Raw genomic sequence first — 72089 nt, forward strand, 5'->3', positions numbered from 1 at the left:
TGTACTGCCACCTCACCACCGGTGGCACCCGTCACATGTACTGCCACCACACCACAGGTGGCACCCGTCACATGTACTGCCACCACACCACCGGTGACACCCGTCACATGTACTGCTACCACACTACCGGTGACACCCGTCACATGTACTGCTACCACACTACCGGTGACACCCGTCACATGTACTGCCCCACCGGTGGCACTCGTCACATGTACTGCCCCACCGGTGACACCCGTCACATGTACTGCCACCACACCACCGGTGGCACCCGTCACATGTACTGCCCCACCGGTGGCACTCGTCACATGTACTGCCCCACCGGTGGCACCCGTCACATGTACTGCCACCTCACCACCGGTGGCACCCGTCACATGTACTGCCACCACACCACCGGTGGCACCCGTCACATGTACTGCCACCACACCACCGGTGGCACCCGTCACATGTACTGCCACCACACCACCGGTGACACCCGTCACATGTACTGCTACCACACTACCGGTGACACCCGTCACATGTACTGCCCCACCGGTGGCACTCGTCACATGTACTGCCCCACCGGTGACACCCGTCACATGTACTGCCACCACACCACCGGTGGCACCCGTCACATGTACTGCCCCACCGGTGGCACTCGTCACATGTACTGCCACCACACCACCGGTGACACCCGTCACATGTACTGCCACCACACCACCGGTGGCACCCGTCACATGTACTGCCACCACACCACCGGTGACACCCGTCACATGTACTGCTACCACACTACCGGTGACACCCGTCACATGTACTGCCTACACACCACCGGTGGCACTCGTCACATGTACTGCCACCACAGGTGAAAAGTCCGTCATTTTATTTACACGAATAAATGTGCAAGATATCACCAAAGTGATGAAAAGGTATGCACAAGTTCAAAATATGGAATAGCCTTTATTTTATTTCTGTGGTGATTGAAAGGATACATACAAGAGCCGTTTTCTACGATCGAATTTCTTGTGGACCTTTTCCGCGTCCCATGCCTGCGTCTCTCTTAAAACCGCGCAGACGGAACAACAGTTTTTGCGGCATGAATTAACGTTATCGTTGTCATTTGTGGAATTGTTTTGGTATTATATACCTTATACAAAATTACGTTGGTTATGTCTAACTGATCCCTGGTTATATAACACTCAGAGACAAATAACTCAATAACACTTTCGTATTTGTATGGAACTGTAGATATCAGCACTGATTAGTAGCAAATTACTACATTCCAGTATCGCATTCGGTATGTTTAATTAACGGATATTTTCTGTATGCTCGACAGAGTCTTAAGGACAATGACATCTTTAGGAAGCAATTGGTTTCAGCGTTAGAGAGGCGATATCATCGAGAACAACGTCTTCTATATGAGTACTTGGATATTTTATTCTCGACAAAAACGTGTTATCGTTAGGGCCTCAAGGGTTTATCATTTGTGGATGAATTGTAAACTGTATCCTAAATTACATTTCTATGAGTCTGCACATCCATGCAAAAACAATTATCGAATAAGTTGTGTTATAAGAATTTAAAAAATAAGTTTATTTCGCAGTAGATTGATTCATGTCTAATTCAATTCTAATAAAACCGTAAATCTATATCCCACGACTCGTGGAAACATATTCAAAAACAATATTCGAAAGTTCAAAGTATCTTTTTTTTTCTAAATTCAGAAAATAATAACTACGACTTTTTGTTTGTTTTTACAATAATTGCTTACAGATATGATCAATAAGACAAGAAAAACGTAGACATAATTACTGCGTGGGCAATAGGCAATTCAACGCAAAATAACTAACAAAATCCAAACTGTTTAGTTTTTAAATTTAAAAAGAATATACTGAATTTGTAACCATTTTAAAAAAGGTTTTTGGAAAATAAAATAATTATTACATTATTAAAATTACAATTTACTTATATTTTCTTGCTTGGAATATGAATATTTCTATAACAATGCATTTCTTGACATAGTAATATTTTGTAGTATCTCAGTATCAACGTTTGTCTAACATAATTTCGTACGTATGCATTTATTAGTTCTTCCAAACGGCCAAACAAAATTTGAAATAATTTGACCAAAGGTCATTACAAAATTTAATGTATTTATCCGTATAATGGTTTATATTTAAAACATGCTAAGGTAATATAGTTTGTTGTTTTTTTAAACGAGAGGAATAAACATGCTAGGACCGTTTATATTAATATATTATACCTAAACTGTTTACGAAACAATTCTAATACACATACATTTTAATTCTGATCGGGATAATAGGTCGGGTACAACGTATTTTAAGAATCCGTGTGCATAAGCAAAAATAACAAAATAATGAATGACGTCATAATTAATTTTAAAAAGTGACAGAGGTCCTTTTCTTGCCGTCAGACGTGCAACATGCAATATCTCTTGTGGTATCTAGTGACGTTTGCTTGTCTCTCAACGATCACCTCATCAGAGCTAATGATGAAACATGACGGCTGTCCCTAACACGTCTAACTAGTTCCTTTCACCAGGGACTTAGGCAAAGGTCTACGTACGTTATAGCGCTAAGAACATTATTGAAATAATTATATATTATTATAAAAATGAGAGGAAGATATGACATTACAAACCCACAAGGCAGACATGATAGACTAAACAACCGAAAACATTAATTGTAAAACTATTATAATGCAATGCGATAACGAAGAGTTAACTTGGGAAAACAAGTTTACGAGGCCCACGTTTAGCATGTCTTAAGTCTCCAGTGTGGTTTATCTTGATCTGGCTTCACCGCTATCCTAAAGTTTGGTTAGTCCGGTTTTTTTGCCATTACGCATCACTGAAAAATCAGCACAGTATAATTTAGTATCATCTACTGTTTGCAATTACACATGGTGCAGCAATTCCTTGTGGGTTTAGCACGGTTCGGTGAGGAGGAATGATGTCTAAGATCTAAGCGTCATCGTCGTACATTACAGACAGTTCGACAGCAGCTAGATCAGGGGACATAGCTCGCATGGCACCACGTGGATGTGGTTGCATCCTGGGTATAGCATGGTGGCACGTGCAATGTGAGGCTAGGTCTCTTGCTGCTGCAGGTCATGTAGTTGTGAGACACATGTCGGTAAACAGGAACATCATGCTGCAATATGTTCTTATTTGTAGTTGATGACGTTTCCTTGTCCCCTGCACATGTATATTTGGGTACGATGATTGATGATAAGTGAATCCCTGCCCATGCTATCACACTTCTTCCAGTCCAACCATTTGTGCTCTACAACACAGAATTTGGAGTACCGTTCACAACGTTATGGCCGTACATCCCTCGGCATAGCAAGGGTTAAGTCTGCTTTCATAATTAAAATAAACTTGTTTTTATTGCAATCTGCCCAGTACTGCTGATGCTGCGCCCAATGCATTAAGTGTTGTCAGTGTTGATGTGTCAGGACCGGTGTAAACGGAATGGAAGTCCGTAGGAGTGTTGTCTGCCCAGACTTAGTCACCTAGGAATGCAGGTCCTAGGTCTAATATACCTAGGAATGCAAGTCCTAGGACTTACGTTCCTTAGGAATACTGGTCTGACTGCCAGAATATCAAGTCCGGGCCGGACTTGCATTCCTGGACAATCAAAATTTAAGTCCGGTGGTACACGTAACAATTAAATTATAAATGTAAACAAAACGAAAAGCAGTTTCCTTTCTGATTTATTTAATTAACTCGGGTGCCACCTCTCTTTATTTAAATATTTTCTATTTAATCCAATATTTTCCATTTATATTATTTGCAAGAGTATGTACACATTTTGTTGACTTTATTACACGACCAGAACAAAGGTATTTATTCATTGCGCGTTGTTCCAACTAATAAATGTTTAAACATTTAAAAGTAACTCGAAACGTTTTTCATAATTCGAAGCATGTATTAGTACTCGCAAATAAGTATAACTTGTTCATATGGTATACCAACACAATTATCTGTTAGACATTATATACTGGTATTTGATAACAATAATAATAATAATAATTCAACTATAAGAATGTGATATTTGCGTCATATAAATTATCTTGTTATTGTATATTGTTTTAAGTTTGTGCCTTTTTGTCAATAGTGTAGCAGGCGCATGTACATAGGGTGTGGGGTGGGTGGCGTGGTATAAACACCCCTCTTCAAAACAAATTTCTACTTGCCACAGTCTAGACCTCCCCCCTGCATAACTTACTGAACATGTGCCTGCTTTGCTTTTTCAATTTTGCTCATTTTCAAAAATTAATTTGGCCTAACATATGACATATCAGACTCTGGACTCCCAACCAACAATACCATCGATAACAAATTATGTTTAATGGTTTTCATTAAGGTTTATCAATTAATAGAAATATCAATGACTAAGAGTGGGTTTTAGCAGCCCAATGGGCCACTACACCGACTTTAAAAAAAAAGTAACCCCTGAACAATTATCATACTGTCAGTAATATGCACACTCAATTTACAAAGATACTTTTAAACAGACTAATTACTCACGACACTTTTACACCTGACAGTTTTGGTCACAATAGACATTCGGGCACCCTTTTTGGGTGTAGGGGTGGACTGGGGACAGGCTGATTTGTATTGCCCGAATGAAACGAAAATGTCCGAATCTGGAACACAACGTATATCTATATTCGCATTAGTACCAAGACGCTATATAGTCTGCATTTTTACATGGATACTAATATTGTGAGTAGAATGATGGAAATACATGGTGAAGATTTCAGGTAAGCTCATTTTGCTCGAACGTGTCCATTGTCTGGACTTTATTAAAGTCTAGACTTTAATTTTTATAAACACGGGCCCAGGTATAACAATACAGAGACCATTTCCCCAACTCTCTTATGCTTATGATGGTCAAAACTACCACAAGACAGTCAGTGATAATTAAGTTTAAGTGTTTTGATGCTATTTTTAATTGTTTATCGATAAAAGTCATTATAGTACTAGTTATTAGTACTAACTACTAGAACTAAGTACAGTTTTCAAAGTTTTATTTCAGGGATTTTCAGGAATCATATATATATATATATATATATATATATATATATATATATATGTATGTATGTATATGTATGTATGTATGTATGTATGTATGTATGTATGTGTGTATGTGTGTGTGTGTGTGTAATAAGCAAAATATCAGAAATAAATTCCAGAGGACTAGGAATACTAGGATTGAAAGTCCTCTGGACTAGGAGTACCAGGAATAAAAGTCCCACGGACTTATATTCCTAGGAATACACGTCCCACAGACTTACATTCCTAGGAATACAAGTCCCACAGATTAGGATTCCGAGGAATGGAAGTCCAATCGGACAAAGATTAAGAAAATCACAAATAATCAAACTGACACTTACCGTTAAAACATAAACTTATAAAACATATTATTAAAAATTATGTTGGTGTATACAGAAATTGTCTTTTGCTGTTCACCAAATGTTTTTTGGAGTTACCAGTTTTCATATATATATTTTTTAAACAATTTTGGGCTACATATTGGGGTTTTTTAAATATATATTTCTTCGTGTGGAACACATGAACACATAGCCTACTTTATATCTGTAGTTGCATGATATTCTTTTGAAAAAAAGCAAGATTTTCGTTCTACTTCATTATGCTAACACAAATGTAAGACGATTACAAAAATTCACTCACGTATTTGATCCACAAGTCTATGACGTAAACAAAATAGCTAAGTTGATATTCAAACTTAAAAAGAATATTTTAACATAGAGATTTGAACCCACAATAATCTTAAGAGGCTCGTATACTTATCCATCACACTACGAGGGAAGGCTGCCAAAATCGCACTTTTTTTTCTCGTGTCTTTCTGGCAGCTTGTGCAAATTGCAGAATACAACAAACGGACATCTAATCTGCCGGACTAGTATTTGTGTCACTGCTGTAGAAGGAATTTAAGTCCGGTAGGAATACAAGTCCTAGGATAAAAACAACTTAAAAATAAACCAGGTATGAAAGTCCGGGTAGGACTATGCTTCCTAAGCTATGGAGGTCCGACTGGACTACTGTTCCTTTTACACCGGACAATAGTATAATAGTTTCTCTCTGACATTACGCCGGTTTCCCTTAATCGGGTTTGAAAGGTTGTTTGTGATGCCGGGTGTCGTCTGCCAATGGTTTGTGCAGCTGTGATTATAGTAGGTTGAACTCCTTTACACAAATGGAAAATGCAGGTTTAGTCATATTGGGTATTCCTCTGTTTTATACAATATATTAATGCAAGGGTATTAATTAACAACTGTACATTAAGTGATATGATAGGTAGAAACATAAATTATATTAATAATACTTTTTCACAAAAAATACCTGAATGTTTTATTGAACACTTTAACCGTAACCAATACCAATATGTTAAATACGATCAAGGTTTCTTATGACGTTCATTAACAGTGAAACCCCTAACTTCCAGTAACAATACAGAATGACTGATATAGGCCTATTGGAGAGCCAAAGCAATATAAGAGTTTCTCTGTGTCTTTGTGACATGACACGGCGTTAATAAATTGTATATCAAATACGTTTCATAGCTGACCGCAGCTGAGATTGTTTTCTAGTAAATTAACTTTTTATAACATTAGATAATAGAACCAACCGACAGATAACACTGGCTGGAATAATACCACATCATATCAACTTATATGTGAAATAATTTATGCAACTAAATAATGTGATGAAATGTAATAATAATGTTTTGTTATGGTCATAACAATACATAATGTTATGCTCCACATTGTGCTAATTATAAATCATAAACAACAAACGACAAAGTTCAACATTATAAATACAAATATTTAATTTCAACATGTGAGATCAAACACATATGAAGCAGAATAATCAAGCAACAACGCCTACCTGTATCACCACAGATATAGAAGTGTTATGGGCAATGATATTAGTTGGTGAGCTTTAACTATCCAGGCAATGAGCATATTTTACATGTAGTAAGAAATAATCAACAAATAAATTAATCAGATTTTTTAAAAATTCAACCATGTTAGTATTGGAGATTCTGTTATAGTTTACACTAGTCCATGTACCTCTTCCCGCAGTACTGCAACACATTTTATGGACATTGTCTACAATATTGGAAATAACAATATTTTACCGTTTTGAGTTAACGACAAACCGGTTGACTGAAATGTGATTTATCATAGACATAAATCCAGGCACTATCTTATTTTCTAAAATGTATTTATTGCTGATGAAAACAATCCTCGTAAAGGTACGAATAGAAAAAAACATCTGTAATAGACATGTACATGATTTGTGAGATAGGAGTTAAATATGTTTCTGTATTTGCTTTATAAAATACTTATGATCTAGAAAAGAAGATTTGTTCTTTTTGAGAAAACATTGGGTGTTTTAAAGTCCCTTCTATACCTTTGATCGATTTAAAACACATGTAGACCTACTTTGAATGACGGCGGGTTGCTTTTGTTTTTGTTACTCTTAACTTAAATCATATCCACAGGCACAAAAATACAAGTAAAGTTAACACTCCTCTAGAAACATAAAAGAGGTAAAGCTAACTTCATTTGTTGTTTTTGTTTTGCAATACACGTGCAAGAATACTGTACCTTTGGACACAATATATAAATTATGAAACTGTTCCATCCATGAGTAGAGAACGTAATACTGCACATTCTAATGCTGTTATTGCCTGATGGTTTTATCGTTGTTTTGAAGTAAGTATAAGCACGACTATAAACATCTACAATATAATACTGATGCAGTTGTAAATACTTCATTATTAATACACGATACAAGATAAAAACAGGATACGTAGTATGAAATACTGCGATTGTCTTATAAAACATTATGCATGTTCGTTACTAACATTTAATCGCAGAAACAATCGCCAAGCAGTACGTCATATGTAATTATATTTGAATGTACACTCACTATAATTATTAAACAATTTCTTCACAGCGAGACATTTAACAATACAGCAGAGTAAAGAACGTTCAGATAAATCATATGTAAGTCTCATAAAAATACAAGACACAAGGTGTCAGTTTTACAGATGTATGATACCATGTATGATTCAGTTAACTGAAGAAACAACACCTCTGACAATTTAAAGTTCTGCTCGTGCAAATAAAGTAAGATCAATGTTAGCTGATGATACATTTAAACGACTGATTTACAAGACAGTTCTTCACGTTAGACAGTACTAATGTAGGTATATACACATGCATACTGTCATCCTGTATGTAAACTGTTTTGCCCAGTAAACAAGTTCTGCATGCTTGAAATAAAAGTTCATCACGCGCATACATTTTCTTCGAAATATAAACTAAAAGATCCACATAGTGTCACGTCATGTTGGTTACACATACTTTTGTCATTAAAACAAACAAATAAATAGACAATAAATTTCATGTTAGGCCTAATAAAAAGATATCCTTGAGGGAACCGGCCATATGTGTAATATAATGAGATACTCTGTTTCCAATATGTATATTGTCGACATCCTCTTTCAGGTGTTGAGTGCGTCGTTAAATAAAACATTTCCTTCCTCTTTCCGATATAACGCTGTGTATCCGCTTTACCTGTAACATAGTCCTATCTTAATAACAGTAAACGTCAAAAGGTGTATGTTTCTATATTACTTGCTTGTTTTATGAATAATCGATGTTACTACATTGCAAACAAATGAAAATAAATGTGCAAGTTCAAAGAAGATTCAGCCTTTTTTTGTCTACGTAGGGTCTAGTTTGCGAATTAAATTTTGTTACTTAACCCAACTATAATAATAATAATAATAATAATATAAAAAAAAAAAAATTGTATAATAATAATACATTTTATCATCGTCATTATTATTATTATTATTATTGACAATAATAATAATAATAATAATAATAATAACAATAATAATAATAATAATAATAATAATATGAAACCATTGTCACACTCAATCCGGCAAATCGGTTGGATTTCCTGACACTGACAACACTGAATGTTTCTATTATTTACACTGAATATTTATATTAACATAACAATGGGGAAAGCCAACAGCAGAAGATAGATAGTGTGAAAATCATGTGTAAAATTTCAACTACATATAGTTCATGTGCGTTCATGCACGTGTTGTTCTGCTACATGTTCCAATCATGCCAACATCTGCATCATGGATGATGATCAATTACTAGTTGTACTATTAAACAACAAAACACACACACACATTACAACCAAAACATAAAACATTCTTTAACATTTTGTCGTGGTGCACACTGACTTGAGGAATACCACTGTTACCCTGTAGCAGAAGATATTAATATTTGGTTAGTCATAATTTGTTTGTACATAGATCGACATGAAAAGTTTCAGAAAACACTACTAGTATTTTCAAGTAAGATGTTTCATTGATTAAGCATGACAAGCACTGCACTGCTATTGTATTTACTCACGATTTTAAAGTTTATTCTTACAATTATACAAACTTTATCTTGAATGCAAATATAATACTCTCATTGGAATTGCATGACATTTTAAACCTCCAAAATGGTATATGGGTTTAAGGACACTGCACTTTTTCCCTGCAGCTGTGCGTCATAATTTCTTATTATATTCTCAATATGAGTAGATACATTTGTTATTTGGTCGTTCAAAGATAAAAAAAACCCTAGCATCCATGTCTTGCTTTAAAGGATGGAAATAAGCGCATGCCTTATAATACCATTTAGATAATGGAAAAAAGCGCATGCTTTATATTTTAAATAATGGAAATAAGTGCATGCCTTATAATATCTTTTAAATATTGGCAAAAAGTGCATGCCGTATAATATCTTTTAAATAATGGAAATAAGTGCATGCCTTATAATATCTTTTAAATAATGGAAATAAGTGCATGCCTTATAATATCTGTTAAATAATGGAAAAAAGTGCATGCCTTATAATATCTTTTAAATATTGGAAAAAAGTGCATGCCTTATAATATCTTTTAAATATTGGAAATAAGTGCATGCCTTATAATATCTTTTAAATATTGGAAATAAGTGCATGCCTTATAATATCTTTTAAATAATGGAAAAAAGTGCATGCCTTATAATATTTTTTAAATAATGAAAATAATATCATTTAGAACTCGTCACGCTTCCAGGATCCTAGTGAGTTTTGGGGTATGGGCACACACTTCCTGACCTTCTAGGTGCCCGATAACTCAGTGTATATCGAATGAATATAATGAATAGTTTTCATATGAGTGTGGGGGAATCCCCCTGGCTCATGTGATACTTTTTGGAAACAAGGCGGACCGACAATTTTGCCTGCCCCATAGGCCTACGATCCGATAGCGGGTTTCGTCTTTTAATCTGCTAGACCAGCTATCGCACATGCCACATGTTTATGTTTGACACCTGAAAGCCACTGATGAAACACTGTGCCTGGATGCGTATACACTTTCTCTTTCTGTCCGTGTTCGTGTGTCCTGGACACCATCCTGAATCCCAAGTGTTTCCGTTATTCAGATTTGGCTTCCAAATGAATCAGTGTAATGGGAATAAATCAGAGGTGCGCTCAGGACAAAGACTCTGTCGCGTGCGCCCGATAACGATATGACTGGTTCTCGCCCTGACGCCTTCATTTAAAAATAAGCGCCAAAACCAGTGTAATGAACGGTACATCACGCCATGGAGCACATGTGTCAAATGAACGCAGTGCAGAACAAAGTAATATATGGCATCGACTGTTTGTCCCCTGCAAGTGTTCGCGCACTTGACTTTATTGCGAGTTTTAGTAATACCAGGGGATTGGTTTGTATTTATGAGATTCATGTTAAGTGGCCACATTGTACACGTCTTTCCACATTATGATCATTCACGTTTGCATAATGAATTCTTATACATAATACTCTTTTGGTTTTCTCACTCTGGCGATCTGATTCAGAATTAGTCTGTTGATTTCCGTGTCACAATGTCTTCAGAATCAGCTGGCGGAGGAAGACGAATCCACATGATGTTAGAATGAGCATGCGAGATGCCAATAGTCTATAACCACTGCTGTTCCGTGAACCCAGAGCTGTCCCTGATGCACCTGTAAAGTCAAATTTTAGTACTGATATGCAATGGTTTAATATGGGTAATTGATGGTATTGTTGAGTAAAGGGAAACAACAGAAATTTAATATGAAATTGTATATTAGTTACAACGGCAGTGACGTGAGCCAATTACATGACATGGATTAGATTTAGTTTTTTTGATTTAGTTTGTTTCTTGATGTTTGGTTGTTGTTGTTTGTAGGTTTTTTTTGTTGGGTTTTGGGTTGTTGTTTTTATTGTTTGTTTTGTTTTGTTTTTGATGTTTTATATCTAGATGGAGCTTAATATGCTTATCATACAGCTGCTAGGGTGAGGGATCTAGCACGCTCGGTAAAACGCGAGCCTGAAATGCTTGGGTCGTAGGATCGAATCCCGTGGTATATTTTCATATTATGCATACACGCACACACAGACACGCACGCAAGTACGCAAACACATACGCACATACATGTACACACACGCACGCATACACAGGTACACAGACAGACAGACAGACAGACAGACAGACAGACATATACATACATACATACATACATACATACAGTGCCAGTGCCAGTGCCAGGTCTGCTCACTGTTTCGTGCGCGTAAGCGGGATCGACCGCGTAGATTGTAGGCCCTATGCATGTGGTTGAGTTAAAGAGCATCCTTTTTATGGATGCCTCAATAGCTCAGAGCGCATCGTGGTTAGTCTACCAATCTGTGGGCGATTCGGTGCCATAGGTTCGAGTCCCAGCAACGGCATGGGACAATTTGTGAGGCCAGAAAGGATTTAATTATCCCCTGTGCCAGTGCGTTAATATCTATGTATGTAAAAGTCAACCGACATACATACAATATATAGATATTCATACATCAATACATACTAGCCAGTGCCAGGTCTGCTCACTGTTTCGTGCACGTCAGCGGGATCGACCGCGTAGATTGTAGGCCCCATGCATGTGGTTGAGTTAAAGAGCATCCTTTTTATGGATGCCTCGATAGCTCAGAGCGCATCGTGGTTAGTCTTGCAATTTGCGGGCGATTCGATGCCACAGGTTCGAGTCCCAGCAACGGCATGGGACAATTTGTGAGGCCAGAAAGGATTTAATTATCCCCTGTGCCAGTGCGTTAATGTCTATGTATGTAAAACTCAACCGACATACATACAATATATAGATATTCATACATCAATACATACACATACATACATACATACATACATACATACACAAACATCCATCTACCCACCCAGTTTTGTTAAGTATAAAGCTATTACTGTTATGGAATCTGTCACCGTATATTAAATTCTTTTTATTAGTCCCCATTGTTGACCAGTCCAGCATGTGTTCGTGGACGTTTTCCTCTCTTCCGTTGACAAAAATATCGGGGTACATCCACTTGTTAATGATTGGTTGTCGCTCTATGACATCAGTCGTTCTAATCGTTGTGGGCGTGGTTAGTTTATGCATGGAGTAATCTGAAATAAGTCAGGCCAAACTTTGACATAGAAATAAAGTTTATGAGACAGAGAGAAAGAATCAAATAAGAGACAGAAAAACAGACTCACAGACAGATATACAAGTTATGTTGACCTAAAATGAAAGTCTTTTTATGGTGCATACATACACGAAAACAAAAACATTTCCAAAAGCTTTGATGTAGTGTGTGATATCATTACTTTTTTTACCCATAAATATCTTATGATGTTGGGTGAGTGAGGGGTTTCTGGGGATCTAAGACTTAAGTGACTAGCGCTACATATATTCTACATATTTTTATGGTGCATAGATACACGAAAACAAAAACATTTCCAAAAGCTATCATGTAGTGTGTTATATCATTTTCTTTTTTTCCACCATGCAGTAAATGTCTTATGATGTTGGGTGGGTGAGGGATTTCTGGGGATCTAAGACTTAAGTGATGAGTGATACAAATATTCTACATATTCTGAAATTATATATCACTATTCATTGTTAAACTATATGCGATAATATATCGCAGGCAGACTGCTTTTTTAGCATAGTAAATTTGGAATTATCTACGTCATTGGTCATCACTAAAACTTCCAAAAATTATAATGGTATAATATGAGCTAACTAGAATACCATAATTACCATATTTAATATGATATTATATCATGCTTTCTTGGTCAGAGCTGAGTTACTGATCAAAAATAAAGCCTTTGATGCTGCTGAAAATGATATAGTTTGAGTAACCTAAAATACCCGAGTAACTGCTCAAAACTAATGTATCTGATGCTAGTAATGATATAGTTTGAGACAGCTAGAATACCTGAGTAACTGTTGAAAACTAGTATCTGATGCTGATAATGACACCATTTGAGCTAGCTACAATACCTGAGTTACTACTTAAAACTAAAGCCTCTGATGCTCAAAATGCTATAGTTTGAGCTATCTAAAATATCTTAGTAACTGCTCAAAACTAAAGTCAGCTAGCATACCTGAGTTACTGCTCAAACCTAAAACCTCTGATGCTGATAATAATATAGTTTGAGCTGGTTAGAATACCTGAGTTACTGCTCAGAACTAAGCATCTGATGCTGATAATGATATAATTTGAACCAGCTAGAATACCCGAGTTACTGCTCAAAACTAAAGCCCCTGATGCTGATTCTAATAATGATATAGTTTGAGCCAGCTAGAATACCCGTGTTACTGTTCACAACTAAAGCCCGATGCTGATTCTGATGATATAATTTGAGCTAGCTAGAATACCCGTGTTACTGTTCACAACTAAAGCCTGATGCTGATTCTCATAATGATATAGTTTGAGCTATCTAAAATATCTTAGTAACTGCTCAAAACTAAAGTCAGCTAGCATACCTGAGTTACTGCTCAAACCTAAAACCTCTGATGCTGATAATAATATAGTTTGAGCTGGCTAGAATACCTGAGTTACTGCTCAGAACTAAGCATCTGATGCTGATAATGATATAATTTGAACCAGCTAGAATACCCGAGTTACTGCTCAAAACTAAAGCCCCTGATGCTGATTCTAATAATGATATAGTTTGAGCCAGCTAGAATACCCGTGTTACTGTTCACAACTAAAGCCCGATGCTGATTCTGATGATATAATTTGAGCTAGCTAGAATACCCGTGTTACTGTTCACAACTAAAGCCTGATGCTGATTCTCATAATGATATAGTTTGAGCTAGCTAGAATACCCGTGTTACTGTTCACAACTAAAGCCTGATGCTGATTCTGATAATGATATAATTTGAGCTACCTAGAATACCCGTGTTACTGTTCACAACTAAAGCCTGATGCTGATAATGATACAATTTGAGCCAGCTAGAATACCCGTGTTACTGTTCACAACTAAAGCCTGGTGCTGATAAAGGTATAATTTGAGCCAGCTAGAATACCTGTGTTACTGTTCACAACTAAAGCCTGATGCTGATGCTGATAATGGTATAATTTGAGCCAGCTAGAATACCCGTGTTACTGTTCACAACTAAAGCCTGATGCTGATGCTGATAATGATAATGATACAGTTTGAGCCAGCTAGAATACCCGTGTTACTGTTCACAACTAAAGCCTGATGCTGATGCTGATAATGATACAGTTTGAGCCAGCTAGAATACCCGTGTTACTGTTCACAACTAAAGCCTGATGCTGATGCTGATAATGATAGTTTGAGCCAGCTAGAATACCCGTGTTACTGTTCACAACTAAAGCCTGATGCTGATGCTGATAATGATACAGTTTGAGCCAGTTAGAATACCCGTGTTACTGTTCACAACTAAAGCCTGATGCTGATGCTGATAATGGTATAATTTGAGCCAGCTAGAATACCCTGTTACTGTTCACAACTAAAGCCTGATGCTGATGCTGATAATGATACAGTTTGAGCTACCTAGAATACCCGTGTTACTGTTCACAACTAAAGCCTGATGCTGATGCTGATAATGATACAGTTTGACCCAGCTAGAATACCCGTGTTACTGTTCACAACTAAAGCCTGATGCTGATGCTGATAATGATACAGTTTGACCCAGCTAGAATACCCGTGTTACTGACACAACTAAAGCCTGATGCTGATGCTGATAATGATACAGTTTGAGCCAGTTAGAATACCCGTGTTACTGTTCACAAGTAAAGCCTGATGCTGATGCTAATAATGGTATAATTTGTGCCAGCTAGAATACCCGTGTTACCGTTCACAACTAAAGCCTGATGCTGATGCTGATAATGATACAGTTTGAGCCAGCTAGAATACCCGTGTTACTGTTCACAACTAAAGCCTGATGCTGATGCTGATAATGGTACAGTTTGAGCCAGCTAGAATACCCGTGTTACTGTTCTCAACTAAAGCCTGATGCTGATGCTGATAATGATACAGTTTGAGCCAGCTAGAATACCCGTGTTACTGTTCACAACTAAAGCCTGATGCTGATGCTGATAATGGTACAGTTTGAGCCAGCTAGAATACCCGTGTTACTGTTCACAACTAAAGCCTGATGCTGATGCTGATAATGGTACAATCTGAGCCAGCTAGAATACCCGTGTTACTGTTCACAACTAAAGCCTGATGCTGATGCTGATAATGGTACAATCTGAGCCAGCTAGAATACCCGTGTTACTGTTCACAACTAAAGCCTGATGCTGATGCTGATAATGGTACAATCTGAGCCAGCTAGAATACCCGTGTTACTGTTCACAACTAAAGCCTGATGCTGATGCTGATAATGGTACAATTTGAGCCAGCTAGAATACCCGTGTTACTGTTCACAACTAAAGCCTGATGCTGATGCTGATAATGGTACAGTTTGAGCCAGCTAGAATACCCGTGTTACTGTTCTCAATTAAAGCCTGATGCTGATGCTGATAATGGTACAGTGTGAGCCAGCTAGAATACCCGTGTTACTGTTCACAACTAAAGCCTGATGCTGATGCTGATAATGGTACAATCTGAGCCAGCTAGAATACCCGTGTTACTGTTCACAACTAAAGCCTGATGCTGATGCTGATAATGGTACAATTTGAGCCAGCTAGAATACCCGTGTTACTGTTCACAACTAAAGCCTGATGCTGATGCTGATAATGGTACAATTTGAGCCAGCTAGAATACCCGTGTTACTGTTCACAACTAAAGCCTGATGCTGATGCTGATAATGATACAATTTGAGCCAGCTAGAATACCCGTGTTACTGTTCACAACTAAAGCCTGATGCTGATGCTGATAATGATACAATTTGAGCCAGCTAGAATACCCGTGTTACTGTTCACAACTAAAGCCTAATGCTGATGCTGATAATGGTATACTTTGAGCTAGCTAGAATACCAGAGTTAATGCTCAAAAGTAAAGCCACTGATGCCGATAATGACACAATATGAGCTAGCTAGATACCTGAGTTACTTCTCAAAAGTAAAGTCTCCGATGCTAATAATGACACAATTTAAGCTAGCTAGAATAATTGAGTTACTGCTAACAACTAAAACCTCTGTTGCAGATAGTGGTTTAGTTTGAACTAACTAGAACACCATAATAGTTGCACCTACCATATACAATCATGCTTTCTTCGTCAGAGCCGAGGATGTTGGACGCCGTACAGGTGTATTTGCCGAAGTCGGTCTCGTCCAGGTTTCTCACCCGCAGACTAAGCGTTATGGTGTTATCTCCCTCTTCGTAAATCTCCACGCGGTATTTTATACTCTTGTGGATTTCCATGTCGTTCCGCTTCCACACTGTAATTTCTTGAGGGTTTGCGGAAACAATGCATTCTAATATGGTATCCTTCCCCATTTCCTGCCCAATCTTCTTATTTGGAAGACGAATTTCGGGTGGAACTGAAATACATAATTCAGGAATGTAAATAATTATGGATATATGGTGAGAGTTCATCAGATGATGATAATGATTATGTTGAACAACGAAAGAAACGCGAATATGTTTAATACACATACTTTTTCATGATATAATGTATTTGGCAAATAGACTGTCAAAAAGGCCACAATATTTTACTAAATATAAACATTAATGAGATTTAAACTGAATAATAAAACAACTAAATCAATAATTAGGAATAAAAAAACGTATAAGGATCAAATGTGAAGTGACAAAATGTCTAATTAAATAGTTTTTGTCGGATTTACGAGTGCTGATGGTTAAGTCGTAATACTATAGTTTGTTTGCGTGAAAAGGTAACCGATGAACTGGCATTTAACTTTAAAATGAATAAAGTTACAATTCACATAAAAATATATTATTAAGTTTTAAAACCATACCAACTTAAATGACATTGTTTGAAAAAACAAATCAGTGTAAACAAAAACATTTCTTTACAAATTATCATCAAATTGCATAGGCTAAATCGTGTTTTACAATGCAAGTAAGAAGATAACTTAGAAGTCAACGTAGAGAACGCACGATTCTACCTCTAGTCTCAGTGTAATGCATTATCGATTACTTCGATAGCAATGCAGCTAAGGCTGTTCTAGCATTTTGTCTTCACCCCTGTATTAAACATGAGATTAATCTATATAATTTGATGGCAATTTGTTAAGAAACCTTTTTATTTACACAGACAATTTTAGTAAACGTGTTTTTTGAGTTGGTATGGGTTTAAAATTCAGCAATATGTTTTAATATAAGATTTAACATTATTTATTATAGAGTTATATACAAATTCATCGGTTCCCTTTACACGCAAACGGACTATAGTTTCATTTTATTTCAACTTATTTTCGTGCTTATATCCAGTTACGGTTCAAGCACGCTGTCCTTGGCACACACCTCGGCTATCAGTGGGACCGAGACCGGTCGGATTATAGTATTTGTCTTGCCACTCGAGTGTACACTCGTACGATGCTAAATTTAGAACAGTTATAAATTAGCTTGGCTAGTGAGGTCTTGATAGAGCGAGAGAGAGAGAGAGAGAGAGAGAGAGAGAGAGAGAGAGAGAGAGAGAGAGAGAGAGAGAGAGAGAGAGAGAGAGAGAGAGAGAGAGAGAGAGAGAGACAGAGACAGACAGACAGACAGAGAGAGACAGAGACAGAGACAGACAGAGGCAAACGGGCAGACCGAGAGACAGACACAGACAGACAGGGTGAAAGATGATTGAACTTGAGGGCTATTAAGGCATAGTAAGATCAATAAGTTGTTTTGTGAATCTCAGTACGTATCAGTACGTATTAGTGTGTCCTTATAGACAGGGATTATGTTCTTACGGTCTACCTATACCCGTTGTAGAGGCTCGCTGAGTGGGAGCTGCATGGTCTTCGAACGTATTTGTAAGTCACAGCAGGCTACATGTACGTATTAGTATGTCTCTAAGGATTATGTTCTTACATTCTACAGATACCCGGATCAGTCGTGTGGCTTTTGGCGGAACACCGTTGAAGGCTTCACATTCGTAGATGCCGTCGCAGTAGCGACTGACATTGTGTATGACGAGCACTTCGCCGCTGGTGCCGATCTCTGTAAGACATGTATACAGCATAAAACACAGATCAAAATTACCTTGTCTGATATTACAGCATATCAACATACAAAACGTTAATCTTGCACACACACGCGCAAACATACGTCATTTTGGTGATTGCAGAACAAAATAATTTGCACATTGCAAGATAGTGGATAGGTGATTTTTAAGGGTGTTTAAATAAACTAAACATACATCTGTGTCAAATCAATCATCCTAATATAATTTAGGTAGTAAGTCTAATGTTAATTCGAAGAGAGGGAACAGCCAACAGTCACCACCCAGTGTTTGGAGACGATTGGCTTTATATCAGTATATCATGTGACGGGTGGGAACACGGATAGTGCTGCAGTATGAAGGTTTAACACCCTGGATAATTCAGATACTATTTGTCTATTTTAAACTGATTGAAAGGGAAAGGCGCAAATTCCATTGAGCTCACATTTGGATCCGCCATGAACTGTACTATTTTGCAAACATCTATCTTTTGGTCTTCAACTTCCATTTATATTGTTTGGATATCATAATTATGACGTTTTAAAATAACGAACGTCTAATACACATAAACCTAAATATTTATTTACGATATTCAAGAAGGGACATGATGTCTGAAACGATACCAAAAAATTGTTATTAAAGAATGTAAACACTTGTTGCAACATGTTTAGGTTTTGTTAGCATGTTATATCTCCTAACAGTGATCTACATTTGCATCCTTTATTATAATGTCTCTTGATACACGTATACAATGTTGAATACCGGACCCCCCCCCCCCCCCCCCCCCCCATAACCTGCAAAGTAAACATAATTAGAGTACCCTTACCCGGCACAAACACATGGTCCATCCCTGCTGGATACAGACAGAACAAGATAACATTTTAAAGTGTGCTGGATACTCTGTCTTTGTAGGTTTTGCTGTTATAACACCTGCTGCAGATTGACAGCCTAACGTATTAAATTGACTCCACCCACCCACTCATACTTTCTGAAAATCCTAATTCAGCTCCCGGTGTACCGTGATAGCTGTACTTTGCCTGTTTCCGTCTTCAGTACGGTTTGAAACTTCACTCACCCCTGGTTTATTGTTTTTCTTAGCAGGCATATTTGCATATTATACAGATTTCTGTGTACAACTCGCATGCATGCAGAATAGATAGCGCGTAAGAAGAAGTGTAGAACAGACATGCAAGTCCCGACAAGCGTGCCGTACAGAAGACAAACAACATGAAGGGTCTTACTGGTAGTGCCAGGGCAGAACTCACTCTCTTTGGCGCTGTCGTCGGCTTTGTCAGACGTGTGGCGGTACCACGTGACCGTCGGCATGGGGATACCCGACACGTTACAGGTCAGGGTCACCGTATCTCCCTCCAATACCGTCATGTCGTTTGAAGACAGTTGAGGAATAATTTTGGCAGTAACTGTAATAAGACAAAAATGGTATCTAGAAATATCCCGGTAAAAGTGAAGATATCGTAATCTAATGGCAGGCTTGCAGTCTAAGACTGTGATTGCCATACAATATATGAGGCAGACATTAATTTGGGGACTTTCCACTATCTGCAACACTGTAAAGAAAATCCAGATGAAATACAAGACGTACTGAAGAGTTCAAATATTTATGTTAAACAACACTACCTATCTTGGCATGATTATGTCCATCATTGCTCTGGTTAATTCAATTCATTTGCCAAAATCTAAGACGAAAATAGATTTGAGTTTAACCATGGATGGTGACTAGTCAAACTTATACAGAGGTTGTTCGCGTTAATTAGAAAACACCCGTTAGACTCTACATTGTGCAGGGATACGGATCACGTATTACGGTTTTGCCGTTCATACCTAATACTGGCCTTTTTATGTTATAATAAAGGTGTATATGATTGTTTTGAAAGATTTTGGCCATGGCTAGACGAATCCTTTTGTTTTAAACAGATCTCAAACTGAATTTACAATCGGATTGTTTATGGGGTTTCTCTTGATACTCCACCCTTCGTCTGACATCCTCGCAACCCCTAATCCTTGAAATGTCTCTGGACTTTCTTTAACAGATATTACTTAATTATTCCTAGTTCAAGTAAGCTTTTTCTTTCAAACATATCCATCCAGACTTCTGGCGTGTCTCTCCGTTGGAATACGAGTCTATTGCACGTAAGACTACAACCACGCCCGCATCAACTACGCGTTACATTTAACAAAGCAAAAGATGGACAACTCGTATCCCATCTGTCACGACAGGCAGCTGTGCAGTGTCTGGACTTCACGTTTACTGTTTAAGTCGCAGTCTGAGATCCGACTGTGGCAGAAAACACTCAAATACAAGCGCTCAAATTCAATAAATAAACCTAATCAGGCGATATTGACAACTGGGAACTAAACACCGCACTGCATTCACATAGTTTCTGACAGTGCTCACGGAACAAGTGCGATATTGTGAGGTGTTTTAGATATTGAGTAACTGTCATCTTCGCTGTACTTCGCCTCGGTGGATTCGTGGGAACCGTGGTGTAAGCCATGGGGTAAAAGTTATGAGCTAAGCTCGGCTAAAAGAAATAAAGCAAATATTAGAACCAAAGGCTAAGTATTCTGCTGTTGCAGAAATATATGAAAGTGTCAATAAAATAAAAAGTTGCTATAATTCATAATCTGTAATCTGTGTAGACTAGATTAAATCAAAATCTGGTTAGTGGGATTCGATCAGTTGTAAAGCGTTCTACATGTTGCAAAAGTTACAATTATCTCCATGGGATTCGGTAAATGTTGGAAGGTTGCTGTATTTGTTGTCCAGATTTTGGAAGTATTAATATGAATTGGACATATGATAAAATGCCAATTGCTGTTGAATACAGTTATTCCTGGGGTTGGGGGATTTAATTTTGTCTCTTTCTTTGTGTGTGTGTGGGTTTTTTGAGGGTTTTTTAATTGTTGTACTGGAGGGGGTGGGGGTGCCTCCTACGTTGTTTGTTTATCGGGGGGTATTTTCTTTCTCTTTTTTTTTTGGGGGGGGTGGAGTGGGGGGTGGGGGGTATTGTTGTTGTTTTCTTTTTTGTAGTTTGGTTTTTGTCTTTCCCTTTTTTTGACATATTGGCTAAAACCTGTGACAACCTACACACGCGACAAAAGAGCATTAACCATTTCTTCTGCGGATACCTTAATCCCTATGTCCTTGACATTAATCGAAGGAGTAATCCACGTGACGGTGGCAGGCTTTTCTTAATCTCTTTATTTAACAACAGGTTAAGATTACGGAATTAACACTGCGCCTATAACGTCAGGGATTGCTGCCCAGTGTTACGGACTTCCAGAGCCATTGTCTTTACACTGCGTTTTAACTGATGACTTTTTATATTTATATTGCTCATCACTTAAGTAATGAATTTAGCATAGTTTGATACCCAATAGTTGATGTATTTTTCATTCTGGGGTGTCGTTAAACATCTATTCTATTGTATTCTATTCCAGAATCACTGCTGAGAGGATTTTGCTGCCAGTGGGAGTCCAGTATTTCAAACTTAAACCAGTGTATTTCCATTATCACACCAGTCGTTAAATCTCTAAAACCACTAATAATATTGTACATAGTAAAGAGGTAACTCTTTACAGACGCAAGGAGTTATGGTTGCACACCACCATTAATTACTCCATCCAGTTCGATATAATTTATATGTAAGAAAATATTCTGCGAAAATATACATCGAGAGGGTCCCATGACTACTTGTTTTAGGAAGTGCTCTATTTTGACAACTACCTTGCAAAAATTCAACATGGATCAACCACGAACATTTAAAGTTAGCCACCCTTATGACAGAATACTGCTCCATGTTGTTGCATACACAAGTAACTTCAAACAATGGGTTATTTAAGTGCTACAAGGTTAACCTACATGTAATCACCAAAGAAATATTTCAAATGACATATCAGAATTTTGTATTATTACTTAATTAGGAACTATTTCCTAAACCTAAATAAGTAACGACACGACAAATGGTGTTGTGGTGCCTTAAAAGTGATTATTAAAAAGTCTCTTTTCTTTTTTATACATTTTTGTTTTGTCCCAGATCAATTTGACAATGTCAAGGATGGTGAGCCTTAGATCATTTACTTAAACAGTATTTGTAAGATACTCATGTACATGCATATACATATCCATATGCATATGCATATACATATACATATACATATACATATACATGTACATGTACATACATACTGTCACGGGGATTCTATAATACCCGTAACTGAATGAAACACGGTTATCAAAATATCTCTCCTAACTGTATATCTATTAGATCTCTCTGTAACGGGCGGTTAAACCCTAGTATGGCTCGTCTAGGTATGATCAGAGATAAGATCTTATATAAAGTATATATTATTATAGCACGTTTAGTTCACTAGAAAACACAACAAAAACACAATACACTTTGGAATCTGTATTAACCTACGCTGACAAATGTACTGCCGCAGTAGTTAATTAATAACAACAATAATAACAACCCAGAACTGATCACTTAATTAGTTAATCTTTAGGTGTCTAGTTTACACAATATGCTAATCACTTCACCGTGACACAACACCCACGCGTGTGATAATTGAGAAACGCTTCCAGGGGAACTTAATTAATAAAGGAATTACAGCTCTATTCCTAACTGGTTAATTTTTAATTAACCCTAAATACTCATTCAGTAACCTTGTAACACAGAATTAATACTGGTACCTATCACAATAAAGACAATAACCTACAGTTTACCTAGGTCTTCTAGGATGACTGGCTAAGCTTTATATTACCAAATACTCGTATAATGTTAGAACAAAAAGTCTACGATTTACTTCGTCAGATGACCGAAGACACTGTCTAAAGAATATTGGTATAATACAGTATTAAAATATTTAAAGTCACATCAATCACATCAAGGTTATACAACAGAGCAGAAATAATATATTTACCAAAGTCCGGACGGACAACGTTCCCCCGGGATACCTTCCTATGGTTCTCCTAGATATCTCTAAACCCTAGCTATTTATTCAAAACTCTCAGAGACAGCGAATATCGCCTGGGGGTACAACGCGGTACCTCACCTATCATCTGATATTCCACCTCTCCCAGAGTCGGTATATTTTTCTCTGATCGTCAGACTGGCTGTCGCCATCGTCGCCAAATCACGGTTGTAAAAACCGCACTCGCGGAGGTATTACGTAACTACTCGCCACATGGCCTCCGCACCTGGCTGGGTGTGTATTAGAAAGTATAGCTCGAGGACCGTCGGGCAGAAGTATTACGTAACAAGTTGCCCACCTGGGCTAAGTGCAATGAAACTGCACACGGCCCTCTAACACAATTAATATCGCCACAGGCGAAAACAAAATTAAGAGCATGTTCCGTCACACATACATACATACATACATACATACATACATACATATGCATACATAAACATAGTTTCACATATATACACATTAGTTTTAGTGATTTAAATGTGCCAAATTATTTTTATCTCCGCCCCCCCCCCCCCTTCCCTTTGTCTCCTTAGAATTCCGTCTCATTTCTTCCCGATCTTGCAACTCCTCCTACTTTTCATCATCCTTCGTTGTCCATCTCCACATCCCAGTCCTTGTCCGAGACCTCTGACAGAAAGGGTCGAAACAGATTGAAATCGTGGGAGAAATTGGAAAGTTGTTCTATATTACAATAATGAGAATGATAGGCAGAGGGTGATAGATGAGAAAGATGAATGACAGTGTGAGACAGCTTTGACATAATTTGAACCACTGTCGTCAGCTTAATTGTCCAGCAGCTTATTCAAAAGACGTACCTTGTACTTTGAGGTGGACTGTTTTCAGTTTGATGGGACTCGTGTTCACCTGACAGTTGTACAGTCCCTGGTCTTTGTACTTCACCTTCCTGATGTGCAGGTTCCAGTCCTTCGTGTACGGGCGCTCGATGCTGAGGCGCTCGTCATCAATTATACGACGATCTTCAAACGTCAACAACATGGACCACTGGTCAGTCCAGACAACCTGTGTGGATAGCAAATAGGAAATCAGTTCAGAGTAGGCTAATGACAAATTTTTTCGTATGGTTCAAAATGGTCTGTCGTAAATTCTGGTTCAAACGAAGGTGTTATAATACAGTTTTATTATCACCATTATTTTCTTAATTGTGAATTTTAACAACCAGGAAAGACAAATTATTTTAACATCTGAAAACAGTTATGAACTAATTATTCTGCAATTCATATTAAACGGTCGAGACATGTTAAAAGATACCAATAAACAAATATTTCACCATGTTCACAAATACATTAAACAGACATCAATTTGACTACGAAAACTTTATATCGTGTGGAATCATTTATTTGTTGTTGTTGTTGTTATTATTATTATTATTATTATTATTATTATTATTATTATTATTATTATTATTATTATTTACCAGTTGGGCTATCTGAGATACAATGTTAATAATTAATACTGTTAAACCATCGATTACTTCTATTTCTTTTCCTTTTGTGTTCTTTCAGTTTATTCAATCCTTTCTCACAGACGTTTACTTTATCTATTTATTTATTGTAAAACTGCAGTCGCCGTTATTGTAATTAAGAAAGGGCCTCGTAAGTTGGATTACTTGTGCCCAATTCTTTTGAATATATGCATTATATGCAATAAAATATGTTTTCAATCCAAATAAAGGTTTTGTATGCGATAGTTGCGTCAGACGTCCGTATAAACATCCAAGTGTCTTCATATAGTTTTCTTGATCAATGATGCAATATTGTTTAATGGTGTTACACAACGTGTAGTCAGTAATAGAGCTTCTAAAACTATCACTGGTTCAATCATGTTTAACACACTAGCGTACACACTGTGGTTATATTATATAAACATTTCTCAAAGCGTTTTACGTGATGATTATTTCTGATCGTTAAATGCTTATGCATGCTATTTTCCTCCAAATACCTTTCCCCCAGTTTGCCTTTAGAAAATACATGTATATCTTGTAAGCTATTTTCAGCATAGTAGACTCTAAATTATATCTCATGTTTATGCTGTTTTGTTTTAAAGAAAGTTATCCTAGATTACAACTAATGCGTTCGCTGTTTTCGAATGTGAAGAAAGTTGTCCTAGATTACAAGTAATGTTTTTTCTCTGTTTGGACATGAAGAAAGTTGTCCTAGATTACAAGTAATGTTTTTTCTCTGTTTGGACATGAAAAACGTTGTCCCAGATTACAAGTAATGTTTTTTCTCTGTTTCGACATGAAGACAGTTGTCCTAGATTACAAGTAATGTTTTTCCTCTGTTTGGACATGAAGAAAGTTGTCCAAGATTACAAGTAATGTTTTTTCTCTGTTTGGAGATGAAGAAAGTTGTCCTAGATTACAAGTAATGCTTTTCTCTGTTTCGACATGAAGACAGTTGTCCTAGATTACAAGTAATGTTTTTTTCTCTGTCTAGACATGAAGAAGTTATCCTAGATTACAAGTAATGTTTTTTCTCTGTTTGGACATGAAGAAAGTTGTTCTAGATTACAAGTAATGTTTTTTCTCTGTTTGGACATGAAGAAAGTTGTCCTAGATTACAAGTAATGTTTTTTCTCTGTTTGGACATGAAGAAGTTGTCCTAGATTACAAGTAATGTTTTTTTCTCTGTTTGGACATGAAGAAAGTTGTCCTAGATTACATGCAATGTTTTTCCCTGATTGGACATGAAGAAAGTTGTCCCAGATTACAAGTAATGGTTTTTCTCTGGACTTGAAGAAAGTTGTCTTAGATTACAAGTAATGTTTGTCTCTGTTTAGACATGAAGAAAGTTGTCCTGGATTACAAGTATTGTTTTTCTCTGTTTGGACATGAAGAACATTGTCCTAGATTACAAGTAATGTTTTTCTCTGTTTGGACATGGCGAAAGTTGTCCTAGGTTACAAATAATGTTTCTTTTCTCTTTTTAGACATGAAGACAGTTGCCCTAGATTACAAGTAATGTTTTTTCTCTGTTTGGAGATGAAGAAAGTTGTCCTAGATTACAAGTAATGTTTTTCTCTGTTTGGACATGAAGACAGTTGTCCTAGATTACAAGTAATGTTTTTTTCTCTGTCTAGACATGAAGAAGTTATCCTAGATTACAAGTAATGTTTTTTCTCTGTTTGGACATGAAGAAAGTTGTTCTAGATTACAAGTAATATTTTTCTCTGTTTCGACATGAAGACAGTTGTCCTAGATTACAAGTAATGTTTTTTTCTCTGTTTGGAGATGAAGAAAGTTGTCCTAGATTACAAGTAATGTTTTTCTCTGTTTGGACATGAAGACAGTTGTCCTAGATTACAAGTAATGTTTTTTTCTCTGTCTAGACATGAAGAAGTTATCCTAGATTACAAGTAATGTTTTTTCTCTGTTTGGACATGAAGAAAGTTGTCCTAGATTACAAGTAATGCTTTTCTCTGTTTCGACATGAAGACAGTTGTCCTAGATTACAAGTAATGTTTTTTTCTCTGTCTAGACATGAAGAAGTTATCCTAGATTACAAGTAATGTTTTTTCTCTGTTTGGACATGAAGAAAGTTTGTTGTAGAAGATTGTTCTAGATTACAAGTAATGTTTTTTCTCTGTTTGGACATGAAGAAAGTTGTCCTAGATTACAAGTAATGTTTTTTCTCTGTTTGGACATGAAGAAGTTGTCCTAGATTACAAGTAATGTTTTTTTCTCTGTTTGGACATGAAGAAAGTTGTCCTAGATTACATGCAATGTTTTTCCCTGATTGGACATGAAGAAAGTTGTCCCAGATTACAAGTAATGGTTTTTCTCTGGACTTGAAGAAAGTTGTCTTAGATTACAAGTAATGTTTGTCTCTGTTTAGACATGAAGAAAGTTGTCCTGGATTACAAGTATTGTTTTTCTCTGTTTGGACATGAAGAACATTGTCCTAGATTACAAGTAATGTTTTTCTCTGTTTGGACATGAAGACAGTTGTCCTAGATTACAAGTAATGTTTTTTTCTCTGTCTAGACATGAAGAAGTTATCCTAGATTACAAGTAATGTTTTTTCTCTGTTTGGACATGAAGAAAGTTGTTCTAGATTACAAGTAATATTTTTCTCTGTTTCGACATGAAGACAGTTGTCCTAGATTACAAGTAATGTTTTTTTCTCTGTTTGGAGATGAAGAAAGTTGTCCTAGATTACAAGTAATGTTTTTCTCTGTTTGGACATGAAGACAGTTGTCCTAGATTACAAGTAATGTTTTTTTCTCTGTCTAGACATGAAGAAGTTATCCTAGATTACAAGTAATGTTTTTTCTCTGTTTGGACATGAAGAAAGTTGTCCTAGATTACAAGTAATGTTTTTCTCTGTTTCGACATGAAGACAGTTGTCCTAGATTACAAGTAATGTTTTTTTCTCTGTCTAGACATGAAGAAGTTATCCTAGATTACAAGTAATGTTTTTTCTCTGTTTGGACATGAAGAAAGTTGTTCTAGATTACAAGTAATGTTTTTTCTCTGTTTGGACATGAAGAAAGTTGTCCTAGATTACAAGTAATGTTTTTTCTCTGTTTGGAGATGAAGAAAGTTGTCCTAGATTACAAGTAATGCTTTTCTCTGTTTCGACATGAAGACAGTTGTCCTAGATTACAAGTAATGTTTTTTTCTCTGTCTAGACATGAAGAAGTTATCCTAGATTACAAGTAATGTTTTTTCTCTGTTTGGACATGAAGAAAGTTGTTCTAGATTACAAGTAATGTTTTTTCTCTGTTTGGACATGAAGAAAGTTGTCCTAGATTACAAGTAATGTTTTTTCTCTGTTTGGACATGAAGAAGTTGTCCTAGATTACAAGTAATGTTTTTTCTCTGTTTGGACATGAAGAAAGTTGTCCTAGATTACAAGTAATGTTTTTTCTCTGTTTGGACATGAAGAAAGTTGTCTTAGATTACAAGTAATGCTTTTCGCTGTTTGGACATGAAGTCAGTTGTCCTAGATTACAAGTAATGTTTTTTTCTCTGTTTGGACATGAAGAAAGTTGTCCTACATTACATGCAATGTTTTTCCCTGATTGGACATGAAGAAAGTTGTCCTAGATTACAAGTAATGTTTGTCTCTGTTTAGACATGAAGAAAGTTGTCCTGGATTACAAGTATTGTTTTTCTCTGTTTGGACATGAATAACATTGTCCTAGATTACAAGTAATGTTTTTCTCTGTTTGGACATGGCGAAAGTTGTCCTAGGTTACAAGTAATGTTTCTTTTCTCTTTTTAGACATGAAGACAGTTGTCCTAGATTACAAGTAATGTTTTTTTCTCTGTTTGGACATGAAGAACATTGTCCTAGATTACAAGTAATGTTTTTTTCTCTGTTTGGACATGAAGAACATTGTCCTAGATTACAAGTAATGTTTTTTCTCTGTTTGGACATGAAGAACATTGTCCTAGATTACACATAATATTTTTCTCTGTTTGAAAATAAAGAAAATTGTCCCAGATTACAAGTAATGTTTTTCTCTGTTTGAACATGAAGAAAGTTGTCCTAGATTACAAGTAATGTTTCTTTTCTTTTTAGACATGAAGAAAGTTGTCCTAGATTACACGTAATGTTTTTGTCTGTTAGAACACAGAGACAGTTGTCCTAGATTACAAGTAATGTTTTTTCTCTGTTTAGACATGAAGAAAGTTGTCCTAAACTACAAGTAATGTTTTTCTCTGTTTAGACATGAAGAAAGTTGTCCTAAATTACAAGTAATGTTTTTCTCTGTTTAGGTATGAAGAAAGTTGTCCTAGATTACAAGTAATGTTTTTCTCTGTTTGAACGTGGCAAGAGTTGTCCTAAATTACATGTAATGTTTTTCTCTTTTAGACATGAAGAACGTTGTCCTGGATTACAACTAATGTTGTTTCTCTCTTTGGACATGAAAGTTGTTCTAGATTACAAATTTTATGTTTGCTGTTTTTGCTGTGAAGAAAGTTTTTTCTAGATTACAACTAAGGTTTTGTTGTTGTTTCTTTTTTGTCTGAACATGATGAATGCGGTCCAAGATTACAAGTAATGTTTTTCTCTGCTTGGACATGAAGAAAGTTGTCCTAGATTACAAATGATATTTGTGTTCCTGTTTTGAGTGTGAAGAAAGTTGTCCTAGATTACAACTAGTGTTTTTGCTCTTTTGGACGTGAAGAAAGTTACGTATGTCGCGAAGTCCGTGTAGACAATTAGACGGAACAAAGCGATAATAAAACACACACGACCGACTGGGGCCAAATTGGACGATGGCACGTTGCAACACGTTCAAATTGTCTTTGGCACCTGATGCATGCGCGGGGCGACCATAGTAACACGCTGCTTCCTGCTCGATTGATTACCCTCACTGAAGCCAAACTTGCTGACAGTTGGAATGGAAGACCTTTTATATTCTTGTAATTTGAAATGTAATTAGACCTAACTTTTACAATCGATTTGCGACCGTAAGTCTGCCAAAGTTTAATCTTGGTTGGGAATAACCAGATGTGCCGTGGCTTCAAGCGATCGCTGGAGAAAGTAATTATCGACTAACTGACTTTTCTTAGCCAATTTCGTGTCGCATATTTAATGACCAACTCTATTAAAATTTGTATTTGTTAAAAGTGAATGTACTTTATTTTGAAAAATTAAAAACTGGTGTAACGATGCTAAGTGCTGAAATGTTTTCTGCCTTTAAAACAACTTGGAAAAAGAACAAATATAAGTGCAAGCCTGATATGCATGGGGTTGAGAGATCATTTCTCTGTAGTGGACGCATTGGTTTATTTCTCGACCTAACCAATGCTCCACGGCAAAGCCAGTTTAAGGATCCGCGGGGACTGTAGCACAAATAACAGCGGGGGTCCCCTTCCAAGGACATATATTTTGCAACCCCCTTGCGGAGAGGGGGAAAATGACCTGGGGAAAATAAATGTACATATCACCGCGGGGTCCCCTGAAACGCGGCTCTGCTCCATGGCTGAAATATAGAATGCTATTGTATGCACTTCTTTAAAATACATGACGGCATTGTATATCAAATGTGAAAGACAGAACATTTATCAAAATCAATATCATATCTCTGCACAAGAGGGAATCAAAAGATTTTGTGTAAGATTGCAACTGCTCTCATACAAAACATGTCCTAAAAACATGCATTGATTCAACGTAAAAAAAACCCGGATGAATTATTTTATTAACTTATCCGCCGTATTTCATTGTAGTTCACTATTAAGATACACTTCGCACACCGTCGGTCGTAATTAACTAGTACCGGGATGTAGAGAGATCGTAACTGGTAAATGTACCCGATTAGAGCAAACAAGATAGCACAATTTTCTCAGGTTTGGCAAGTGACGGATCATGTCTCCTCCATTTCTCACTCCAGCCAGTGAACCACGACTGGTACATCACAGGCCGTGGTATGTGCTATCCTGTCTATGATATAGTGCATATAAAAGATCCCTTGCTGCTAATCGAAAAGAATAGCCCATGAAGTGGCGATATCGGGTTTCCTCCCTCAATATCTGTGTGGTCCTTAACAATAAGTCTGACGCCATATAACCGTAAGTAAAATGAGTTGAGTGCGTCGTTAAATAAACCATTTCCTTCCTTGTTATTTACAGACTACTCACTAGCCGTAGTTCAAAATGTGCTGAGGTGTCATTAAACACGTATTCCTTTCTTTTCTTTTCTTTTCCTGTTTCCGGCGAGCAGTAAATTACGGGAGCGTTTGTGTAGAGCAGCGGACTGGCTGACCAAGTCTCGTTTGAATGGCAGCCTGAGACACGCTGAAGTAAGGTTTCTTAATGCATAGAGTAACGAATTACTCGAATGAGTCTTTTGTGTGTTACAGGGGCGAATTACCAAAGTAAGGATTCTTAGTGCATGGCTGCTTACTCGAGTGAGTCACGCTGGTACAACAAACAAAGTCATTGTAAACAAATGGAAAAGCAATTTAGTTTAACAGCAACTCGGCACATTTTAAGCTGCGGCAGCATACCTATCGAAAACCCAGTAAGTGATCTTTCTTATGCATTTTTGTTACAGGCCTGTGATATGCCAATTGTAGTGAGCCCATCGCACGCAAGCTTTGTGCCACTGAGCCACATCTTGCCTGGAAACTCTTTGGAGTTATGGCTGAACTAGTAGCGATTTGAGCGAGTTAGCTTCTACAGTAAGTACCGAATTACTACAATTGCTGTAAGGCCAAATGGTTAATTTTGAAGTACACTGGTAAATTAGATGGAATGATCTCAGTCGGTAGAGCGCTCGCATAACATGCTTGAATCGGAAGATCAAATCTCTTCGGTGGACCCATTCTCTGGATGGTCGTTTTCCCGTACATCAAAGGCCGTGGAAAGTGCTGTCCTGCCTGTGAGAAAGTCATATAAAATATATCTGTTAATGGAAACTGGGCCTCATCTTAAGCCTACGTGTCAGAAATACCAAATGTCTGATACTCAATAGCCAATGATTAATTAATTAAAGTAATCTAGTGGTGTCGTTAAACAAAATATACTTTAACTTTAAACTGATTAAGAAATTCCAACAAACACAACAACTTACCTGGTACTGGCCTAAGAAATTAACTGAACAAGGCAGAATGGCTGTGGTTCCTTCCTTGACTGTAACGTTGACGACCGGTACGTCAAAGCTGGGCTCAATGACTAGGGCACCTTGAAAAAAAATAGATCGCTTGGCTGATATACAATAAACCTTAACGAAATAATACCAACATGGCTCTTTCTTTGCTGTCATTACTTTAAAAAAAGATTGTTACTGTATTCTTAAAGCATAATGCAGTACACTGTTCTCCTTTAGTAGTAATTGTGCCCTGTGTCATGGAGGCGCGACATCTCTTTATTTAACAGGCATGGCGGCGAGACATTTCTTTATTTAACAGGCATGGAGGCGCGACATTTCTTTATTTAACAGGCACGGAGGCGCGACATTTCTTTATTTAACAGGCATTTTAAAGTGATATCTACATGTACTTTAAATATTGGATATTAGGTGTCATGTTGCGAAACTATAACAAAGAAAAATAAATCAGAAAATAAGCTATATGTGAATCTCAATACAATATGATTTTGTCACAACAAAAACACCCCACAATACATCATGGCCAAATATATTATATTTATTGGGTGAACTAATATCTTTAATGACATCTATCACAGGTTTAAATCTCGGATCATCGGTATCCATAGTTACCTTGAACAGATACCTTTCACGTTTATTTTGCCTATATATTACCATGTTGGCCTCGAAGAGCACTAATTCCAATAACCATCCGATCTAAACCTCAAGCAAAAACAAACGTAACCACGCAATACAGAACTACAACCCGGCCAGGTTGCCCACAAACGTCATACCACGAGAAGAGTTGGCGTACCCATCATGACATAAAGCTGCCATATTAACATGGACTCCGTTTGGGTTTGTTAAGTACTGCATATTAAAGACATTGAAACTCATTTCCCTTCACAAGCTCGTCAATCATATTCAGAGGAGTCATATGTCGGTAACGTATTAGTGTCGCGTTTCTTCATTCCACACGCGCATCAAATACGTCACTGTCAGTGTTTGGCATAATACATATGGCACGCAGATCAGCCAGGGGAAATCGTAAAATGGTATGAATGAAGAAAAACGTGTGTTTTAATCGAGCTTTCGTGTGACATTGGAGGTCATTGATGAAAGCATACATCAGTATTATATTGCATGGCATTGGTGATACATGTGACGTCACACAATTGTTCTAACTGAAGATTATTTTACAAGAATCTACATTAAAGTAAACACTATTTAATCCACAAGATATTTCAAAGGGATTGGTAAACGGGCTCAGCCTATAGCAGACACATTACAAGGTAGGCACATCATTAACAGAAGAAAACGAGAGATGTGAAGAAGTACACAAGTGGAAGGTGAATAGAAAACTGCAAACCGTATTCACTGACTGGGTTGATATCTAACATATAAATTATAAGTCTTAACTTTTGCAAAATCGTTTAGTAGCAGTAATGAATTTTAAGGTGAATTTAATAATTTCGTAAATTTCATGTTCACTAAATTCGAGATTTCCTAATAAATTCTGTTTATAATTAACTTTAGATGTAACTGATTTGACATGGAATTGATTCTGTGTTCATTATACAACGGACAGTGGAAAATATAATGTTTTGTATCTTCTATAGGATGCTCACAAGAACACGATGTGAACAATACTCGGAAATCTTGGACTCTGAAACCATAGATTATACCTTTAGCACGTGTATTGTGTTCAGCCATCCACTGCTGAGAATGTACTGGCCAAACCGTTTGGACCAGTGCCGAAAGGATCCGATTGTTTTGGGTTGGTAGTTTTGTAAATATCCCTTGCCATTTAACCTTTTATTTTTATTAAAAATATAAACTAAATGTAACAATTGTTACATCATGAACAAAAACATGATACATGTATCCATGATGAAAAAGCTGTGTTAAGAATATTGCGAACACGTCAAGCATATATTTACTATAGAAAATTATATCAATATACAGTTATAATCAATCATAGTTAGGCTTGTGCCACAAAACTGGTATATTAAAGGCTGTGGTATGTGTTGTCCTGTCTGTGCAGAAGAGATATAAAAAGATTACTTGCTGGTAGTGGAAAAAGATTCCTCTAAAGATTATGTACTAGAATTACCAAATTTTTGACATACATGTACAATAGTCGATTATTGAATCACCAATCTGATCTGTTTGTGATATTACACAAAACAACCTCTTTTCAACAGTTAGAAACAAATGCAATATTCCTGTTTATTAGTCTAGTCGATAACAGCTCCATATATATATATATATATATATATATATATATATATATATATATATATATATATATATATATATATATATATATATATATATATATATATAATGTCTTATGAAGTCCTTCATGTGCGGAAGTTCTTATGACAGCTTTACCGGCATCGGTGGTATCGTGGTTAAGGCATCGGATATAAGGCTGGTAGGTACTGGATTCGCAACCCGGTACCGACTCCCAACCAGAGCGAATTTTAACTACTCATTGGGTAGGTGTAAGACCACTACACCGACGTCTCTTTCTCATTAACCATTAACAACTAATCACTAACTCACTGTCCTGGACAGATAGCCCAGATAACTACGGTGTGTGCCCAGGACAACGTGTTTGAACCTTAATTGGATATAAGCTTCAAGATGATTACTAATTTGGTTTTAAAAGAAAAGAAAAAATGTTTTATTTAACAAGGCACTCAACACATTTTATTTACGGTTATATGGCGTCAGACATATGGTTAAGGACCACACAGATATTGAGACAGGAAACCCGTTGTCGCCACTTCATGGGCTACTCTTTTCGATTAGCAACAAGGGATCTTTTATATGCACCATCCCACAGACAGGATAGCACATACCACGGCTTTTGATATACCAGTCGTGGTGCACTGGCTGGAACGAGAAATAGCCCAATGGGCCCACCGACGGGGATCGATCCCACACCGACCGCGCATCAAGCGAGCGCTGTACCTCTGGGCTACGTCTCGCCCCCTTGGTTTTAGAGGTACAGCAAGGAAAGGTAACACGCAGATACTTTGATGGGTAAAAGAAATGCATGAAAGGATATGGCTGAACAATTCAGAGGTTCGAGAACCCTTCTAAGTCTTGAGATCGATTGTGAGTGAATGTCTCAAATTAAATACTTCAAACGGAATTCCAAACCAGTACAGTATCAAGGCTACCTTGATTGGGATCGCCAAATGAAATAACGTGCAAATAGATGACCATGCACAATCCCAATGTGTGTGTGTGTGTGTGTGTGTGTGTGTGTGTGTGTGTGTATATATGTGTGTGTGTGTCTATATATATATATATATATATTACTAAACCAAATAACTTCCGGCTGGGTCAAAGTTCGAGGTGCATCCAACTTTTGATAGAGAAATGAACACCATAAGTCCTGTGATTGGTGATAATTTTGAGTATGTTTGTTGTAAAAAAATAGTTTCATCTGGGCAGAAAATGTATGCAATTTTATTTCATCTAATACGACTGTGTTAAGTAGCCTTATTTTAGCAGGTAGGATTTTAGCCACATATGTTACTATTGTCGTCTATGGGATTTGATTTTGTAGTATACACACACTCTCTCTCTCTTTATGTGAAATATTTACACGTTTGCCATCTTGTCAATATATATGTATAAATGTATTATGTACCTCATGTGCAGTGGTTTTACAGCCTGAGAGTAAATAAAGTTCAGTTCATTCCAGTTTCAGTGTGTGTGTCTGTGTGTGTGTGTGTGTGTGTGTGTGTGTGTGTGTGTGTGTGTGTGTGTGTGTTTATAAGTGTATATATTATTTTTATTTTATTCTATTAATCTATTTTTGGTCAACCCATATAAAACAATAAACTGAAGTATACACAATGTTGGTAGCCCAGTGGTAAAGCGCTAGCTTGATGGTGGGTCCATTGGGCTATTTTTCGCTCCAGCCAGTTCACCACGACTGGTATATCAAAAGTCGCGGTATGTGCTATCCTGTCTGTGAGATGGTGCATATAAAAGATCCCTTGCTACTAATGGAAAATGTAGCGGGTTTCTCTCTAACACTATGTGTAAGAGTTACCCAGTGTTTGACATCCATTAGCCGATACTTAATTAATCAGTATGCTCTAGTGGTGTCGTTGAACAAAAAAAATAAAATGTTGAAACATTATATGAATCATCGCTGCTGATACAAAGTGGGGACACATGCCCCTTCCCCCCCCCCCCCCCACCCACCCCCGCTTCCTACACCAGTGCAATGTACCTTCTCTTATTGAAGTGTCCCCTAGCATAGTAGATTTAACTGTGTATATATTTCTGATTGCATTATTCAGGACAAAGCGCAGTATGTAGGAGGGGTCGCGCACTAAACTGGTTGTGAGACTTTAGCGTGTGTCGACAGTCAGTCTAACATCTGCAGACCAATAGGAACACGTGCAAGGTTTGAATATTTTTACAGACGACATTCGTCACCAAAATGGATATTGATTAACCTCGCTGAGCTATTACGGGTCACTTAGGTTGGTGTAAAATTACAGTCAGTTGTTTGAAACCAGTGACAGAATTATACTTTACTCCGACAGTGAATGCGGCTAATTCGACGGCATTAATGGACAAAATGTGTTATCTCCAAGAAATGTCCTGCTCATATACTAACACGAGGTACAAACAGCTAATCTATCACTTTTAGCTCCAGATACTGCAGTTTCCCCGTCATCGTAGCCTATTTGATTTAAATAAAATTCATACATTCGCTTACAGTATTGTGGTCACAAATTTCGGGCAGTTCAATATTAACACCAAGGTTACTTAATTCTTTGTTTATTAGTCCCCAACCGGTTCAACCGAACAGGACTATAGGGTTCTTCTCCGTCCTTCTGTCGGTCGGTTCAACCAAAACGGGACTATAGGGTTCTTCCCCGTCCTTCTGTCGGTCGGTTCAACCAAAACGGGACTATAGGGTTCGTCCCTGTCCTTCTGTCGGTCGGTTCAACCAAAACGGAACTATAGGGTTCTTCCCCGTCCTTCTGTCGGTCGGCTCAACCGAACGGGACTATAGGGTTCTTCTCCGTCCTTCTGTCGGTCGGTTCAACCGAACAGGACTATAGGGTTCTTCTCCGTCCTTCTGTCGGTCGGTTCAACCAAAACGGGACTATAGGGTTCTTCCCCGTCCTTCTGTCGGTCGGTTCAACCAAAACGGGACTATAGGGTTCTTCCCCGTCCTTCTGTCGGTCGGCTCAACCGAACGGGACTATAGGGTTCTTCTCCGTCCTTCTGTCGGTCGGTTCAACCAAAACGGGACTATAGGGTTCTTCTCCGTCCTTCTGTCGGTCGGCTCAACCGAACGGGACTATAGGGTTCTTCTCCGTCCTTCTGTCGGTCGGTTCAACCAAAACGGGACTATAGGGTTCTTCTCCGTCCTTCTGTCGGTCAGCTCAACCGAACGGGACTATAGGGTTCTTCTCCGTTCTTTTGTCGGTCGGTCGGTCGGTCACACTTATAGTTTTCCGGATGTGTTTTTTTTTCACAATGCCTGAAGATATTAAGATGAAATTTTGTATTTATCTTTATTATGTATACAAATCAAGTTTGACTGTCATGGCGATTTACCCATTTTTGATATAGAGTTATGATCCTTGAACTAAGAAAATATGTTGGAATTGATTTAGCAGTACTCTCACACGTCTTGCAAACCCACAACACATCGAACGCGCGCGCGCGCACACACACACACACACACACACACACTCACTCACCAGTATATATATATATATATATATATATATATATATATATATATATATATTAAAGAGAGCTTACAGCCTACTAGTGCCATAATTATGTTAATTAATAGTTATAGTGAATCCCCTAATTCATCGCTACACAGATACCTCCGTCACCACTACCAAAGTATTTCAAGAGGATAACGAATTTACATTAGCAAGCTAAACATCCTAATCTCAGGATCGGCCATTCTCGGTTGACCCCATTGGCTTTATTCCTATCCCGACCACAAACCAACACGTGATATATCTAAAACGGCCTATTTCAAAATACTCGTTTTGCTGTCGGATGGAATTTGAAACTTTGCCCTTGTTTTTGTTTTAAGTCATAATTTTGTAGGAGGCAGGCGGTGCTGTATTAATACCATGCACAACAAATTCCTTAATTAACCCATTTTCATTTAGTGAAGTTTAAATAGTTTTGGTGTTGGACATTGATAGAGTTCGAAGATGCTAACTTAACAGAATCAATGCAACATTCTATGAAAATAATATGATTGGATTAACCAATGTTTTTTTTTTCATAACCAAGAAACATGTTTGAAATCTAGATTAACTAACTTACTTTTGTGATTAACCTTTTGTCTTCTATAGGCACTTATATATTGGTGTCGGATAGAAATAAAATGTCATACATTTCATCAGTATAATTTTAGTGAACACGTTATATTACATCTAGATATATTTTTAAAGTGCTTTCTTCATCTTTATACTTCATTAAGAAATGACAGTCATGACTCTTAAAGGGAAATTCATGACTTTACAGACATGCCCCCTGCTAACAAGGCTTTTAATAAATAAAACTGGACATCAATTACATTTTCTTGCGTAGAATATTAATGTTTGTACACCATGAGTTTCTGGTACTCTTAATGTTTATAGTGGTTTAAACAGAAATTTTATGTGCGACATTATTGAAGGCATAATCTAGTTTGATTTGCTAATCTGAATATTTGGGTCTGGTGTTGCCCACTTTTGAAATATACCCGACTGTCTTATGTGCTGTTCCCTGTATGATATGGAGACGTGCACATAAACAACCCTTGACGCTGTTTAATACCAGTAGCCTGTGGGACCGAGCCCCCCCCCCCCCCCGACCCCCCACCCCACCCTCATTATGTAGATTAAGTGCATGTTCGAAGATCCACTGAGCGTTCCCAACGCACGAAGATAATTCCATGGTGTAATAGTGGCTGGATTCCAGTTAGAAAACAAATCGTTATAATTTAAAATATGTGCTGAGATGTCCTTTGATTGTATTTTTATATCATTTGTGAAATTCAACGTTCTACTTGAATAGTGTTTGCTGTATGCCATTCATACTTGATTTGCCTCTCATTGTATTAATTACATAAAATGTGCAAAAAGTACATTTTGTAAATAAATGTCTGGAAATCAAATTATTTTAAATGTTAAATATTTTAAGACAGAAACAGTTTTGTGGATCTCATTTATTTCAGTGATCAGTTGAACCAATAGAATCTATCACCGTTGTGAGGTATAGATAAGGCAATTTTAACCCGAGGGACAAAATGTTTCTTGTGAGGGCCGAGGTTTACCGAAACGTTTTGTCCGACAGATTTTTCTAGCACCGTGCAAAAGCTGGATAACCCTGTCCACTGGGCAAGAAATATGCATATATTGGAATGTACAGTAAGATAATACAATTAGAGATACGTGGATGTTTTACAACGCTAAACGGTAGATATTGCTATAAATTATGTTGAAACTACAATCACCCACAATTCGTCCTGCTTTCCAGTACCCAAGCTTTTCAAACCTTTTCTTGAAACGTGTAAATGTTTATGTTTAATATCAATCAGAGTGTTCTACTTTGGCAAACAGTCTGACGTTTCAATAGGATATATGTCTAACAGGTGTTTACAGAAACCAAGTATCATGACAATTCTGACGCAGGTCAAATTGTCACACATAAAGACAAAGTCTTGACCTTCTATAGATATTAAGACAGTGAAACACAGCATTTTGTTTACCAGAGGTACCATCCAGTGTTGTGATAGGACCAAGTATTATTAAAATACGTTTATGTCTTGTGAATAATGCATGTAAACCGTTTATTTTTCATAATCTATTATTCCAGCCAATGGTGCTTTAGTGTCCCGTTCCTTGTGTGGTGCACTATAAAACATGTGTAAAACCTGATCGATCTAACATAACGCGGTAATTTCACTGAATATACACATAGTTATCGTCTCTTCTTGTGATTTCCTCAAAGTGCAACCACATCTAGCAGCGATTTATTTATGAATACTGGATCCAAATATCCAAAACCAGATAAAAGGCCGCAGCCTCCACAGAAGACGGTATTTATCGTTGGGAGTATTTCAGGTGAAGCTGCAGAAGCTGTGAATATTAGTTTCTTTCTTCATAATACTGTATTCACTTGCCAATCTGAGGGACTTTCATACTGAAGATAGTATAAATATAATTTGTTCTCTTGACAGCGCGGTTATTCCTCCGACAATTTGTACAATTACACGAAGGCCGTTGTCTGCGGTTCTCGTTGAACCAATTGTCTGACTGTGATAGTATTTGTACAGCAAACATGATTTAATCAGGGATGTTAAATGTCCTTTCATAATGCGTGAATGCGAGCAGTGACGCATCAATAAGCCAGCCACTGCGATTCTTGTTCTCCGCAGTCCCGTGAAGTGTTGTGCCAATCAGAACTAATCAGAGAGATAAGTCTAAATATATTTATCATCTTAAGGGCTGTCTTTTAATCTTTTCCTTTTCATTATATCAAGGCTTATACTTCCCTGCCAAAATGTTGCTTAATACTCCAAAATTATCATAATCGGCTAGATTCGAGGCGAGAGGGGGTGGGGTGTCATCCCATTTCACAAATTGTGAATCTCTCAAAAAGTATTTTGTTTAGGGTTGATAGGGGCATTACATTTGCCTCATGACCATTTACAAAAAGAGTGAAACTGTTGAACTAAAAACAAATATATTCTGGCCAGACACAGGGCGCTCTCTCTCTCTCTCTCTCTCTCTCTCTCTCTCTCTCTCTCTCTCTCTCTTTCACACACACGCACGCACGCACACACACGCACGCACACACACACACACACACACACAAACACACACACGCATATCAAAACACGTTGGCCTTACACATAAAACTTCGACCGGCATATGATCTAATTGCTATTACTGTTTAACATTATGTACAGTCTATTCGTTTGATTAATAAAACAATGAATATGTTGATGGTTGAGATTGAGGTTAGCTTAGTTTCTAATATTTTGCCAGGTATCAAAACTGATTAAATTCAGAGATTATGTATATTAATAATTGTTTTGCAAATTTCTGATTTTAACGTCAATTATCACCAGGTGTGTGATATTCTGATCTTGCTTCTTTACAACACGTGTATTCTCCACATTGCTCTCACAGTGTACAATAAGTTATATGGAATTCAGGAAATGTCGTCATTGCCATTGTGCATTTATAAAACAGTGACTAACATGGTGTAAAATGTCATTATATTAGGGATCATATTAATTATGAAGAATAAAAACTACACTTGGTTTTAAATATATTTTCTATGGAACAGATTGTCCACCAGAATATCACCCACATTTATATTAATAAACATACATATTATCAAATGCAAACGAAGAATGCTAGAACTGTGGTTAAGAAATTTAGAAAGTCAACAGCGATGACAATATGAATCAATAACAATACCGGAATGAATATTATACAGATAATCTTAAACATCTCGAAATCGAAATTGCGAAGAACGAAAAATACTGCGTATCAAGGCCCACACCAGCATTTTGCAAAATCTTACAATGAAGCATGGAAGGGATATAATCAATAGCTATCGCATATATTAGCCGAGGCCAAAACATGTTCTTTGGTTTTCTTGAATTACCATGAAATGGAACGACTGACACACTGGTCGCTGTACACAGAGAACCTTTTGGTTTCCTTCAGGAAAACATCCAAACATATTTATCTCGTGTACCATGCCATTTTGTGTAAACCCTTACAAACATCAAAGACCGATTGACCAACCGAGCAATTTAGTGTTGATTGAAGATAAGTCGCTTCTAATGTCTAGACGCAGAGTGCAATTTAACATGGGTTGGGGATCTATCAATCGTTTGAATTTAACACCGTAATCGATTTTACAATCTGACTTTGACCATCTGATTCATGCTTGTAGCATCACGTTACAAATGAGAAATTTCTTGTATTTTTTCGCCCGTGAAATAATATATATTTATCAGACACAGCTCTTTAAAGAGAAGACGTCTACAGTTAGACCGTGTATAAATAGTACCTATTTGAAAGGGAACAACACGAACAACCCAATAAACTATTTAGTAAGTGAACGCACGAACGAGTTAATGTATTGAGTTCTTTCACTGAATGGGTTAGTGACAGATGTGTGTATTATAGCCCCAACTCAACTAACAGCTATGATGGTTACCTTTTTAATACCTTCATGTTTGTGTGTTGCGTGATACAATTACGCACCGTGTTAGTAGGACTGACCTAACGACCCCTCGAATTACCGAATAGGTATCTCCAGGGCCATGTTTTACGAAGCAAACTTAGTACTAAGATTACTTTAATTGCATAAGGTAGCTAGGTACTTACGGTGAACTTAGCGCTAAGATCGCTTCGTAAAACGGGGCTCAGGTCACTTGAAGATCAAAGTGTGTTGAAAAGCATGTATTAAGAAGCCAAATATTGTATTTGCAACTAATGCATGTTTCAAGACCCACTTAGCTGTGTGTGTTACAGCCCCCACTCAACCAACAACTAAGTTACTTTTTAATAACATCATGTGTGTGTTGTGTTATAAAGTAACACAGTGTGTTAGAAGGATAGTGACCTAACAACACCAGGAGTTACCAAATTAAGAAGCCAAATATTGTATTTTAAAGCCATTGCATGTTCGAAGATCCACTGAGCTTTCCCAACGCACGAAGACAATTCCATGGTGTAATAGTGGCTGGGTTCCAGTTCCACGTGCTTTAGATGAACCCGAACCCTTTGCAGTGATTATGGAATGCGCGATGACAGACGGAATAGGACCATCAAAAACAATAGTTCCCCGGTCGCCAGAGGTTTGAGCACTTTATCATGTATATGCATGGAAATGTGACCTTTGATTTATGTCACAGTGACAGAATTTCTATAAAAGGGGTTCCTGCCAGCCGCGTTGTCTCCAACGGTGAAATAATCGAATGTTAATAAACCTTTGATTGCAAGCACTGTCATATTCCAAGTCTCTGGTTTCTCATTCGTGTGAAGGTCCGAACAGATTTGTTTACAATTTCTCTTTCGTATTCATGGTAGTTTTTAAGAACCTGAATCAGTCACAGTTCAATAATACGATGTGGTTTTATACATTTGTAACACGCTGTGAAATTCCATTATTCCTGTTTAAGAACATCTAGTTGTAGTCTGTAAGACAATAATACAAGCCAAAAGACAAAAGGTATGTTCTTGTTGTACGACACCACTGAAGCACATTGGTTTATTAATCGTCGGTTATTGGATGTCAAACATTTCTCAAACATTAGTCTTAGAGAAAAAACTCGCCACATTTTTCCATTACTAGCAGGGGATCTTTTATATGCGCCATCCCACAGATAGGATAGCATATACCACCGCCTTTGATATACCAGTCATACCAACTGGCTGTAGCAAACAATTGCCCAATGGGCCCATCGACGAGGCTCGATCCTAAACCGACCGTGCATAAAGTGAGCGCTTTACCACAGGGCTACGTCCCGCACCTCCAAGAGACAAATACAAACATCAGTTTTAAAAATTAGTAGAGGAAAACAAATAACAATCCAAGTCTTTAATAGATCGATTTATCCACTTTATTATTTGTCAGTTTATAATTCTGAGCTCTAGATATGGTTAAGAGTTTAAGATAAGGTATGCTATGATCTAGTCTCACCAACGGTATGTAGTATACATGTTTTACACATTATGCATTAAGAAATAATTATGGTGTTATGTATGAGATAGCAATTCATAATGGATTTCGTTTTATTACTCTTAACATTATCAACAGAATTACTAATTGTAGCAGCTGCATTAGTAGTGGCAGATGTACTTATTTTAAACTTTAAAAAATATTTGGTACAGATCGACGATATCTTTCGATATTTGTATTACAAAAACGAACCACAGAACACTCTAAAATGGTCCAACTAAGCCAACAGCAAAGGATCATGGGAGTAGTACGTGGGTGGCAAAACGACAAAACGCAAGCCATGTGGACATGGACAGCCAAATTAACTTGAACGATAGGAGCTTTCAGACGGAGAAGAAATTAATGAAAAGCAAAGCAGAAAAAAGTGAAGGGATCAGTAGCAGTATATATAAATGCATGTATTACAATAGTTAAGTCCTTTCTAATTAATAAATGTAGATTATAGTGTATAGAAGCCATACGTTAGGCCAATATAATCCTGCTTCTCGTTCGTCATTCCTCTTCAGTCGGATCCGTTTTTTTATTCTCCTAGTTTCACGCTCATACGTGCCAGACATGATCGTTTATCTGATGTCACGGACTAAATATAACTCAATATTATTAAATTTCTTTACAGTACGGTATCGGCCGACACATTCAAGATTTCTTCCTGAAGTTTATATTCGACGTCGCGTACGTTATTGCTGAGCCTGGCTACATTTATACAATATATGTCCATCAAACAATTTACAACCGATTACACAAAATGTTTCAATGAATTCTGTCGCATGGTCGTCGGCTCGGAAAAGGCCAAAGCAATATGTTTGAACACACGAGTTCGAATTGAGTGTTGAAGCGTGCCTGGGCACAAATTAATTCAATCGGCAGTAAAACTAACAAGTTCAACAATTCCATTTCAATTGATCGAGGTTATTTATCCAAATTTTAACAGGCACATGTTTCTTCGTAGTTCAATAAATGTTAAAATGGGTTGTGTCATTATCGATTTATCATTCGTTCATTCTTTCTTTCTTTCATTCATTCATCGTGATTAGATCTATAGCAGATATATTATTTTTTAAATGCTCTCTCTCTATCTCTCTCTTACACATACACACACACACACACACACACGCACACGCACACGCACATAAAAGTAATGAAAATGTAGTTAAATAGTGGTAGGGATAAAATTGATACCTCAGGGAGACAGGCCAAACATTACTTGCATAACTCTCTTAGTGGGAATAGTCATGGGTTACATTACATTTTATAGGCGAAAACGTGGAATTTGTTTTAAAACAATGTCTCATTTATTCATACAGTAAATGTATTCATTTATAGCCAGTTTGTCTGTTACAAATTATTTTTGTTGTTTATTTATTTATTTTAAAATGTAACATTATCACAATGAATCAAAGGGTTATTGTAGAGGACGGGGTGATTTTAGTGTTACAAGATGCTATATAGGGGAGTGGGTAAAGCAAGTGCCATATTTTGAATTAAGTATTGAACTCTGGCAATTAACCACGGCATTCGATAATGGAGATTCTGCGAAGTCTTCTAAGTTCCGCGGCATTTATTTTGCATTGGATCTTTCAGTTTTCTGTATCACTATTTTTAATATATATATATATTGTGTAATTCTGACAAATTAAACTCCTCTCTAACTCATTACCCGCAAAACTGCTGTTGAAAATGCCATGAGACTATTGGCCGTGACCATTTTCATACTTGGCAGAGTTGCCAAAGGACCATAGAGTTGTCAAGGGAAAAACAGCTGATTGAGAGAATCCGATAAAGTAATTAAAAATAACTAACCATACCAGGACAACTGAAAACAATATGGAGATATATAATCTTGGCAAATTCTTACAGCAGGTGAACCGATTTAGAGAACAATTACTTGTACAAGAAAATTAATTGTATATACATATATAATGCATCAATACATATATAATACATATATAATGTTATATTAGTTGTTTGTATGTATTTGTCTGCAAGTCACTCTCCACCATTGTTCCGCACTATTGTATATATTGATGTTTTTCATTGTTATAATGCTAAAAGAACTTGGGAGTTTTAGATTTCTTGGGGATAGTGGCATGGGTGTAGTTTTATCCCTGTTATTAAAACTATAATAATATATATTTTTAAAATGCAATAAGTAGTCTTCGGTGAAGCTTAAATATGATTATTATTTGGAGGAATCACCCAAGATGCCTCTTTGTTAGACTATGTACCAATGGAGAAGAAGTTTGTTTTGTTTAACGACACCACTAGAGCACATTGATTTTATTAATCATCAGCTATTAGATGTTAAACATATGATAATTTTGACAGTCAGAGAGGAAACCCGCTACATTTTCCCATTAGTAGCAAGGGATCTTTTATATGCACCATCCCACAGACAGGATAGCACATACCACGGCCTTTGATATACCAGTCGTGGTGCACTGGCTGGAACGAGAAATAGCCCAATGGGCCCACCGACGGGAATCGATCCTAGACCGACCGCGCATCAGGAATGCGCTTTTCCACTGGGCTACGTCCCGCCCCATGTACCCATGAAAGAATTGAGTAAATGTATATCATAAGCTGAATACGCACACTTCAATGTATTTATATGCATATTATAGTACATGTAGTTAACATGAACGTGCTTACATAGGTTCTTGGTCTTCAATACGTTTCTTCTCTTTTAAAGTAGTCATCGTATTCGAACAAATATATAATATACGTACCACAATTTAGGGACAATTCATTCTTATGTTGCTAGGTGAAATACACCGATAAGCGTTTATGATGTCATAATGTCGTGACCTTTAATTCTTTGTGGGGGTTTTTTAAATTTTATTTTATAATCGATAAGACACTTGGCGTAAATGAATGATTGTTTAATGATGTGTTAATCGAATAGCGCATTACGTTTTGTGGTTGATTCGTCCTTTTTATACCTACACATATTTTCATAATTAGAATAAAAAAATTCTTCTCTGTTATGTGTTTGTTTATTTATTTTCTTACACACTCGTTGGTGAGAACATCACTCGTTATTTTGATAACACATATTTGTTTACACATGTACGTGTGTTAACAATTTCAAGACATACGGCTGACTGCTCCTAGGTGATTTGTTATTTTTTTTTATTTAACGACGCCACTAGAGCACATTGATTTTTGATTTTATCATTGGCTATTGACCGTCAAACATATGGTCATTCTGACACTGTTTTATAGAGGAAACCCGCTGTCGCCATATAGACTACTCTTTTACGACAGACAGCAAGGGATCTTTTATTTGCGCTTCCCACAGGCAGGATAACACAAACCATGGCCTTTGTTGAACCAGTTATGGATCACTGGTCGGTGCAAGTGGTTTACACCTACCGATTGAGCCTTGCGGGGAAATCACTCAGGGTTTGGAGTCAGTATCTGGATTAAAAATCCCATGCCTCGACTGGGATCCGAACCCAGTACCTGCCAGCCTGTAGACCGATGGCCTAACCACGACGCCACCGAGGTCACCAATGTCATACATCCAATGAAACAACAGCACGCTCGAAATCGATTACAAAGTGACGTATAGTTAACCTGACAATCATGTGTCTGTGACGTGTAAGTTAGCTACAAATGCAAGTGCTGTAAATAACTTTTAGTCGAAAAAGATGTTAAAATTTGCTTAAAACCTGCTTTTTGAGGATATATAAGATATATAATAATACATTCGTGTCAGTTAGATATCATTTATTTTACAACTTGTTGTATAAAAACGTATCAAACTAGCTTTCACTCGTTAGAAACATTTTCAAACAACTCATTGTGAGATAAATGGTATCTAACGGCCAACCATGTATGTATTTACAGTTATTTGCGTGGGGTCTTTTTAAAAAGCGGGAGGTAACGGATTTTGTTTAATGTGTTTGGGGTGTGGGATTTAAAAAAAACAAACATTATTAGTAGTATTTTTTTTTTTTTTGGGGGGGGGGGGTACAAAATAGTACAAATAAAGACTCAACTGTCTATACAGTGTACTAATAATTACGGGCGTAAGCAGGATTTTATGTTGGGGGTGGGGGGAGAGAGACAACCCACACTATGTATGTATGTATGATTTTATAAAATTTTATACAATTAAAAACAAGTTTGACTGGGGTGCCATGGTCCCCGTGACACCCACCCTCCTCACTACGCCACTGATAATAATAATCCTGTCCTGGGAAAGTTCACAAAAAGTCATTTGCTGCCGCAGGCGTAGAATATGTAGCGGCATCCTTCCTCCCTCCTCCCCCCCCCCCCCCCCCCCCTCTCTCTCTCTCTCTCTCTCTCTCTCTCTCTCTCTCTCTCTCTCTCTCTCTTTCTCTGTCTCTCTCCCTCCCTCCCTCTCTCTCCCTCTCTCACTCTCTCTCTCTCTCTCTCTCTCTCTCTCTCTCTTCTCTCTCTCTCTCTCCTCCCTCTCTCTCTCTCTCTCTCTCTCTCTCTCTCTCTCTCTCTCTCTCTCTCTCTCTCTCTCTCTCTCTCTCTCTCTCTCTCTCTCTCTCTCTCTCTCTCTCTCTCCACTGAAAATAAATAAATCGATTTTATTTATCTCTTAAACAATGGGTTTCTCGTGTAACTATGAAATTCAGAGGAGGAAGCATCCCTAGTATCCACCCACTGGAATCGCGACTGGACTGCCACAAATAAGTTAATTTTATTATTTTATTGCTATACACCTTTTGTACCAGAATGTAATCAGTGTCTTTCAAATTCCCTAACTTTTTGTTATCTTGACATCAGCAGATTCGGACATTCAAGTTTATTATCGATGGTCCGACACAAATTAGGTTTGGAGTTGGCTGTAGTAGAATGGAATAACAGTAAAGAACGAATACACTCCAACACATCATCACAGTATCAACAGTAACGATTTAGTACCGTGTGCCTTTGACAATGCATGAAAACAAAACTAAAGGAGGTATCTTGTATTTATGTTTAGATAATTTTAGTTTATATACTACGGTTTCTGAAGGTTTTATGATGATTCAGTGAATATTTGTAAGGTTACTTTGCCCTTAAATTAATTTGAACAATATCTCTGTAAAATAAGATTACGATTATTTGCGTGGAATATTCTAAGCATATCTGCGTGCGCATTCAGACGTGCCTTTATTTACAGAAATCACTGCATGCGCGCGTGTGTTTATGGGTATATGTGGTGGTCTTGTGTTCTTGTATTTCTTTAGGGGAAAGGGCTTTTGGGAAACAATCTTGACAGCTTCACATTTTAAAACTAATTCATTTGATTTGTACCCCCAGTAACCAGTTATAAGCACATATTTTCATTTGTATCATATCTATCCCAGACAGGTCATTTCTGGTCTTATTTAGATCACAATGTTATGAAATCCCCAATGCAATGGCGAAATTGCCTTGGCATTACATTAATTTCAAATACGATACTTGAATAATATGACGTCTTAAATCATTAACTATTGACAGCAACTTGTGTTTATACGACTTTTTGAAATGAATACTTTATAGATATAAAGTGTTAAAAGTTAAACCCAAACTGTCACACCTTACCAAAAGGTAATACGTCGGTGCATTTGGCCAGCTGCCTAATACTATGGATTATAATCAAACACACTCGTAAAGTTATCCCGCATTATAATAGGAGGCAGTAAAACTATCGTAGCCAGGCTCGGCGGAGCAGAGCAGGGGGGGGGGGGGGGGGGGGGGGGGACTGGGGAGCTATAGACCACCTACCCCCAATAATTCTGAATAAAAAATATTATTGGTAGTAAATTTGGAGGCAGAGATGAATTTTACTTGTAGGTAGTACTAAACCAAGTAACTTCCGGCTGGGTCAAAGTTCGAGGTGCACCGAACGTTTGATAGAGAAGTGAACACAACACGTCCTGTGATTGGTGATAAATGTGAGTGTGTTGGTTGCAAAACATATATGCAATTTTATTTTATCTAATACCACTGTGTCAAGTAGCCTTGTGCTTGAAACATGTATTGGGTACCTGTAAAAAAAAGTAATCAAATTTTGTGCTTATGTCGACTGATACGCTGCAGGTAGGAGTTTTAGCCACATATGTTACTATTGTCGTCTATGGGATTTGATTTGGTAGTATACACCCTGTTGAATGCACGGAATTACATTTCAGGACATTTATTTTTCACACACACACGGGGGAGCATCTCGAAACTTTGTTTTGCGCCCTCGATCTCAGTCAGCTCCCCCAATGCCATTCCTTCCTATCACATCTAACTTTTTACCAAACACCTTTTATATGTATCTGTTACCCCATAACACGATTTAGAGACAAGTGTGGGTAGCCATTTCCCTACGTGGGACGCACCTAATATAAAATGTTGGCTACGCCAATGGTATCTGCCTCGGATCCAGTGAATGGCAAAGTCGGAGGATGTACCTAGGATATATACCTGTCTGGATTTCATTTGGTAGAGGTACGTTAACAGAGTACCGTAACGCTGACGTGTTCTAGTGCGGCTTTATGAAAGCTCTTGCTCATCTTTGTCATGCAGAATCATACACATTGATGTGTTTGGAAACGGGTTTTTTTTTTTTATGTTAAATCTGCAATTGGTTTAGACATGCTTTATGTATACATACAACATATTGATGGTGATGTGTTTTTATTATTATTATTATTATTATTATTATTATTATTATTATTATTATTACTATTATTACTATTTTAAGGTTTAGGTGTTATATTATGTATATACTGACCGAAAGAATGTATGTCTAACCGATATCATTTTGTGGAATTAATCTTAAAAAGCTACATTAAAACAATGTAAACACATAAAATGTGCAATACTTCGTGCGTGCGTGCGTGCGTGCGTGCGTGTGTTCGTGTCTGTGTGAAGTATAAAGCAGGATTCGGTTACTTCTGAAAATTATTCCAGATAAAGGTTTAGTGTTCAGAACATGCTTAAGTTTCACAAACTTTGAATGATACCCTTTTAATATACTGACCATTAACATAAATGCATATTTGAATTATAGGGAGCGGGATATAGCTCAGTAGACCCATTTACAGTTTGGGTTATTTTCCTTTTCAACCAGTGGTCCACAACTGGTTCATCAAAGGCCGTGGTATGTGTTGTCCTGTCTGTGGGAAAGTGCATATAAAAGACCCCTTGCTGCTTATCGGAAAGAGTAGCCTATGTGGTCGCAGCGGGTTTCCTCTAACTATGTCAGAATGACCATATGTTTGACGTCCAATAGCCGATGAAAAGATAAAAAATCAATGTGCTCTAGAGGCGTCGTTAAATAAACAAACTTTTTATCTGGATTAGGCGTTAAAAAAAATTGTGTGCTTCCGGTTTCCCGACCGACCCTAATTTTATGCTGCGACCCTAAAAGATTTTGACTACAAAAAAAACCCACACAACATCTACAGCGATTTTGGCAGACAGGTTATATGCAGTATGTCAAGAACACGGTTTAAAAAAAAAGAAAAAAGAAAAAAAAAGTTCCTACCTACCTACCCTATTTTTTCCAGCGATGAAACCTGAAACACACTTTTTTTTTTTTTGGCCTTATCGTTAGTTTGCAATTAAAATATGTTTACTTCATCACAAACGCTCAATTCTGTAAAATGATAAACGGTATATCAGCCTCTAATTCTCCTGAAGCGTTTGGGATCGATCCCGGTCAGTGGGCCCATTGGGCTATTTCTCGTTCCAGCCAGTTCACCACGACTGGTATATCAAAGGCCGTGGTATGTGCTATCCTGTCTGGATGGTGCATATAAAAGATCCCTGGCTGCTAATCGAAAAGAGTAGCCCATGAAGTGGCGACAGCGGGTTTCCTCTCTCAATATCTGTGTTGTCATTAACCATATGTCTGACGCCATATAACCGTAAATAAAATGTGTTGAGTGCGTCGTTAAATAAAACATTTCCTAATTCTCCTGAATATCAATATGTGTTAATCCTTTAATGTCAATTAATGTTACAGATGATAATTAGATTCACGATGCTTTTGGTGTCCAGTGTACACTCTATTAAGCAGTTTGTTTTTGTTTCACGATACTACTCGAGCACATTGATTAATCAATCATCGGCTATTGAATGTCAAACATTTGGTAATTCTAACTCATAGTCATCAGAGGAAACCCGCTACATCTTCCCTAAAGCAGCAAGGGATCTTTTATATGCGCTTTCCCACAGACAGGATAGCACATACCACGGCCTTTGATATACCAGTCGTGGTGTACTTGCTGGAATATTCCAAGAATGCAAGTTTATGATCTTTATTATGCATTTGGTTGTATTATTTGGTGCAGCTTCGTGTTTAGTTCACTTTTATATGTATAGTGTTGCAATGTATATGAACGACAAAAACCAGTAGCATATTCATGTTTGTATATCTGCAAAAGACAGAGTCCAAACGAAATTTTGTCACCTTCAAGTTAGCGACATGACATATGGTGAGTTCATTTGTTAGTCGTATTACAGTCAAACCAATGGACTCAAAATACTATGTAATATATATATATATATATATATATATATATATATATATATATATGTGTGTGTGTGTGTGTGTGTGTGTGTGTGTGTGTGTGTGTGTGTGTGTGTGTGTGTGTGTGTGTGTATATATATGTATGTATATATATATGTATATACCTTTGTTCTAAATCAAGTTTAAACAATATGTTTTCAATTATTGTTTGCATTGATTCAGTCCTTGGTTTTAAAAATATCTGTGAACCTAAACTAATGTTTGAACAACAAACTATAATAACTAGCTAATGAACTAACATTTTAGATAATTGTGCATTATATTTAACATAAATCATATTGGGAAACTGGTGCTCTACCATTTAGTGTGGATAATTTTTATAAGCAGGTACAACAAAAAGTTAAAATGATGAAAGCAAAATAGAGATATATTATTTGTTTGATATTGTATATTGTGTAGCAAATGGTCTTCTAATTAGGACTATGGTACCCCATCCCGTTGTTACTTCATTTGATGTTGTTGTTTTAGTTTAGTTTAGTTTAGTTTAGTTTTTGTTTGCTTGATGTTATTTGTTTTGTGTTAATGGTTCTTTTTGTTGTTGTTGTTGTTGCCTTTTTACGTTTGTTATTTGCTGTTTTTATATGAGTGTCTTTGGTGGTGGTGGTGGTGGTGTTTTTCACTGTGTGTGTCTGTTGTTGTTTCCTATTTCTGTAATAGCTTAAACTGTATTAATGTTGGATACCGTCAATGAAGTCGGAATGCCAGTGCCCAATCCCTTAATGTGTCTAGATATTTTTATAGACCGATTTGATTGTAATAGCTGGCTGTCGAGCTACTCACCTGGGCAGATAATGAAGAGATTAAATAGCAGCAGGCACCACTCCAGGTATTCCATCATCACGGACGACGTCGCTGTAAACATGCGTGACGTCTTCATCAGCGTGGTCAGCGCGTTCATCTCTGTTTGGCAGCATTCAATTCAACCCTGTGAGACTTCTCGTACGTTCTCCACATTCTGACAGCTGCTACGTCTTTCATAGAACACGACATGTCGCAAACGAAACTTCTAATTCTGAAATCTTAAGGTCTTGTTTTTTCTCTCTATTTCTCTCTTTTCCAGGACCATCAGAACAAACAGAATCTAAACTCTAGTGAGAGTTCCGTAAATATCACATTTGTATTGTTAATTTGCTCGTACTTCGTCATCAAGCATTCAAATAATCCCATTGGTACATTTCTATGTTTTAAATTACGGGGAATCACTATTGTGCTGTTGAGGAAAAAAACGGGAAGCTCATCGCAGGGAATGTAATTATTTCATTTCGACGCCAATGGATCGTAGAGCACCTCGGCGTGTGACATTTGTAACTCTGAGAGAAGAAAATTGCTGTTAATATAAGAGCAAATGAAATCTTCCTCGATAGAAACAGCAAGGAACTTTGCACGTCAGAGAAGCCCTTCTGACATCGCTTGGTGTTGCCTCTGTGAAAAGGAAAAGAAAAAAGTTAATAATTGCATTACATGTACAGGTTATTTGGTTGTTTTAAAAGTTAATTTCCAAAATGCTTTTTGAAATAAATTTTGTTAAAGGAAAACAGTATTATTAAAGGTTATATTTTCAATTTTATGTTATAGCAATAGTTATATTTTAAAGTAGGATGTGAAGGAAACTTTATAATATATAATATGATGTGTTGTAAGTATTAAAGTTTCATTAAAGGAAACTTGATTAATAATTTTTTAAATATAAAGACGTTAAAAAATTTTAATCTATAAACAACATAAGTTTTTTTTCTGGTTTTCTTTTTCTTTTTTCTTTTTTTTTCTTATATATTAGTATGATTTAGAATTCAAAAGGGTGTTTCATGAATGCTAAATATGTTATTAATATGACAATTAATAATGTTATGTATATCTATTAGTAAAGGATACCCTACATTCTATAACATATACTTAACATTTTTGTAAACGGTCTACACAGCTAACAGTTATTATACGCTTTGTATTAAACTACCCAAGTTCATAAAAGAAAAAAAAAGTATCCAATATGGGAAACAAAATACTGACATATTATCAAACGTATTTTCACATGCGATCCACATAAATCCCTTGAGCAAGTAGTCAAATCAGGAGAGTAGTGAAACCAGGCGAGTAAAACCAAATAGCCTCACAGCATTGCATGTTTTCCAGGATCACCACGCGTCAGTAAAAAAGCACGCCAAGTTAGCCCGTGTTTCCTAGATTCATTGCACACTGCGCCTCCCAGGACGAGACTATCTATAGTATTGACATGCTTCAAGCTGATCTTGTGCGGAGCGCAGGAAACAAACATCCAATCACCGCTTGTAGATGTCACAACTACTTTCAATTTGGCTATCGATCCCAGTTTTATGAAAGGGACCGCCACGCTGCTCAACAAATATCGGAACAAACGAAGTTCTTACAATCACTGCAATTTGACTTTCAAATTTGGTAAAAAGTGCCTCTCGGAGACGAAGCTTTTTGCGAGTTCTGCTTTTTAAAAGAATTTCTGCAGCTTGTTGCTTCCTCGTGTATTAGATGGTTCCGTTACCATAAATGAAAGCACGAAGATGAAATATTCACCATGATAGTCTTGTAAATAAGGTGTTTGAGGAAATACCGGAAGCGATGTGATGCGAGTGGTGTACCTAACGATGTCTTGGTGTGACTTTCTAAACCCTCGTGACAAACTGGCCGTCTCTCAAAACTAATTATTTGAACAAAATTCGATCCAAGCAGCACTATTTATTGATTTGTCGTTATGGCCAATTTGTAAGGTTTAAGTTTTAACGAGTGGTTATTGGTGTTCTTGAGACGAAAGCAAGATCTGGGTCTTAGCTGACTTGTGTATCGCTTACGATGACAAGGAATCAAGCGGCACTCCTAACACAAATACATTCTTGTAACACAAACACAAATCTGCCAAACACCACTAATCTAATACTCCATTTGCCGACCTCATCAGTTAGTGGTACAAACTAACACAGTGACAGCCACCCATCCTCTACCTCTTTCCCACACCGTCGGCCAGTACTCTTGATATCAACATACCTATAAATATAATTAAAACATCTCTGTGCTTTGGGTGGAATTTATATATTCGCACATAGAAAAAAGTTTGTTTTGTTTAACGACACCACTAGAGCACATTAAATTATTAAAAATCGGCTATTGGATGTGAAACATTTGGCAATTTTGACACAGTCTTAGAAAAGAAACCCACTACAATGTTCCATTAGTAGCTAGATATAGTTTATATGCACCATCCCAGACAGGAGGCACATACCACGGTCTTCGATATACCAGTCGTGCCGCACTGGCTGGAATGAGAAATAGCCCAATGGGCCCACCGACGGGGATCGATCCCAAACCGACCGGGTATCAAACGAGCACTTTACCACTGGGCAACGTCCCGCCCCTACGCACATAGAAAAGGCGCGCACACGCGCACATATATATAGAGAGAGATAGATAGATGGATATCGTCATCAACATGGCGTAACACTATTTAATTATGATAAAACTTTTGAGAATACTCTCCATCTAAATTATAACACACTACATATTTTAGAAATGCATTTTGTATGTGGAGCTAGAAGTTTGATTTCGTTTGTGTGTTGGTGTAATGAATGAATGAATGTTTAACGACACCCCAGCACCGTGTTTTGGTGTAATGATAATTGCCGTGTATTCACTAAGATAAATAAGTATCAAAACGGAAATTTGCAATCTGTAAAGGTTTTACAGAATATAATGGTTAATGATAATACAACTAATAGTTAATCCATCATGTATTTATGTTTATTTTGTTTAACCTTGCATATGACGTTGTAGTTGACATTATATCCGATAAGGTTTAATACGTATAATAGCGTTTCTTCAGACTAACGTTAAATACAAAACCGGCTTCTATCATCCTTTATTGATATCTTTAGTAATTGAATGCTATTTATATAACAACAGAGCTAATGGGTTGAAAACTGAAAATAAACTCGATTAATTTATATACTGTAATACAAAATATAGATGTCTCAATACGCGGCATTCACCATCATCTTGTCATAGTGAATACAGTGTGAATAATAAAAAACATTAGGAAATGAGTAACATGTTATCTTTCATGTTAGCTTAATTCAAAAGCATTTGAGTTACGAACACATCTTGTTAATTAGTGGAATCTCTCATCGGCAATATGATACATTAACGTTTGAACTCTAGTTTGTGTGGGGAGTTGGAACAACTTTGTGGATAGTTGATACAGCGCCGAATGTCAACGGTTCGTCTATCTGTCTGGGGCACACCGAATAAACAAGCCATTTCCTAATGAATCAAGTATATGTTTGACAACGTGAACGCAGTAAGGGTGCTTCAAACAGCAATTTCCCATTCTTGTACCCTCAATTTCCTTCATTGTAGTCTTCAGTTCTGTGATGGTGGATTGACGGAAATTATCTACTTACCAGGAAAACCTGTCATACAGAGTCGTTTACATTACTCGTCCTTCTAGTAACACGTACATTACTTTACTGACTAAACCCTGCGGTAAAATATCGAGTACCTTTAATACTCGAAACGGTGTTGTTGTTTGTCAAATATCCATACACATGTATGTTTTTGATAGCATCAGTCAAGCGCATGTCGTATGTCTTAAGTCGAGTGTCCTCAAGCTGTGGTCTATAATTTGATCAAAGTATAGAGACCACAGCTAGAATGACACTCGAGCTAATATATATATATTTGTATTAAATGTAGTTTAAAACTAGATATGAAACAGACACTTCTTCGTCGAAAATACGTTTACCCGTTCCTTTATAACATAAGACAAGATATAAGTTCAAAATGTGTTTGCTAATTAATTAATTAATTATGAATGGAGAATTACGAGGACGTGTGGATTTGTGAGAAAAACATTCGCAAACCTCAAACGTGCAGGTTAGGGTTCATTTACACTGGATGCGGCGCGTGCGTGTGGTCTGGTTCTTAAATATGTGATGGCTACCGTATGCGTAATTATCATCTACACATCTTCCGGCCGCAATTAATAAACTCACATCCATGCATTGTTATATTAAATATATTAAAAGTAGAACTGTGTTTTGAACATATTTATAAAACGTATGTACTTCTGATGTTTATTACCGATGTGTATATAGTGATATATTATTTTTATAAAATCTGTAAAGGGCGAACAATCCATTATTTTGATAAATTGATAATATGATTTGCTATCGTACAGTAAATATATTACTTTTGCTTTGCAATTAACTTTATATAAAAAAAAAAAATAATGTGTTCAAGGCAGAGGTGAAATATATAGTTGCACTTATCTATTTTGTTAAAATTGTTAAATAACACTTGCTTAATATATCCTATACCAAACGATCGGCAATTTCTCTATGGCTGGCCAAAAACGTTTTCAAAATGCACACACCGCACGCTTCCACGGTGTGTGCTCTCTTTGGAAACAACGCATTTTGATTGTTGTAGCAGCACCGCACGAATGAGCCGCATTCATTGTGAATGGGAGCTTAATTATTTTTCACGACTCCATGCTTTCGAGTATATTCTCAAATTTAATACATTATTCATTAACTATTTCAATATGACTGCCAAACTAATTACTATTATACATACTTTTAATGAAAAAAATTGTATTAAAATGTCAAGGAATATTTGCATGACGGCATCCTTTCTGACCTAACCTGAACTATTCCGCCAGTAAAATCTCAGCAGAGGATGGCTGGCATTAATCGTAATACACGTGCAAAACGTGTAATTTACTATTTTCGATTTAGTATTCGACAATCTCCGTTGTATTCCGTCTGAATACATTGCTATCAGTAAAGTATTAATCAAAAGTATACCTCATCGCGTTTTTGCTTGTTACATACAATTCTTTACAATTCCTAAAATACAAACTTTAAAATCTGTATTAGCATTATGGTGATATGGTATTAAATACAAATAACAAGGATAATAAACATCAAAAAGTTACTTGTTGTAGATGAAAAATTACAAAGTACATCAAAACACTTGCAAGTTAGCAGCAGACTATAAAAACTTGATGGCTTGATTGTTATTCACTGCGTTATTACATCTGACAGTTGTGATCACACCAGGGCTGAGTTCGGCTAAACAGAGCAGAAAAACGTCCGCTAGACTGGTTTGTGTGCTTCACGGTATATCAAATAGTCAAGTCGGGAATCAATCGAATAGTTTGCGAACGTTAACGAAACGTTTGCTGGCTGAACTTGCCCCTATTACATGTAATGATATGAAACAAAGAAAGAAATGTTTTATTTAGCGATGCACTCAACACATTTTATTTACGGTTATATAGCGTCAGACATATGGTTAAGGACCACACATATATTGAGAGAGGAAACCCGCTGTCACCACTTCATTTCAGATTAGCAGCAAGGGATCTTTTATATGCACCATCCCACAGACAGGATAGTACATACCACAACCTTTAATATACCAGTCGCGGTGTACTAGCTGGGGTAATGATACGAGGTTTAGTATATTTTGTATGACATTGTCAGTTTAACTTGTCTATAGGTTGATATTTCATTATCACTATGATAATTATAAGGGTTAAATTACATATTCGTTCGATAGCCTCGTGGGATATAGCGTTTTATCGCATAAAAAATCCTAATTACATTATTTACAATCGTAGATTCTTGAAAAACAATCTACAGTTAGAACAATGGTATGACGTCAGCGGTGTGGTATTAAGTATTTGTAACAGCTGTATACTAGTGTATGCTTTTTGAGACTGATTGCACATATAGAATGTTATGCACATATTTTCACGTTGAAGTTATAATTTGAACCGCGTACCGAACCTATTTTCAGGTCCCATAGGATATGTTCTATATACAGATCACTATGTCAGTGTGTAATGAAAATAGATGACCAACTTCTGGTGTTATTCAGGGCGTGCCTGACGCCAAAAGCGTTGCATGGTTTAGTTAGTTACCAATGAGCACAAGGCGGCTGGCAAATCTAAGTCTGATGCAATTAGAATTTGGGTGGCAGTTAAACTAATGACGCGATTGGTGGACTTCCTTGAAATTAGGTTTCTGTAGTCCCGTACATGGACCACCACTAACGTAACCAAAGCAGACCAAAAATAAAAATAAAAAAAAAAATAAAAAAAATAACGTGAAGTGATTAAACACAAGTACACTTGTATTGTGATAAAATAGGAACGACAAAATCGTTATCCATAATCAAAACCGTATGCAGAGTCGAATGGGCATTTGGTAAATTAGTGGTTGATTCCAAAGCAGCATATAGTACATAAACTCTATGTCATTTTCAAAGGAATCTGTCCTGAGACGAATCATGAGGCGAAAGTGTGTGTCCATGATGTTCGTATCTGAATCTTTCGTAGAAGTGACAAGATTAATACCGTTAGCTGAATAACTGGTTTGAAGGAGAAAACTTTGTTCATAAGATATACTTTGCGAAACAGAATTTTGATATAAAGATGCCCTTTCTGGCGTTGGCTGAAATACTGATTCCCGTGCTGAAGATAAACATATTCGAATCGCATTATATTAAGGGGAAATTCACGCAATTTAACAGATGTATTTGCGAGATATTTGTCTTAATCCAAAGCATGAATTTTTTTTTAATTGTGGTTGGTAGTTAAAATATCGCATCACTTTAATTTCACTAGAATCAATATTAATATTTATGAAAAATAAAATAACTGAAGATGTATAATTTTAATACTTATCGTATTGTATTCACGTAAATGAAAATTACAAAAGGACAGAAAAGGTATATATTTTATCGGAGTCATAATATTGTATGGGATATAATCGTCTAATGATCGTTTGTCAAGACATTTATAGATACAGGATTATTTTACTAGTTCTTAACTCTAGTATGGATATGAAAACTGGCCTCGTGTACCGCATGATAAGACAATTCAACTCTGTCGTCTTCCCGATTATTTTTCCGAACATAACCGAGTAATTCCGAACATTATTGATGCTTTGTAAATTCGGTTATAGGGTTAGCTCTCAAATGTTGTTCATCTTAGATCAACAGAAACTACATGTCACACTTATTACTCAAGATGAGCTAACAAAAATATAGATTAGCGATATGCATTTCACAGCGGTGCTGTGAGCGGAGAAAGAAAGCACGTGGTGTGGAAAATGGTATATTGAACAACTAACCAAACACGGGACGGGCTCATCCATTCAGCGTGTCCGCGTGGAGTTGAGAATGGTACTCAAGTGAGTCCGTTTTAATTTGACACACTAGGACCCTGGCAGTAAATAGCTCATTTCTGTACAATTTAGAAGATTTATGGCCAAAGAAGGACAACAGGTCGAATACGTCTTTTGTGGCCACGTTCTCGAGATTCAATAAGAGACAACGCCAATGAAAGGGGTTTAGAATTAGCCGTTAGGGAAATAGATTGTTTAATGATATGCCCAATTTATTAACGTCTCGTGTTAGCACAGAGCTCAAAACAGCAGATGACTTATTTTTTCCCATGTATTTTTTTCTGTTGTTTTGTCTTTCTTATCTTGGTTTAACAAAACAAATGGGAAACGTTGTTGGGGTTTTTAACCGAATTGCGAAACATGTTGATTTATTTTGGTTAATGGAATATGTCTTTTTCTTCATGTGTGGGTTTTTTTCTTTTCTTTGAATCTTATCTTGAATATCTCAAAAGAAATGTATGTTGAACTCAAATGACGAATTAACCTCTTGTTGCTTATCGAACGGTATCACCGCATGTGATTATTATTACTGCAACAATTTGAAAAACTACTTTTAACAGAATTAAAGTACACATGTGTGATGGTACATGCTCTTAAATTTGTTTCGCCTGTGGCGATTTTAATTGTGTTAGAGGGCCGTGTGCAGTTTATTGCCCGTAGCCCAGGTGGGCAACTTGTTACGTAATACTTCGCGCGATCGGACATTCCAATATGCACTTAGTCCAGCTGTGGAGGCCATGTGGCGAGTAGTTACGTAATACCTCTGCGAGTGCGGGTTTTACAACCATGATTTGGCGACGATGGCGTCAGTAAGTCTGACGATCAGAGAGAAATATACCGACTCTAGTAGAGTTGGAATATCAGATGATAGGGGGAGGTACCGCCTTGTACCCCCAGGCGTATTCTGATTTATAATAAATAGCTAGGATTTAGAGATATCTAGGAGAACGAGAAAAGGACGGCTCCCAGGGAACGTTAGTCCATTTGGACTTTGGTAAATATTATTTCTGCTCTGTGTATAACCTTGATGTGATTGATGTGACTTTAAATATTTTGATACTGTATTATACCAATATTCTTTAGACAGTGTCTTCGGTCATCTGACGAAGTAAATCGTAGACTTTTTGTTCTAACATTATATGAGTATTTGGTAATATAAAGCTTAGCCAGTCATCCTAGCGGACCTAGGTACACTGTAGGTTATTGTCTTTATTGTGATCGGTACCAGTATTAATTCTGTGTTACAAGGTTACTGAATGAGTAGTTAGGGGTAATTAAAAATTAACCCGTTAGGAATAGAGCTGTAATTCCTTTATTAATTAAGTTCCCCTGGAAGCGTTCCTAGATTATCACACGTTACTGAACGAGCAGTAAGGGTTAATTAAAAATTAACCAGTTAGGAATGGTGTTGTAATTCCTTTATTAATTAACTTCTCCTGGAAGCGTTTCTCAATTATCACACGTTACTGAACGAGTAGTAAGGGTTAATTAAAAATTAACCAGTTAGGAATGGTGTTGTAATTCCTTTATTAATTAACTTCTCCTGGAAGCGTTTCTCAATTATCACACGTGTGGGTGTGGTGTAACGGTGAAGTGATTCGCATATTGTGTAACTAGACACCTAGAGATTAACTAATTAAGTGATCAGTTCTGGGTTGTTATTATTGTTGTTGTTATTAATTAACTACTACGGCTGTACATTTGTCAGCGTAGATTAATACAGATTCCAAAGTGTATTGTGTTTTTGTTGTGTTTCTAGAGAACTAACGTGCTGTAATTATATATACTATATAAGATCGTATCTCTGATCATACCTAGAGACGAGCCATACTAGGGTTTAACCGCCTGTTACAGAGAGATCTAATAGATATACAGTTAGGAGAGATATTTGGATAATCGTGTTTTATTCAGTTACGGGAATTATAGAATCCCCGTGACAACATGCAACTTAAAATTTAAATTATATCATTGCAGGAATCGTTATACCAATGAGCAGTAAAGTGTTTTTGTTTTCAAACACAAAGTGGATTATTATTATTTATTATTATTATTATTATTATTATTTGATGTAACATTAAAAAGAAAGCTTCGTGTTGTTATGTGACAACCATTCTGGATAACATTTGGAGGTAAAATATATAACTTTAAACAGGTCTTTTCGCCACATTGAGACAACCACTAACAAGGCATTGCCTTGTATACGTATTGTTTTCTCGTCCTTTGGCAGTAACAAATTCAACTTTTCCCCTTGACAAAACCAGTAATATCCACTGGGAGATAGGGAACATATTACTATCAATACGCCCCGCCAACCATGTTCAGCAGTAAAGAGATACATGTGCCGCACCTTCACTTAAAACAGTTACAGTCCTGTTACAATGTTTTGGAGTCGAAGGTTTTTGGTAGTGTTACATTTAATTCCTAATCAATACTTATTTTCCTTCACATACACCTGGAAACAAACTAAAAAACCCAACAGTTTTCATATATAATTCATCAGTTAAAAGGCACTATGTTTAGTTATTTCATTTTGAAACACAACTCTGTTCGTTTCCAATGCAAGCTTTTTCTGCTATCAATACCTAACGCTATTTGCATAACAAACATAACGGAAAAATGAAGCTCTGATACTACGTGAAAGTCGGTATAGCTTCTTTCATTATGGCAAGTAAAATGTATTCAACCTTCGTGTAATACCTTTTTTAAACCTACTCGCAGAAATACATGTACGTTCATTATATTAAATTAATTTTAACAATTATGTTGGACATTACATAGTGTAGGTCAATTTATCCATAGGAAGATCAAAACAAACAATATTTTGATTGACACTATTGAGTGATGCTTTTGTTATGCAAACATATGTAGACATTGGCATCAGAAAGAACTTGCATTGAAAACATATATTTATTTTAAAATTGTTGGGGTTTGTGTTTCTTTTTTATGTGTATGTACAAAAAACAAGTATTGGACAGTAATTAAATATAACATTAAAATAATACTTACGCTTTAAGTAATTGATCAGAACTATGGCATTGAATACTGTTTATAAGCGTTAAATGCACAGTAGTGCGTTTAGACATTACGTGACTACAATTTGCAACCTTACTAAGTTGAGCCATTTTCTCCAATGCCTATCTATCTATTTATTGTTTGTTTCGAGCGAACCGACCTCGTTACATGTTTACTATTAAAGATGATTTTAAATGTTATATTTAAGCATATGTTACTACTAGAGGTTAACCCCAATACTGGAAGCAAAATTATTACTATTAGTACGTTGCTGCAAGCTCTTAACAATGTCAAAAGGACAAAGACTGGCCCTGGTCACGCACCAGGTTGTGACATGAATGGCAACATGAACCATCTACCTATTGCTGTTTGAGAGGCAAGGACTAGAACGTGGGCTTTCAAAGACGGTATAAGAAATCAGGTGTTTATTCAGGCGATCTGAGGTACCAAAAACAGGTTGCAGTGAAAATTTCCCAATTTGATGTGTACATCTTTTTTTTTTTATTAAGTCTATTCTGATAAATTAATTTTACAATGATTCAATAGCCTAAAAACGTTCCGATTATGGTTAAGTTTCGAGGGTAGACTCTGTGTCTTTCCCACGTCATGGCCATTGTTTGTATAACTAAACGTTTTACAGGATCTCCAGACTTTTAACTACATGCTATTTATATGGGCGATATTTTATTAATTGAATAATAAACGACTAAATACATGTATGTACAATACACGTTATTTCACATTATGTTCCGATTATTAATATAATAATTATTATCTATTTATGGAACCAGGGTTGGCTGATTGATTGATTAATTGACCGATTGATTGATTGTGAAAACATATTTTATTGTACAAAGAACAAAAGAATCGGACACAAGTTTGACAACTTACGAGGCCGTTTTCTATATACATACAATATACATGGCGACCTATATTACATAGCTGTAAATTTAAACTACATTTAAAGGGACATTCCCGAGTTTGCTGTATTGTAAGATGTTTTTGACTAATAAAATATTTCTACGATTAAACTTATATCTTAAATATGTTTTCTTGTTTAGAATATCAGTGTCTGTATATTGAATGTGTTTCTGGTCATCTTGATATTTGTAAGAAGCCCAAACTGGATTTTGTCTTCAAATAATTTCGTACGTACGAAAAAATCAGTTTTAGGAAATAAAATGAAATTTAACCTAGTACAAATAGAACGATCAACAACACCTTTAATAAACAGCCACTAATATTTTATGCAGAAAAATATATTTGATATGTAATTACAGTAGTTAAAAAGTCTCTGTTAAAAATTCAGGAATGTCCCTTTAAACGGTAAAAAATAACCATTGGAAGGAAATATATTATATACACACAGAATATGAAAGGGGGGAGAAAAGAAATAATGATAGTTGTCAACGTTCTCTTGGAGGTTTCTCCCATGAGAATGATGAATACACTGTGTAGCTTATTCTCAAGAGTCCCTTAAATGTTTCAAGCTGGTTATGAAAATATTGATTTATGATATTGTTTCCATGTATATATTATCGGCTAAGATGAACACGTCATCTGTAGTAGTGTACTGTGCAGATGACACCTTCTTGCACTTAACCGGCGATGTGTTTCGTTCGTAAATTATTGGATGTGATACATTAAATGCATGTTTAGTGTTATTTTTATAACAGATCTCATCATTCTGTCGATGTGTAGACTGTAAAAATAAAAATTATGTTGGGGCATGTCATTCTTTTGCGTTTTGTTTTGTTTTTTTTGTATGTCTGGGTTTTTTTTATGAGTATTATTATTTTTAAATTGTCATTATTTATTTTTAGTTCTTTTTTAGGTATTTGTTATTGTTTTTTATTATTGTTTTTAATTGTTGGTGTTTTGTTGTTGTTGTTGTTTGTCGTTTTATTAAATTGTTGTTGTTGGTGGTGGTGTAGGGTTGTTTTGGTTATTGTTTGGTTGGTTGTTGTAGCATTTTGTTTTGTTGGGGTTTTCGTTTTGTATTGGAGTGACCGGGTCAACAGACATGCTTTTGGTGGCTCCGGTACAGGACAAGGATAGTAATACCAAAAACAAACGGGGGAAGATAAGGACAATGTAGTTAGGGTACAATTTGCAACTAAACATCGTACCAAAGGTTCCAACGAATTCCACTATAAATCCGTCTCTGCACACCCACGCACCATTTTAAACTTTTCTCTTCACCAGTCCTGTCGTACAATTGCTGTGTAAATAGTTTTGTATAATTAAGTCTGTTCTGATAAATTAATTTTACAATGATTCAATAGCCTGAAAACATCTCAATGATGGTTACATTTCGCTAATCTTCCCAATCCCATCAGACGTGAAACCTACTGAAAACATTCTTGCTAAATTCCTGGAAAAACACATGAATGTCAAAGGGTGGGAAGAAAAAAAAACAGTGGTGGAGAGGGTAGTGGAATGTGTTTGTCGTTATACAATAAAATAAAAAAATTAACTTCGAAAGATATGTGATATGTAGTGATACATGTTCTACGCAAACTTAATTTTTAAATTTCAATACGCATGAGCGCGGGTAGATAGCGTACATTTCCTACGCCATGATCATTGATTGTATAACTAAACGTTTATTTGTGTCTCCAGACATTAACTGCATGGTATTTATATGGACGAGATTTTATTACTTGAATAATAAACGTCTGAATATGTACGATACACGTTTGTTTTAACATTATGTTCCGATTATTAATATAATAATTATTATGTATTCATGGTCCAAGGGTGTCAACATTCTCTTGGAGGTTTCTCCCATGAGAATGACGAATAGCTTATTCTCAAGAGTCCCTTAAATGTTTCAAGCTGGCTATAAAAGGATTGATTTGTGATATTGTCTCAATGTCTATATATTCAGCTGAGAGCAACACGTCATATGCAGACAGCACCTTCTTGCACTTTTCTTATTAAATTATTAGATGTCATACATTGGTTGCATGTTTAGTGATGTTTTTATGACAGATCTCACCATTCTGTCGATGTTCAGACAGCAAAAAAAAAAACACGAACGAGGGAAAATAAGGACAATGTTGGTAGAGTACAACTAAACACCGGACTAAAGGTACCAACGCTAAATCCGTCCTTGCACACGCACGCACCGGTTTAAATTTCTCTCTTCACCAGTCGTGTCGTACAGGACCAGCCACTTGTTCATCCGCTCCCCGCTTGTTTGACGTGTGGAGTATGTTCCGTGGAGTGATGCACGGCAGGGATCCGCGCTGTTTCTGCAGCCCTACAACGAGATTACACCGCGATTCGTTCTCGCCGATTAGTCTTCAATTAGCCATGTATCTTGTTCTCTTAGAACACCGTAATTAAATTTGAAGAAAAAACCCAGTATTTTATTAGGCTTGATATTGAACGGACCTTTCGCCCCAACGCGAACATTCTGGCCCATCTCCGTATTGATTCCCTTCTGTATGTCAAGTTCAGACGGAAAGGAACAAATTTTTAGAAAAGGATCTGTTTTTCTGCGTGTCCCATCTATCACTGCTGACATAGGTTGTTGCGGAGGCAGGGTTGTGAGGTAAAACATACTTTTGTTGGTGCCTTATGGCGCTGTGATTTAATGGGAAAACATCAATTACTTACCGGGTGTGATATCGGGCGTTATCGACGTTTATGTTGCACAACGTAAAACACAATTAACAGTCTCGTCGTGGAAACAACTTGAAAATCAATTATCACTATAACAGTGCTATATCGTGGTATATATCCATTATATAAATGGGCTTTCTTTATATCTTTATTTTTCTATTCGATGTATCTGCTGCAATAAACTTCCAACACAAATAATAGATGAGTTAAAAATATAATGCTTTAAACACTTGACCTATGAATTTAGTTTATTTGGAGAAAAAAACTAGAAGAAAAGGAAAAACCAAACATTAAATAGTGTTAAAGGGAAATTCCTGCATTGTAAAATGTTTCCGACTAATAAAATATTTCTATGATTAAACTTACATATTAAATATATTTTCTTGTTTAGAATATCAGTATCTGGATATTCAATCGGTTTCTGGTCGTCTAAATATTTGTAAGAAGCCCAAACTGGATTTTGTCTTAAACTAATTTCGTACGGACGAAAAAATGTATTTTAGAAAATAAAATGAAATTTATCCTAGTACAAATAATAGAACGGTCAGAAACACGTTTAATATACAGCCACTAATATTTTATGCCGAAAAATATATTTGACATGTAATTACAATCGTTATAAAGTCTCTGTTAGTCGATAACATCTTAAAAATTGCAGGAAACTCAGGAATGTCCCTTTAAATAGTCGGAATGTTTATTATCTCGCCTTCATGTAAAATTCTTTAATCTCATTGGTTGTTTGCCGTTGGACAAATTCCTTGTACTCCTGTGGGCGGAGCCAAATTCTCTTATACCATATCTGTAATTTCCAACAGTTTTCAGCCACCCCAGTTAATGCTAAAGCAATAATTATTTTAAAAAATTATTAATATCTGTTTCAGACAATTTCGTATTACAAACATTTGAAGTTAAAAACTCGTTTATCGATGGAACTATTTTTCGTCACTGGCAAGTGGTTTCGTTCGCGTCCGCGTGGTACGGCTCCGTTAATAAATTGTTAACAATTATTGTCTGGCGTTATTTTGATTATTTGGCTATATGGTTTAACATGTTGGCAAGATAAATTCGTTGTAGAGGCATCTCTCAGGGTATATGGCTTTTTATGTACCCTCTGTGTGCTCTTTTACCCCCTCGCCCACGGCTCGGGGTAAAAGAACACAAAGAGGGTACATAAAAAGCCATATACCCCTCGTGATGCTTCTACAACTTATATTATTCTCATAGTTGACTACCCTGGTCAAGGCAACAAAATATTACATCTCTGTATTTCAATTATGATTGTTTGGTATACATTCTTAAGACCAATGATAGTATACATGATTTGCTAATGGGTAGTGTGTACTGCTTGCTAAAGGGAATTATTTTGAGCTTTGTGACAAATAAAACTATTTCACTAGGGACATAAATGTTTATAAATACCGGGACACAGTATATTATTTTATTTATTACCCAGCTAGTTGTGTGGGGTTTTTTAACATGTCTTTAGAAACTGTTATAATCAATCGTAATTTGCTATAACTTTTTGTTTTGATCATTTCCATGGTAATCTTAACTGCACTATGATGGATCATATACCATAATATGTTGAATTTTAGAAAAAGAAATCGGTCGCCATAACTGCTTAACAACTTTGTAATACGTGTAGGAGACATTAGTGCAGCATCAGACTCCAAACATGTTCTAAAATATTTCATCATTTGGCGAATTTTAGCTTAAAACTGTTTTAAACACAAACATCTCTTTTTTTCGTTAACAGATTTCTACCTTACACTGGTATGATATCTATGAATACAGACAGTTATAGTTTAAATAATATAACTTGGTGAACATGTCAAAATATTAAAGCAAAACAGTAAGGGAGTCAAATGTCATTTATAAATTGACTGAACGTAATAATACTTTACCTTCATGCAAGTATGAACCACAGAAATTAAAAATAATCTCATTAATACAAAATACTATGAAACAAGAATCGAACTCTTTCTTCGGGAAATTAATACACGGAATAACATGAATCCCCATTCTGTGGTCCGGCTTTTTCTGGCCGAAGCAATTCTCACATTCTTTCATACATTAACACAAACAATTTTAAACAATAAATAACATTTACTTATTTAACACTAATAACTCACATAAATTGTATTGTTGTTGTATTAATTTTAAATAAAGCTGAAACGATCTACATGTATTTCCTAATTCTAAGTATTGACGAAAGTAGTGCAAGATTTATATTCTGGCAGTTATGAACCGTTTTAAGTCACATGATTTTATGTAGACTAAACCAAGTATTTATAAGAAAATAGTAATTACAGATTGGAATTGTAAACCTTGACCTTGACCTTAATTAGTCTCGTATTCATGGGCCAGGAGGTTGTGCCACTGTAAGACTTGTTTACTAAACATATACCAAATATGAAAGCATCAGTTAAGGTTCTGAAGTTGTCCTGCTGAATGACTCATCTGATTAAACTTATTTCCATCTTACATTACAATCACGGGCGGGTGGTTGCAGATGGACGATTCCCCTGGTGCACACGCATACCAAATATGACAGCCATACATTAAAGGTACATTCTTGAGTTTGCCGCAATTTTTAAGAAGCTATCGACAAAACTGAAACGTTTTAACGATTGTAATTACATATCAAATACATTTTCCTACATAAAATATTAGTGGCTGTATATTAAGCGTATTTCTGATCGTTCTGATATTTGTGCTAGGTTAAATTTCATTTTATTTCCTAAAATATATTTGTTTCGTACGTACGAAATTATTAGAAGACAAAATCCAGTTTGGGCTTCTTACAAATATTAAGACGACCAGAATCACATTAAATATACAGACACTGATAAGCTAGACAAGAAAATATATTTAATATGTAAGTTTAATCGTAGAAGTATTTTATTAGTCGGAAACATCTTACAATGCAGCAAACTCAGGAATATCCCTTTAAAGGATTCAATATCCAGTGGTAATTAGGGACGTTGGAACCAGTTGACAACCAAGTTTTAAATTATCATGGCCTTCTCCTGGAATCTTATTGTATTACTACATTTGTAAGCACCCATACCCAATATTAAAGCCATCAATTAAAGGATTCAAATGCTAAAGACAATTAGAGACAATGTAACCAAACTGTACATTATAGGTTTTTAATTACCTTGACCTGCTCATGAGATAACAGTCATGTGGTTGTGCTCTGCACTATCATTTGGATCATACGAAACTGAAAGCCACCCATTAAATTTTTGAGTTAAATGCAATCATAAAACTTTTAGCCAAACATTAACTTTATAAACGACCTTGACCTTACCATGGGTCACATCCATGGGCCTGGATATGTGCAGTTAAAGACTCACTTGGTGAATAATCATGCCACATATTAAAAACATAAATTAAAACATTCAAGGGTTAGAGGCAATTAGAGAAACTATAAACACACTTTAACGTAATATTAACCATTCTTAGAATAAATACAATTAGGCAAATGCATCACACAATATTCCAAGCTTATACTAAAACGATGTCTGCAAATGCAATGACCAAAGCAGAAGTGGAAATGTAGTCATAAATGAACTTTAACGAAACATTAACCTGACAAATGTTGATGCAGACAGTCGACCGGCAATGGTTGTTCTATTGACTGGCATTATGCGTTACATACGAGCCAAAAACCAAAGGTACGTTAATTTTATTTACATAACGCAATCGTTAAAATAATTGTTTCTTTATTAATTTTTTTTTTTTAAATATAGAATCAGATTTATAACATTAGATATAGACGATTAAACGCAAATCTATTTCAAATACGATTTTCCAATCTTGCGGTGTCTTATTTAGTAGCGGTAAGGCTATTGGTCACAAATAGATCAATTGCCCAATAGAATAGTACGTTACACCAACGTGTGATAATTTCTCAGTGAGACATTATGATTTTCATTCCTTCGGATATGAGTGCCCACTGGGGTAATACATTTTAATAACGGTCGCTGCTTGACGACGACAGCGCTGTCTATATGTCTTATGCTTGCGAACTGCTGCAACTGCTGCTGGTGGAATGGCGATGACCACCGTTGTAATTGTGTGATAGGATCTTTGGGCGTATTGTCACACACGAATAGGGTACGCTGTCTTTTACGTGTATGTTTCTCAAATGTGTACGACAAACTCGACACCATAATCGAAATCGTATCACAGCACACGGCAGGATCAAAGGGATGTTTTGACATGATCATCATTGCTACCATGAATAGCTGTCATGCCATTACAACGTCCAGTCTATCAACGGACACTCTATCAGTCAGTGATTCTGATATCCTGCTTACATTTTCACGACCCCTGTACATAATGACCTCTGTATTTCGACCCATGTACATAATAACAAATACCACTATAATACCAGTCATGGGGTTTAGGTGAATCACAATCTGATTAAAATTAGCTCTACTGGTCTGGCCAGTAGATCTAATAGCATTGCGTGGACTCCCATATCCAGGTGACATTTCATCTATAAATAACAATTTAAATATCGACCAATAACACTTCGCCTTTTATAACGTTATTCGGGAGCATACAAATTCTAAAAATATCAGTCGAGACTATTCATGCAATAGGCGAACTTGTTCTATTTCAACATTGAAAAAACGGGGAAAAGTGCAGTAATAAACTCTGGATTGTATACTAGTATAAACAGATTTTATGGCTATACCATCACGGGGTTTTTTTCGTCTTGAAACGAATTTTATATAACATTTTATATTGAAATTAGTTTCCGGCATACTTCGTAATTCACCCGAATCATTTCGTGTACCCTTGGCATAAACCCGAATGTTTTCAAATTCTTTTCAAATCACTGG

At 36.5% G+C, this 72089-nt stretch overlaps 2 protein-coding genes across 2 annotated transcripts in view; one reads left to right on the top strand and one right to left on the bottom strand.

The window, feature by feature from the left end:
• The window catches only part of LOC121370026 (histidine-rich glycoprotein-like), a 1149-nt gene extending 307 nt beyond the window's left edge, over positions 1-842 (top strand). Inside the window, exon 1 of the mRNA XM_041495121.1 lies at positions 1-842. This exon is cut by the window's left edge and continues 307 nt beyond it. Within this exon, the coding sequence (XP_041351055.1) occupies positions 1-842 (842 nt within the window).
• A 10128-nt stretch (positions 843-10970) lies between these two features.
• LOC121370027 (limbic system-associated membrane protein-like) lies at positions 10971-53276 on the bottom strand. The gene is made up of 8 exons (XM_041495122.1): positions 53159-53276; positions 32065-32174; positions 24334-24538; positions 19765-19944; positions 18394-18522; positions 16605-16892; positions 12373-12555; positions 10971-11095 (listed from the first exon to the last, which is right to left on the bottom strand). The coding sequence occupies exons 1-8, from the start codon at positions 53274-53276 to the stop codon at positions 10971-10973; spliced, it is 1338 nt and encodes a 445-aa protein (XP_041351056.1).
• Between the last annotated feature and the right edge of the window lie 18813 nt (positions 53277-72089).

The sequence above is a fragment of the Gigantopelta aegis genome, chromosome 4 (genome assembly GCF_016097555.1).
Source record: "Gigantopelta aegis isolate Gae_Host chromosome 4, Gae_host_genome, whole genome shotgun sequence".
Classification (NCBI taxonomy): Eukaryota; Metazoa; Mollusca; class Gastropoda; order Neomphalida; family Peltospiridae; genus Gigantopelta; species Gigantopelta aegis.

Excerpts from the sequence above, each read along its gene's own strand:
- LOC121370027 (XM_041495122.1), bottom strand. The coding sequence starts at position 53,276 with ATGAACGCGCTGACCACGCTGATGAAGACGTCACGCATGTTTACAGCG. Across the intron at positions 19,945-24,333 it reads AGTCCACCTCAAAGTACAAG|TTACTGCCAAAATTATTCCT; the intron begins GTACGTCTTTTG and ends GTCTTATTACAG. Across the intron at positions 11,096-12,372 it reads TAAAAAGAATTTAATATACG|GTGCATCAGGGACAGCTCTG; the intron begins GTGACAGATTCC and ends TTGACTTTACAG.